Source organism: Rissa tridactyla, chromosome 1, assembly GCF_028500815.1.
Source record: "Rissa tridactyla isolate bRisTri1 chromosome 1, bRisTri1.patW.cur.20221130, whole genome shotgun sequence".
Lineage (NCBI taxonomy): Eukaryota > Metazoa > Chordata > Aves > Charadriiformes > Laridae > Rissa > Rissa tridactyla.
The window spans coordinates 134,300,512-134,369,851 of record NC_071466.1 but is presented as its reverse complement, the minus strand read 5'-3'; the positions used below and the strand labels follow the sequence as shown (position 1 = coordinate 134,369,851).

Below are 69,340 nucleotides of genomic sequence, written 5' to 3'. Positions count from 1 at the left end.
ATGTCTCTGGGCAGCGACAAAAGGCAGGTCCCTGAAAGGACAGGGGCTTTTCCCGCATGGCTCCCTGCTGGTTCTTTGTGGCCATGCTGGCCCCTATGGGTAAGTGATCTCAAGTCACCCCTGAGCACCTACAGCGATTCCACTGCTGCTGTCCCAGCTGCATCCCCGCTTGCCAGCAGAGCTCCATTCCCCAAAGCTCCCAGTGCTGAGGATGGGCACTGAATGCCGCGGGCAGGAATCCCTGAATCTCCTGCAAGGGCTGTCTATTTCTTCTTCTGTGCTCAGCCCCCACATGGTCAATGTTTTGGACACAAACTGCCCAGGAATGTTTCTTGCCTCTTGGAGAGAGATTGGAAAGTCCCCTGCTGATCGGAAGAGCTGTCCCATCCCTTCCACAGCTCCCTAGCCTTTCCTGTTCCTTCCCACCCTCTTCTCTACCAACGCGTAGTGTCAGTTAATGTTTTTCCATGTTTTCCTCTTCCGCAATGATGTTCCTCCTTTTCCCTTCCAGTGCTGGCTCTGGAACAGTCCCCAGACACAGTGATACGACAAGGCCAGTCTGTGAGTCTGAGCTGTTCCAAGAAGAAATCCGCTGGCTCAGCTGTATACTGGTACAAGGTTCCTTTGGAGAAGGACTCCAGGCTGATCCTCGTGGCTTCTGCAATACCAGGTGGTAAAGCAGATGTGGAGGAGGATCTCCGCAGCCGTTTGAAGAGCAATGGGATACAAGGAGACGCGATGACCATCTCGATCGAGCATGCCTTTCTGAATGACTCTGGCACGTATTACTGTGCTGAGGATGAAACACAGTGGGTAGGCTGCTGAGGGAGCTGAGCGCAAACCTGCTCCTGCACAAAGGGGACCTGCTTTCCTCCTCGTCAGAGCTGCACAAGGCGGGATGATCCCTTTCCACTCATGACCTCCTCTGCTTCCTAGCCTGCCCTTCATCCTCTTCTCAGGCTCTGTGAGACTTCTCACACTCTTTGCCTCTCTCTCCATTTATCTCTCATTTCCATTCATCCTCTTCTCATATTCTGTGAGTTTATTTGTCCTGCTTTCTCTCCACGCCAGCCCACTCCTCCTTGCGTCTCTCTCCGTTTAGCTCTCATTTCCATTATAGCCACTTCCCTCAACGCTTCTTCCCCTCTCTGCCTCCCTTTCTCTCCCCACCTTCTTCTTTCTGTCTCTCCTCAATCTGCACTCTGCAGACCTCCTCTCATTTAACTCCAGGCAGCCCTGGAGTTCATCATTCTCACCGTCACACAGAAAGGATGTTTGCATGAGAGGTTCTTCTACCTAAGGTGCACCTTTAGATAAAGACAAGGCCGGGCACATGGCGTAAGAGCCGGTACCGAGCGGGAGCCGCCCACGTCCTGCTCCGTTACAACGACCTGCCTGAGGTTATCCTGTGGCCAGGGGGAATGTGCAGCACAGCAGAGGCCTGAAGGCCATGTTGCAGGTGCAGCACAGCCCAGGCGGGCGCGTGCTCGGGTTCACTGTTTTGTGCATCACTGACTCCTCCATCTACAGTGGGAAATGGAGACCCTTCCCATGGAGACATCTAGACCAGCCTCCTCTCAGCTGGAGTGCTGGGGCTATTGTGGGGTTTCTTCCTGTTGCCTGCACAGTTTAGCCCACCCTCTTGGTTCTTTTCTCCCTTTTCTTTTGAGGACGCTGGGGTCATTCCTGAATCTCCTGCATAAGTTTTTGTGGCAATGATTGCATTGGGATACACTCAGACCTGGAACAGAGGGTGTGGGAGGTGCTAGCATTGCTGCACCCTTCTGCATGGACACAGGGGTACATCTTCTCTGCAAAGCCCATGACAGCATTGAGCAGCCAGATCCCTTGCTGTCTTGTATGGGCTGTTCATACACTGCCGTGCATTGCTGGGCCCACAGCATGGCAGAGACGTGCAGAAGTTCTGTCAGGCCTCTGACACACAGAGAGGGTGTCAGTGTGGACACACTGTGAGCCTTACTTCCTGCCAGCAGTGATTTCTCACAGTGTTGGGTTAGTGAACAGGCTGTGCCCCAAGTAGAGAAGAAGACAGGATTTTCTTCAGCTCTGCCCATCCTCGTCCTGCTGCTCCTTTGCAGAATGCTCCAAGAAAGAGAGTGTCATCTCTTCTCTGTCATGGAGAAGGTAAGTCTGTACCAGCCTATCCCACGGTGAATAGCCTTCTCCTCACAAATTGCTCTGTGGTGCGGTTTCCCAAGAGAACTCTTGGGAGTCCCGGTCCCAGTGCAGAGCCAAAGGCAGCCTTTTCTCTCCTTGAGATGTCCCTTTGGAGGAAGAGAGGAACAGTTACAGAACTCCTCTCTGGCATACTACAGTAGACAGCAGGGTGAGAGGTCAGCAGCCTTTCCCATACCTGGGCAACATGACGAGCAGCACTGGGATAAGCAGAGAAGATTCCACGTTGCAGCTTGCGGGCTGGGAGCCTGAGTGTGAGGCTGCTGGAGAGAAGACTCAGATGAGGGGCACACAACAAACATGCATCCCTACGTTCTCTTTCTCTTCCCTTCGTTTGGTGCCTCCTTGTGCATCCCTGTGCTGTGCACGCACTCAGGCTGCCACACAGCCCCATCCTGCTCCTGTGATCACCCCTGTCCCCCACCTCTGCCTATACACACACACAGACACAGCAGGAAGTGCGTGGAGCAGGGTGGATGCACCTCATGCCTGCATGCAGGTGTCATTCCCCGCTGTTCCCAGCCAGCCAACTGCCTCCTCACACTTCAGGCTCTCTCTCACTGCCCTGCCCACCCGCAGAGAGACACGTGTCTCTTCCTCTCCCAGCCTCTCGTCTTGGCACGTCTCTGTGCCTGTGCTGCCACACCGGGCAGGGTGCTGGAAGGAGGTGGCCTTTCCCCATGGTTCTCCTCTGGTTCCTTGTGGCCGTCCTGGTCCCTGTGGGTAAGTGATCTCTTCCGCTTGAAGAGCTGCCCTGGAGCTGCTGCTGCTGCCTCAGCTGTGTGTCCAGTTGTTGTCAGTGCCCCATTCCCCAAGGCTTCCCGGGGGAGGATGGGCAATGAACGAGGTGAGCTTTTCCTCAACCTCTAAACTCAGAAAACTCTACACATCTACAAAGGTGTTTTTTCTATCCCAGTTTAATACTTCAATTGAGAGTACTGAAGCCATTATTTGTCATAACAAATTTGCCGTTATCTGGAAGGTGGTTTATGTTTTTTTTTTTTCTGTGTGTGTCTCTCAGAGAAACGGGACACTGTCCCATAGAGCTTGCTGACATCCTTATGCCGCCCCATGCCATGTCTTAATTCTAGGATGTGTTTTCATGTCTCCTTCCGTGTGTTTCACTCCTCACATCTCTTCCCTTCTCTTTGCAGGCCAGGCCCTTCAGCAGTCGCCAGACACCGTCGTCCGAGTGGGAGACTCTGTGGTTCTGAACTGTTCCCAAAAGGACAATGCATACTCAGCCATGTCCTGGTACAAGTTGCCCATGGGAAGGATGCCACTCTGCAGTTGGTTGTATATTCGGTGGAAGGTGGCAGGGCAGAGATTGAGAAGGAATTCAGAAATCACTTTTGGAGTAATGGGACTAAGGGCTACCGCTTATCTGTGGCGATAGATTACGCGCTACTCAATGACTCTGGCACATATTTCTGTGCTGAGGGAGGCCCACAGTGACTCAAAATCCGGAGAAGCATAGCACAAACCTTTCCATGCAACGAGGGATGTGCCCCCAGCACACACACAGAGCCCTGTGTTTGACAGTAGATCATTTTGTCTTGGTTCACCCAGCCCTTTCCTTCTCCATCTGCTGGAAAGCCAAGCCAACCTGGAGTTAAATCTGGCAAGGGGTTCAAGGTCTCCTGGGATTGCTCACAGTGTGGTTTCCTAGAGTACAGGTGCCTTGCTGGTAACCCAGGGCTCAACACACTGCTGTACACGAGGGGCTCTGAGTTGCAGAGTACTGGCAAGACCATGAGGACTTCTATGTGTGCACTGGTCCCTTGGCCCCAGCAGACTCCAGGGAATGGGTACGCTGTTGTGTTCGCTGTTGTGTGCCATGGTCCTTGGGTCATGCCACTACCCTGTGACCTGAACATTCGGATGTATGCCATATAGCCCAAGTCTCAACGGTATTCAGGATGGAGCGCAGCCCTGTAGGTGCGGAGCCCCAGGCCACAAGGTGCTCTGTGGCAATAACCCACCATACCCTTGGCTCTGCTAGCCTGAATGGAGGTGTCAGGGCCAGGAGGGGGATCATTCGTCCCCCCTGCTTGATGAGAATGCAGGGGAGCATTAGGTGCATGTCGGGGGTGGCTAGCAGAAAAGTACAAGTATACAAGAAATTCGAGGGCATGCCGACCTTGCAGACCTGAGACAAATAAATCTGAGGAGCCAGGGAACAACTGGCCTTGCAGGTCTGAGATAAATAACCTTGAAGAAGTAGGGAGTAGGCAACAAGTTATCACTGTAGCTCTCGTTCCCTGGAGGGAGCTGAAGATGAGTTGGCTCTGCTAGCCTGAATGGAGGTGTCAGGGCCAGGAGGGGGATCATTCCTCCACCGGGCTTGATGAGAATGCAGGGGAGCATTAGGTGCAGCCTCTCGTTCCCTGGAGGGAGCTGAGGATGAGTTAGAGACAGAGTCTTCTTGGAGCTCCCCATGAAAAGACTGAAAAGCGATGGCACAATCTGTGATGGGGAAATTCTGCTGAGGCAGAGGGACAAATTCTTTGCCAGAGGAGTGTGGCAGCCCAGGGACAAGGCCACAAGGCCTTTCACTCGAAGGAGTGGTTTGCATTTAGGGAGACTTTCCAACTTGCCCTGGTCCATGCCCTGAGAGACGTGCTCCAATTTCAGAGACAAACCTTACCTGAGTGCAGGGCAGACTGGAAACCCTTGGATACCACCCCCTCACCCCCCAAGTGCTTCCGTCAGCCTTTGGTGTATTCCCCAGTGCCCTACGTCTTTCAAGAAAAATGGGGGAACGTTTGGGTGAGAGGGTCTTTGTGGTACTCACGTAGACTGCTGGTTTCCCATTAAAGTTCTGCCAAGAAAGACAAATGTGTGTTAATGTTGTCTGGTGATGGGAAGAAAGGGACAGAAAGTTCCTCTCTGTGGAAGGAAGGTGCCCTCTGTCCCTTTTCCCTAAGCAGACTGTTTCACTGCTCAGGTGTCCCAGGTGAAGACCTTTGCTGAAACCAGTTCTGGGCTTCTTAAAAAGCCCCGTGACTTCAAAGAGATTCTAGTGGGTTCCCATCACACAGGATTCCAGCCTTAGATGAGGTCCCCAGGATTTGTCAAGATGAGTGTCCTCAAGGCTTGACTTTCATCCAGTGCTCCTCACTCCATCACACGGAAGAGCTCAGCTGCTTTTCAGCCCTTGAGGCTGCACTCCACTCTACCTGGACGTCTCTGGACCAGTCCAACCCAGCCTGACTGTCCTCACCCCCACTTCCTTTTGTCCCTTGGTCCGGATGGGGTGGGTGGCCTCTCTGTGTGTCTTGAGTCAGGAGGTGGGAGCAAGGCCTGGGGTCTGTCTCAAATACCTGCCACTTCCACCCTGTCGTGTTGACCACGATCCTGCTGTTGAACCTGCCCTTGCCCTGGGAAGACAAATGGCTGTCAGCCTTTGCCCAGCGTGAAGCAGGGGCCACTCTATGCTCCTGCCCAGGGCCAGTGCTCATCTCTGTGCCCAAACCTCTGCCCACTCAGGTCCAGCCTGGGAATTGACTTCTCTGCAGTTACTCATGTCACCAGGTTATAGGACACAGATAGCTTTCCCAGAGACGGAGAGGTCATAATCCATGTGGGGATTAATCCCGTAACCCCCCTGGGAACTAATCCCATAATTCTTTTTTGATTAATCCGATTATCTCAATGAAAAGAATTCCGTAATGCCATTGAGCAGTAATATCATAGCCCCCCTGAGGTTAGTCCCATCACCTCAGTGAGGATTAATCCTGTAATCCCAAATGGCATAAACTCTGAAATCCCATTTGGGATTATTCCCAAACCACACATGGGAATTAAGCAGGAAATTGCAATGCGATTATGCCCATAACTGGATTCTACTTATGTCCTAATCCCAGTGGGCAAGAAACCCATCATCCCCACCAAGAGACAGAAGCCAGAAATAATCCCCAGAGAGAGACCATCCACATTTTTCCTGAAGGAAGAATCACAGGGCTACAAATGGGGTGGGTGAGGATGCCTAAACCTATTTGTTCACTTTGGTATGGAAGATATGAGGGATTAATTTTTGTGCCCACAGCCTCACTGGCATCCAGACTCCCAGCCCCACAGCCCCAACCAAACCGTGGATTTCATCTAAGGGGTTCCAGTGGACTCAGGAGAGAGCTCGCCAAGAGCACTTATGTGTCCCAGGGCTTTTGAAGCAGAAGATGTTCCTTTGCCCATTCCCGTCATCCTCTCCCCACACCCGGACACCCAGAGCACAGGCTTTTTATTTGACTTGCTTGGATATTTCTGGAATGTGGATACACTAGTTATGGCTTCCCTGTGTCTCAAACTGGCCCTGCCCCAGCTCGAGTCCTCAACTTTGGGCCCAGCCCTGCCCTGAGAAGAGGGGAGAGTGAGGTCCTCGAGGAGACCTCCCTCTCCACCTACCTGGTCCTTCTGTGTCTATGGTCTGTATCCCCCACAACAGGTTCATTACTCTTTGCACATTCCCTAGAGGATCACCGCAGCCTCACTCACCACTCCCCTGGGCTGGGTGCATTTTCACCTGGGCTTGTTGGAGAGGCCTTGGCCCCACTTCATGACCCCATGCAGTGCTTTCAGTCTGGTTGGAGGAAGGGACAAGTTTGCTTCTCGGCATGAGGAGAATGTGAAATCTGGGTTCCCAGCACACGGGAAACTCTGAAGAGTAACACAGGGAACAAAGCAGGCGTCTCACCACCACCTCCCACCCCCAATCCCAGGAGTGAGGAGGGACCGCAGCTGCATACTGGCTGCCCATGGCCACCTTTTTGTTCTGCCATTGTGCTGAAAGCTTTTGAACTCCACCCATGGAAGCTCTTGCCATGGAATGGTAAGGGTGGTAGATGGGGATGGAGGTGGAGGGGTATGGGTGTGGGAGTGTGTGTGCTCCCTGCTTCCCTACGGCATGGGGGATCTTGACCTTTCCCCAGACCCACTCTCGGAATGACATGAACACACAGAGCCAGTCCCCAGGGATCCATGGAACCAAGATTTGACTGTCCCTATGAGCATCAAGAACACTGGACATTTGGAAGTGGATGCGATCCGTGGGGGGGAAAGAAAGTCTCCTGTTTGACCAGAAATAACCCACAAGGAGGAGGCAGGCATTAGATGTTACCTTGTTCTATGTCCTTGAGGGGGAATTCCTGAAGAGCTTCTTCCTACTACCCTCACCCCCAAATAATCATTCTCACGGGGAAGTTTTCTTGGCACGGTCATTGGATCTCTACTCCTAGTCTAATGCCAAGGGTAGGTTTTTCTCCCTTCAGATGTCTCTTTGGAGGAGAAAGTTGCATTTCACAGAATCACAGAATCACAGAATCTTCAGAGTTGGAAGGGACCTCTAGAGATCGTCTAGTCCAACTCCCCTGCTAGAGCAGGATTACCTAAAGCACATCCCTCAGGGCTGCATCCAGGCGGGTCTTGAAAATCTCCAGAGAAGGGGACTCCACAACCTCCCTGGGCAGCCTGTTCCAGTGCTCCGTCACCCTCACCGTAAAGAAGTTTTTCCGTGTATTTGAACGGAACTTCCTATGTTCTAGCTTGTGCCCATTGCCCCTCGTCCTGTTACTGGGAACCATTGAAAAAATCCTGGCTCCGTCCTCCTTAAACCCACACTTTAGGTACTTGTAAACATTAATCAGGTCCCCCCTCAACCTTCTCTTCTCCAGGCTAAAGAGTCCCAGCTCTTTCAGCCTTTCCTCATAAGGGAGGTGCTCCAGTCCCATAATCATCTTGGTTGCCCTTCGCTGGACTCGCTCCAGTAGTTCCCTGGAGGAACTCCTCTCTGTCAAGCTACAAGCCATGCCAAGAGCGTTATGTCAGCAGCCTGCTCGGTGCCTGGGGCCATGGCATGGACAGCATAGGGCTGAGCAGAGACAACACCACGCTGTGGCTTGTGGGGTCAGGGCCTGTGAAGTTCCAGGGCGTCTGGAATGGCGTGTCAGCTGTGGGACAGCGAAGCAGAACCCGTGCCCCATATCTCTGTGTCCTTTGCATAATACTTCTTTTCTGGAGATCTCAGCTGATGCCACAGGAAGAAAGGGAAAACCCCCAGCATCCCCCCTGCCCTGCCTCAAACCCAGGCTCCCATCCAGCCCCATCATGTTCCTGTGATTGCACGCATAATCACACACACACACACACAGAGCAAGACATCTGTGCAGGATTCATACCACCCATTGCTGTGTGTGAGCGTTCTCTCCCACTGATCCCAGCCAGCCATCTCCTTTCTCACATTTCAGGTGCTCTCCCACTGCCTTGCCCACCCCCACTGTCATGCCTATCTTCCTTCCTCAGCATTTCCTCCACACACGTCTCTGTGCCTGTGCTGCCTGTGCTGCCACCATGGGCAGATTTCCATCGCTGACTGCTCCTTTCTTCTGATTTCCTCCCCATTTCAAATATTGACATTTGCTGTCAGCTGTTTCTCCTGGTCTTTCATAGACAGATGAGAAACTTGCCCATAGCTTTTAAACTCATCCCATCTCTTACCCCTGCTAGATTTTGTGGGTTTTTTTCATCCCCTTCCTCCTCACACCATTTCACCTTCTGCCTAGACTCCCCCTACTTTTTTCTTTTGTTTTTCTTTTCTCCCGGCAGTGTGGGCCCTTCAACAGTCTCCAGATGCAGTCATCCGAGAGGGAGGAGCTGTGACTCTCAGCTGTTTCCAGATGGGAACCACATGCCCCTACATGCCATGGTAGGAGTAGGCTCAAAGAAAGGATGCCATACTGCAGCTGGTACCATACTGCAGCGTGTGGAGTGGAAAGGGAAAAGGCAGAGTTTGAGGACGAATTTCAGAATGCCTTCAAGAGTTGTGGGAGTATGCGATATTGCGTGTCCTTTTCAATAGATTTTTGCCTCAGTGAATGATTCTGGCAGCTATGACTGCGCTAGGATACACCTTGATTCAGATGCTGAGGCAGCTGAGCACAAATCTCTCTGTACGTGCAGCCTTCTCTCTGTTTCTATAGACAGCAGGGTAGACAGTGATGAGACAGGGTTACTTCCCAAGGCAGATGAGAGTCTGAATGTCTGGGATGTGCATCAGGTATTGTCTCTGTGGAGAAGGTAGGACCTTGCAGAGTGCTCAAGGCCAGCTGTGCTTCCTGCAAGCACCCAGAACCACTGGAAAAGCTGAGGACATTTTGTGGAGGGAAAGAACCTCTAGATGTGCATGAGGCAGGGAAACAGAGCTGATGCTGGGGGGAAAGATGGAATGCCCCTCATCAGAGACACACTGAATTTCTGTGCTGCCTATGTGTGTGCTGATATTGCCAGTACATCATCTGTGCATCATAATGCTTTCTCCCTTTCCCTTTTGTCTTAAGCACCACGTGAATGAGGAAAGTGTTAGCCACCTTGGAGAGGCAGACAACGATCCCCACTTTTCTAGAGGCAAACGGGAAGAAAACTTCAATGTTAAGCATATCAGAGACTGCAGAGAGACCTACATACTCTATTCAGCTTGGGCTGTCTTTCTCCGTACCGTGCAGCTGTGTCATACCTGCAGAGCTGTAGCATGCCCATGCATGAAGCCCTTCCCAGTAACGCAGACTGCAGTCTCCCAAGCACAAAGCCAGGTGGCCCCAAGAATGAGGTGTCTCAGAAGTCTGATATATCAGGGTAAAGTCTCCCACTTATAGCCATACGCCCACAGAATGAATAGACCCCTGTGTGCGCTCAGAGTCCAGAGATCTGTTCACACCAGCTGTGTGGGGACAGGCTTGCTCACTAATGACATTATTGCTCCTCTGCCAGATTTTATCTTTCCTTCTCTGTCACTTTTTTTTTCTTTGCTCTTTTTGGTCCTTTTTTTTGATCTTATGAGGTTTTGCTCCCTTCTTCTGCATGAGGCAGGAGTACCACCAGGGATCCTAGCCCATTGCCATTTCTTCTCTTTGCCTGTCACCAGGTAGAGCTCCAGGCACAGGCTCCGACAGTTCCTATGAGGAGGGAAAGGTGCTGCCAGCAGCGCTGGGCATGGTGGAGACCTCTGTCATTTGTTGCCTGGGTTCCTTTCACTCTTGCCACTCTCCCGGCTGCGCATCCCTGCGCCGAGTTTGCCCCATTCAGGAGAGGCCATGTGGCTGTCCCCCTGGGCAGAGACACCCGAGGGCGCTGTGGGGAGGACGGCAGTGGCTGGAGTCCCGTGAGCCTGTGAGCAGAGCAGTAGAGCGGTGTCACTGGTGGAGCACGAGTGAATGAAATCGCACTGTACAGCTGCAGCACCAGGCTGAGACAACCAAGGGTCCCCAGCTGGGTCCCAGGTCCCAGGGAGAAACCATCTTTGGAGGAACCTGGGCTACTGCCTGTCAGCAAGGAAAGTGAAGGGAGAAGCCACCCTAGCCCCAGTCCTCAGCGCCTCTTCTCCCTCATGCCTCCCCCTTTGGGCCACACTCTTCAAAGGCATTTACCTTCCTCTCCTACTCCTCTCCCCAGGTCTGCTGAGCCAAGGCTGGAGGGAGCACTGCAGACGCCCACCCTCACCCCCACACCGAGTGATCCCTCATATACCTATGAAAAAAGAATGAGCCATGGCTGGGGGAGAGAGGGAAAATGCCTGGGGAAATGCAAGGGACCTCTGTGTGTCCTGCATAGCTCATGTCTCCAGCTCTCGAGGTTTCCAGAAGCAGAAGGGGAACTCTCAGCATTTCTCTGCCTTGCATGCACTCAGACTCCCATGCAACCTCAGCATGGTCCTCTCCATGCAACCCCCCTTCTCCCCTCGCCACGCACACCCACCACCCCCCATCTCTGCAGGGTTTATAGTTTCCTGTGACTGTGCGTGTCCTTCCCCACTGTTCCCAGCCAGCCAATCCTTTCTCACCTTTCATGTCCTGCCCAACCCCAATATGTCTAATATGTCTCATCCTCCTCACCCGGGGCTTCCTCTTCCCATGTCTCTGGGCAGCGACAAAAGGCAGGTCCCTGAAAGGACAGGGGCTTTTCCCGCATGGCTCCCTGCTGGTTCTTTGTGGCCATGCTGGCCCCTATGGGTAAGTGATCTCAAGTCACCCCTGAGCACCTACAGCGATTCCACTGCTGCTGTCCCAGCTGCATCCCCACTTGCCAGCAGAGCTCCATTCCCCAAAGCTTCCAGTGCTGAGGATGGGCACTGAATGCCGTGGGCAGGAATCCCTGAATCTCCTGCAAGGGCTGTCTATTTTTCCTTCTGTGCTCAGTTCCCACATGGTTCATGTTTTGGACACAAACTGCCCAGGAATGTTTCTTGCCTCTTGGAGAGAGATTGGAAACTCCCCTGCTGATCGGAAGAGCTGTCCCATCCCTTCCACTGCTCCTTAATCTGTCCTGTTCCTTCCCACCCTCTTCTCTACCAACGCGTAGTGCCCAGTTAATGTTTTTCCATTTTTTCCTCTTCCTCAGTGTTCCTCCTTTTCTCTTCCAGCACTGTCTCTTGAACAGTCCCCAGACACAGTGATACGACAAGGCCAGTCCGTGAGACTGAGCTGTTCCAAGAAGAAACCCTCCAACACAGAAATATACTGGTACAAGCTTCCTTTGGGGAAGGACTCCAGGCTGATCCTCGTAGTTTCTGCATTTGAAGGTGGTAAAGCAGATGTGGAGGAGGATCTCCGCAGCCGTTTGAAGAGCAATGGGATACAAGGAGACGCGATGACCATCTCGATCGAGCATGCCTTTCTGAATGACTCTGGCACGTATTACTGTGCTGAGAGTGAAACACAGTGGGTAGGCTGCTGAGGGAGCTGAGCGCAAACCTGCTCCTGCACAAAGGGGACCTGCTTTCCTCCTTGTCAGAGCTGCACAAGGCAGGATGAACCCTTTCCACTCATGAGCTCCTCTGCTTCCTAGCCTGCCCTTCATGCTCTTCTTAGACTCTGTGAGTTTATTTGTCCTGCTTTCTCTCCATGCCACCCCACTCCTCCTTGCCTCTCTCTCCGTTTAGCTCTCATTTCCATTATAGCCACTTCCCTCAATGCTTCTTCCCCTCTCTGACTCCTTTCCTACCCCCGACTTCTTTCTGTCTCTCCTCAATCTGCACTCTGCAGACCTCCTCTCATTTAACTCCAGGCAGCCCTGGAGTTCATCATTCTCACCGTCACACAGAAAGGATGTTTGCATGAGAGGTTCTTGGTGCACCTTTAGATAAAGGCAAGGCCGGGCACGTGCCGTAAGAGCCGGTACCGAGCGGGAGCTGCCCACGTCCTGCTCTGTTACAACGACCTGCCTGAGGTTATCCTGTGGCCAGGGGGAATGTGCAGCACAGCAGAGGCCTGAAGGCCATGTTGCAGGTGCAGCACAGCACAGGCGGGCGCGTGCTCGGGTTCTCTGTTTTGTGCATCACTGACTCCTCCATCTACAGTGGTCTCTGGGTCAGGATCACTGCCTTCCACCCCCTGATCCTCACACAGTTTACTTTCCCAAGGATATATCTAAATTCCAGATTACGTTAGCAAGCTGTGCAGCTAACAGGTTTCCTGATGGGTTAGAGTGGTATCTCTCTCTTAACACACACCGGTGCGCAGCACAGGCCATTACGGGGCTCTCCAGCAGGTTCCCACACTGCATCTTCCCATGCTGACAGACGGGCTTCTCCAGCCCTAAGCACAAGGCCCAAGAGAGCAGGCGTGCCGCGTTTGACATCTCTAACTCCTCGCATCCCATGTGCCCTGCAGGGCTCCCAATGCCCTGCCCTGCCGCCTGCGCACCCCAGGGAACACCATGGGAAATGGAGACCCTTCCCATGGACACATCAAGCCCAGCCTCCTCTCAGCTGGAGTGCTGGGGGTATTGTGGGGTTTCTTCCTGTTGCCTGCACAGTTTAGCCCACCCTCTTGGTTCTTTTCTCCCTTTTCTTTTGAGGAAGCTGGGGTCATTCCTGAATCTGCTACAGGCATTTTTGTGGCAATGAATGCAGTGGGATACAGTCGGACCTGGAACAGAGGGTGTGGGAGGTGCTGGCATTGCTGCACCCTTCTACAAGGACACAGGGGTACATTTTCTCTGCAAAGCCCATGACAGCATTGAGCAGCCAGATCCCTTGATGTCTTGTATGGGCTGTCCATACACTGCCGTGCATTGCTGGGCCCACAGCATGGCAGGGACTTGCAGAAGCTCTGTCAGGCCTCTGACACACAGAGAGGGTGTCAGTGTGGACACACTGTGAGCCCCACTTCCTGCCAGCAGTGATTCCCAACAGCCTTGGGTTGGTGAACAGGCCGTGCCCCAAGTAGAGAAGAAGACAGGATTTTCTCCAGCTCTGCCCATCCTCGTCCTGCTGCTCCTTTGCAGAATGCTCCAGAAAAGAGAGTGTCATCTCTTCTCTGTCATGGAGAAGGTAAGTCTGTACCAGCCTATCCCACGGTGAATAGCCTTCTCCTCACAAATTGCTCTGTGGTGCGGTCTACGAAGAGGCAGTCCCAGTGCAGAGCCAAAGGCAGCCTTTTCTCTCCTTGAGATGTCCCTTTGGAGGAAGAGAGGAACAGTTACAGAACTCCTCTCTGGCATACTACAGTAGACAGCAGGGTGAGAGGTCAGCAGCCTTTCCCATACCTGGGCAACATGACGAGCAGCACTGGGATAAGCAGAGAAGATTCCACGTTGCAGCTTGCGGGCTGGGAGCCTGAGTGTGAGGCTGCTGGAGAGAAGACTCAGCTGAGGGGCACACAACAAACATGCATCCCTACGTTCTCTTTCTCTTCCCTTCGTTTGGTGCCTCCTTGTGCATCCCTGTGCTGTGCACGCACTCAGGCTGCCACACAGCCCCATCCTGCTCCTGTGATCACCCCTGTCCCCCACCTCTGCCTATACACACACACAGACACAGCAGGAAGTGCGTGGAGCAGGGTGGATGCACCTCATGCCTGCATGCAGGTGTCATTCCCCGCTGTTCCCAGCCAGCCAACTGCCTCCTCACACTTCAGGCTCTCTCTCACCGCCCTGCCCACCCGCAGAGAGACACGTGTCTCTTCCTCTCCCAGCCTCTCGTCTTGGCACGTCTCTGTGCCTGTGCTGCCACACCGGGCAGGGTGCTGGAAGGAGGTGGCCTTTCCCCATGGTTCTCCTCTGGTTCCTTGTGGCCGTCCTGGTCCCTGTGGGTAAGTGATCTTCTCTTCCGCTTGAAGAGCTGCCCTGGAGCTGCTGCTGCTGCCTCAGCTGTGTGCCCAGTCGTTGTCAGTGCCCCATTCCCCAAGGCTTCCTGGGGGAGGATGGGCAATGAACGAGGTGAGCTTTTCCTCAACCTCTAAACTCAGAAAACTCTACACATCTACAAAGGTGTTTTTTTATCCCAGTTTATTACTTCAATTGAGAGTACTGAAGCCATTATTTGTCATACCAAATTTGCCGTTGTTTTTATGCCATTGTCTGGTTTATGTTTTTTTTTTTTTTTCTCCTGTTTGTGTCTCTCAGAGAAACGGGACACTGTCCCATAGAGCTTGCTGACATCCTTATGCCGCCCCATGCCATGTCTTAATTCTAGGATGTGTTTTCATGTCTCCTTCCGTGTGTTTCACTCCTCACATCTCTTCCCTTCTCTTTGCAGGCCAGGCCCTTCAGCAGTCGCCAGACACCGTCGTCCGAGTGGGAGACTCTGTGGTTCTGAACTGTTCCCAAAAGGACAATGCATACTCAGCCATGTCCTGGTACAAGTTGTCCGTGGGGAAGGATGCCACTCTGCAGTTGGTTGTATATTCGGTGGAAGGTGGCAGGGCAGAGATTGAGAAGGAATTCAGAAATCACTTTTGGAGTAATGGGACTAAGGGCTACCGCTTATCTGTGGTGATAGATTACGCGGTACTCAATGAGTCAGGCACATATTTCTGTGGTAAGAGAGATGCACAGTGACTCAAAAGCTGGAGCAGCATAGCACAAACCTTTCCATGCAATGAGGGATGTGCCCCCAGCACATAGACAGAGCCCTGTATTTGACAGTAGACCATGTTCTCCTCTTGCCCTGTAGCACTGTCTACTTCAGGAAAGTAGTGTTTATCATCTGTCTGTCTACTGCCTGATCTCTAATTGCTTGGCTGGAAATCCAAGGCCAACCTGGAGTTGAATCTGGCAAGGGATTCTGGCGTCTCCTGGGGTGGCTCACACTGTGGTTTCCTAGAGTACAGGTGCCTCGCTGGTAACCCAGGGCTCAACACACTGCTGTAGACGAGGGGCTCCAAGTTGCAGAGGCAAGACCATGCCACTGAGGACTTCTATGTCTGCACTGGTCCCTTGGTCCCACCAGTCTGCAGTGAATGGGTATGCTGCTGTGTGCCAGGGTGCCTGGGTCACGCCGTTACGCCGTGACCTGAATACTCTGATATACACCATGTAGCTCAGGTCTTGATGGTATCCAAGGATGGAGCATGGTCCTGTAGGTGAGGAGCCCCAGGCCACAAGGTGCTCCGTGGCAATAATCCACCATACCTTTGGCTCTGCTAACCGGAATGGAGGTGTCAGGGCCAGGAGGGGGATCATTCCTCCACCCTGCTCCACACTTTGGAGAACATAACTGCAGACTGGAACCACTTGGCGTCCCCAGGACAAGGGAGATGTCCACCAGGGGTCTTGAGATGATGAGCACTGGAACACAGGGCAGGTGGGCAGAGGTTGAAGGTTCTAGGTTTGTCTGGCCAGAAGGTAGGGGAGCATTAGGTGCAGCCTCTCATTCCCTGGAGGGAGCTGAGGACGAGTTAGAGACAGAGTCCTCTTGGAGGTCCCCATGAAAGGACTGAAAAGTGATGGGCACAATCTGGGATGGGGAAATTCTGCTGAGGCAGGGGGACAAATCCTTTGCCAGAGTAGTGAGGCAGCCCAAGCACAAGGCCTTGTACTTGAAGGAGAGGTTTGCATTTAGGGAGACTTTCCAACCTGCCCTGATCCATGCCCTGAGAGACCTGCTCCAATTTTAGGGAGAAACCTTACCTGAGTGCAGGGCAGACTGGAAACCCTTGGATACCACACCCCCGAGTACCTCCATCAGCCTTTGGTGTATTCCCCAGTGCCCTACGTCTTTCAAGAAAAATGGGGGAATGTTTGGGTGAGAGGGTCTTTGCGGTACTCACGTAGACTGCTGCTTCCCCATTAAAGTCCTGCCAAGAAAGACAAATGTGTGTTAATGCTGTCTGGTGATGGGAAGAAGGGGATAGAAAATTTTTCTCTGTGGAAGGAAGGTGCCCTCTGTCCCTTTTCCCTAAGCAGACTGTTTCACTGCTCAGGTGTCCTAGGTGAAGACCTTTGCTGAAACCAGTTCTGGGGTTCTTAAAAAGCCCCGTGACTTCAAAGAGACTCTAGTGGGGTCCCATCACACAGGATTCCAGCCTTAGATGAGGTCCCCAGGATTTGTCCAAGATGAGTGTCCTCAAGGCTTGACTTTCATCCAGTGCTCCTCACTCCATCACACGGAAGAGCTCAGCTGCCTTTCAGCCCTTGAGGCTGCACTCCACTCTACCTGGACGTCTCTGGACCAGTCCAACCCAGCCTGACTGTCCTCACCCCCACTTCCTTTTGTCCCTTGGTCTGGATGGGATGGGTGGCCTCTCTGTGTGTCTTGAGTCAGGAGGTGGGAGCAAGGCCTGTGGTCTGTCTCAAATACCTGCCACTTCCACCCTGTCATGTTGACCACGATCCTGCTGTTGAACCTGCCTTTGCCCTGGGAGTCACAGAATGACAGAATGGTAGGGGTTGGAAGGGACCTCTGGAGATCATCTCATCCAACCCTCCTGCCAAAGCAGGTTCGCCTAGAGGAGGTTGCACAGGAACGCGTCGAGGTGGGTTTTGAATGTCTCCAGAGACGGAGAGCCCACCCCCTCTCTGGGCAGCCTGTTCCAGTGCTCTGCCACCCCCAAATGAAGGAAGTTCCTCCTCATGTTTAGGTGGAACTTCCTATGTTCAAGTTTGTTCCTGTTACCTTTTGCCCTGTCGCTGGGCAGCACCTGGCCCCATCATCCTGACACCCAGCTTTAAGTATTTATAAGAATCAATAAGGTCCCCTCTCAGTCGTCTTTTTTCCAGACTAAAAAGACCCAAGTCTCTCAGCCTTTCTTCATAAGAGAGATGTTCCAGTCCCTTGATCATCTTCGTAGCCCTTTGCTGCACCCTCTCCAGCAGTTCCCTGTTCTTCTTGAACCAGGGAGCCCAGAACTGGGCACAGTACTCCAGGTGCAGCCTCACCAGGGCAGAGGAGAGGGGGAGGATGACCTCCCTCGACCTGCTGGCCACACTCTTCTTGATGCACCCCGGGATGCCGTTGGCCTTCTTGGCCACAACGGCACATTGCTGGCTCATGGTCATCCCGTTGTCCACCAGGACTCCCAGGTCTCTTTCCACTGAGCTGCTCTCCAGCAGGTCAGCCCCCAACCTGTACTGGTGCATGGGGTTATTCCTCCCCAGGTGCAGCACCCTACACTTGCCCTTGTTGAATTTCATAAGGTTTCTCTCCGCCCAACTCTCCAACCTGTCTAGGTCTCTCTATATGGCAGCACAGCCTTCCGGTGTGTCAGACACCCCTCCCAGTTTTGTATCATCAGCAAACTTGCTGGGGGTGCACTCCATCCCTTCATCCAGGTCGTTGATGAATATATTGAAGAGGACTAGGACTGGACTGGAAGAGGACTGGGGACTGGTCCATGAAGAGAACAAGCCCTTTGCAAGAGGTCGTTTCATTCCCCAAGTGGAGCTATCGGAGAGGTTCCACTAAGGAACGTTCAGTCATATTGTTGGGGCTGGGGGTGAGAGTGGGGGCGATGGGGAGCGTTTGTGCTGCTGCCTGCTGTTTTCTACAGCAGGAGTCTGCTGCCTGTATGATTCAGCGCACTCCGTCGGCTTTTTTAGGCAGTTTTGTAGCACCTGAGTACATGCTGATAAACAGAAAAGATGGCTGCCTGTAACTGACTGACAGGCTCCTGAAGATGAAGCTGAAAAATGTTGCAAGACCCTGCTAGTTGAGAGGCACTACAAATATTAAATATTTTCCCTGGAGTGATATTCCCTGCCTCTGCCCTCCATACAAATGGCCTATGGAAGTACCCAGAGAAATGTTGCACAAAGAAGGGGTGCCTGAAAGTCTTTATTTTTTGATAATTTTGGTGTGTCCAGTCCCAAAACGGAAGAAAATGATGAGGAGAAGAAACAGGTCACATCAGAGAATGAGAGAGAGCGTCTCAGTTGGCAGCTATAGTGTCTTGGATCCAGGAGACGTAGTTGCAAACCTTAGTGTAAACTCCGGGATAGCCTCTCTGCGCACATCCAATACCCCAGGAAACAATGCCCTGGAGCTGCCCATTGCAGACTACTGGACCGCCGGAATCCCCCTGTGCACATAAAGGATACGGATATTCAGCAAATGAGAGGAGCGTGAAGTGATGAGCCAGAGATCCCAGAAATCACTGACAGTCGAGGGAGCTCCATTGGGCTTTTTCTGCACTGAAGTTCTACAGAGGTCATTTCTGATTACCACTCTACACCTGATGCTCCTGTGCCTTACTTTAGCTCCAAGGGCACTGCAGCTGAGGATGAGTAAGCTGCCTATTTTGGATGGATGCAGTCCTTGGCAGACGCTTAGGATATGGGTGTCTTAAACATTATTCTGCCAAATAACTCCGTGGAGCTCGGCACATGTAAAATGCAGACCAATTGTCAGGTGTGTTCGTTTTCCAGACTACCTGGATCTTGGCATACTGGCTATGTAATTTTTGGTGAGTCCAAACCTAACATTTGTGTCCTAAGCTCTGAAGTCACTGTGATTACTATTGATTCTCTGGTGCAGGACTCCTCCCTTTTCAATAGCCCAGGTGCAGGAGGTGGCATAGTCTGCTTGTGGAAGTTTAGGGCAGAGGTATTGGCCATCTCAAAAAGGGACAATGACCGACAGAGTGGGAAAAAAGCTAGCCTCACTCAGTAAGCAGCTTTCACCCTAAGTCTCTGCTGTTGTTCAAAAATACGACATTCAGACACGCCAGTGCAGTGAGAGTAGCAGATTCTCTAATGCGACGGCCTCTTCTACTGGCAACAGGCAGGAGAGAAACATATGGGAAAGGAGAGACAGATGTTTTACCTGGCAGGAGTCTTTCCCTCCCTCCAGGAATCCTACACACATCATATTGTTGGTAATTTGCCGAGGGTAGGCATCGCTGCACTCTCTTGCGGAGAGTACGGGAGCCTTCAGGCACTGCAAGGTGTCCGGAAACAAATCTAGAAGAAAACAGAGAGAGGTGGTTGATGACATCTCTGAGTTCATTTTGGAGCCCGGAGGAGATCTTCCTTATCAGAAAAGTAATGACTGAGCATCCTGTTTTAGTGGTCGTCATTTTTCCTCTGAACGGTAATCACAGCATGGATTCCTTTTGTTCAGATGCAACTGCAGCCACGTTAATTTTTCTGATACCTAGACAGTCATCAAGTGGCAAGCGTGGTGCCACGAGCTACTCTTGTAGCCCATATGCTGGAGGAAACCTGCGCCTCAGGAAAACCATCCTCTCCTCTGGTGCAGGTTTTGTTGTCGTCGGTGGATTAGACACCAGTCACCATTGGCCATGTGGCCATTGGCCATTGGCCATCTGACCATTGGCGTAGGAGAATGGAGCTCTCTTGTAGTAATTTGAGATCCACAATCACAGATTTTGATCTTGTTCTCAGAGCACTGACAACTCTATTGGCATTAGTGAAATTGCCAGTGCTTGGCACTGCACAGCTGATAGCGCCAGGCCACAAAATTTATGGCGGAGTGAACATGCTGGTGAAGAGCACATGGATGACTCGAGTGATTCCATGTTCGTACCACAGAACAAGAGGAAGGACCTTATAAAGGATTTCCTTCAAAGCAGTTAAATTGTTACCGTCCTATACGGACTCATCAGTGAAAAAGGCCCGTCCCACAGCACTTCTCTGAGCTTTACCCTGCACAGTTTGGAGTTAATTGCGGAGTCTTAGAGCGTCTCCCGGGCCCTTGCGATGCTGTACATTCCCACAGAGTACTCACTGCCATTGCTGAGTGTGTTGCCCCAGCCAGAGATGAGGCACGTGGTGCCTGTGGTCACACAGCTGGTAGGCAGAGGAATTGTTTGGACAGCTCGGTTGAGCTGGGCTGGTACGGAAAGCTTGATGAGCATAATGTCATTGTCCAGTGTTATGGAGCTGAAGCGAGGGTGGCGGATGACTTTAGCTGAATTGATCAACTGCTGTGTCGATTCTGTGAGTTCCAGGTTATGTTTCCCGAGCTGCACTTGGATGCGCCTGGAAAAGAGAAGGAATGGCACGTACTTTACTGCTACCGCCTGCTTATGAGGAACCTCCCCGTCACCGTATGCGCTCGCTGCAACATCGCTACTGTGGGAGCTGTTTTCATGCAGGTCATCTTTCTTGTCCTGCAACACGTCCTGGGGATCCACACTGAGATCTTACCCACTCCCAGCACAGCTGGTGAGTTTCTGCAGGTTCCTTTTGTTGAGCTGGGACGAGTCGGATATATAACAGTGCTTTATACAAACATTCTGGAAAAAGGCAAACTGCTGTCACCCTGACCTCATTCCCCTTCCTGTTCTCCGGTGACGAAGTTGTAGCAAGATTCATGCAGTTTGTAAGAAGTCACAGCCCGTAACTCATTGCTCGATTATCACCTTGCCATTTCAGAAAGTGCTCTGCATTCCCAGAAGCATTTGCAGAAGTGGAAAAGCCCTCATGATGCCTCAGCCCAGCTTCCTGAACGAGCCACCCATTCCTTGGTTGTCCCCTGTCAGAACAAAGTCCCTTCCAGATTTGGATCTCACAGCTCAGACTTCCTGCTAGAAGCGAACTGGAAGAAAGAAGTAGCTTTAGGGAAGAATATAGTTTTTTGTACTCACGACTTGTAGCAGTGGGCAGCCGACACAACCCACTGGCTGCTGATGAGGGAACCTCCACAGAAGTGATACCCAGAATTCAGGGACACCTGGTAGGGGACAGAGTTCTCTGCACAGGTGTAGCCTCCCACGATCTTGTCATCATCATTGTCAGCGTTGACGGGGAAGGCAACTGGGAGATAAGAAGTGGCATATGTCAACATCTGGCATAGGGAGTCTTGTCCCCCTGCGACTGACTGAAGCGTCTCACTTGCAGGCTGTACTTCTCTGAAAACTCACAGTACCAGCGGGCAAGCACGCGGCCATTGTCCAAAACTTTACAGCAGCTTTAGGACTTCCTGGCCAGCGGTGTTACCTTCGTACTTGGTACTCCTTAAGGGAGAGACAGTCTTTTTTTGAAGCTGACGCACACATTTCAGTAGTGCTGGGACGAGAACCCCTATGAAGGCTTTCGTTCCCCATTTTGTGACACAAGCAATTGTGAACGGACACAGTCAAAAGAAGTTGCAGTGCTGTGCCGTAAAGTTTGTGCAAGCTGAAACTGGACTTCCCTTTCCCCCAATAGACTGCCCTGTAAATGTGCTCAGAAAATGGGCTTCCTTACAACTCACAAAAGCAGAAGTACAAAACATACTCACCAGCCACCCCAACAAAGGTGAGAAACAGTATGAATTTCATGATCTCGACACAGCCTCACGCCCCGACTGGTGCACTGCAAGTGTGAGCTGCTAGAAATACATTTTTTGAGATGGCCTTATCTCTAGTCCAAGGTTTTCTCCAGACAAAAAGTACACAGTGGAAAATTTGAAGATCCAAATGTGGTCATTAACAGGCACAGGCAGAAAGTAAAAATAACATATCAGTTAATAATAAACCTTTCCTAAGATAGAGAGCTATTTCAAATTATTTCAGAGGGCTGCCTTCAACTTAAAAATACCTTTGGGCTTTGGAAGGTGTGTAGTTGTTTGTCTGTCTATCTCATTCCTATACGCAGCACCTGTTGAGGGCAACCCTCAAACCCCTTTGAGATTCCTCTGCGCTGATGGTGTCATTATTAAAAATGTGTATTTTTACTGGAAGCTGAATATTGTAGGTAATGGACAGCAATACTATGCATTTATATTTAAAGAAAGCAAAACAAAGCAAAGGAAAGCTGTCCTGGTTCCGGCGGGGATAGGGTTAATTTTCCCTGGTATCCCATGCCATGTGAGCCATGCCCACCCTGAGCTGCCGGGGGAGGGCACAGGAAGTCGCCGCTTGGAGCGGCAGGGGCGTCCCGGGTCCGGTCGGTGAGCGGCGGTTCCGTAACCGTGTTTGTGTATTCCTCTGTCCGTGTTATTGCTGTTGTTTGCCTGTTCCCTTTGCTGTTCTGGTAAACTGCCTTGGTCTCAACCCAAGAGTCCTGCTTTTTTTTCTTCCGATTCTTCCTGTATTGGGAAGGTGCGAGCGAGCGGCACCTGGTTCTTTGTTGCCGTCTGAGGCCAAACCACGACAAAAGCAAAACAAAACACCCCCAAACCTCTCAGTGTTCATTTGTTAATTGTATTTCAGCAAATTCCTTTTCTTGAGTCATGTGTGCGTGTGTGTTTTTATCATATCGAACACAGCATTTCCCCAAATAAAATGATTCAAAAGTAGTTTCAATGAGGATAAAACTATTCCGTGCCCACCCCCCACCTTCTAAGTTAAATAGCTCAAATGTGGGAATTCTCACCACATCTCTTTGAAAGCATTTCTCTCACCTAATCCTTATGATAATATTGGCCTAAGTACCAAAACACGTATTTTTTTATTTAGCTTTGCAATGTTCTACAGATACTAATTTTGGCCACGGAAGAATTTCAGTGTAACATTGATGCTTATGCATGTAGAATCATAGAATCATTTAGATTGGAAAAGAGCCTTGGGATCATCGAGTCCAACCATCAGCTCCACTCTACAAAGTTCTCCCTTACACCATATCCCTTAACACCACATCTAAACGAGTCTTAAACACATTCAGGGATGGTGACTCCACCACCTCCCTGGGCAGCCTATTCCAGTGTCTGACCACTCTTTCTGTGAAGAATTTTTTTCCTAATGTCCAGCCTAAACCTACCGTGCTGCAGCTTGAACCCATTCCCTCTTGCTCTATCGCTAATTACCTGTGAGAAGAGACCAGCACCAACCTCTCTACAATGTCCTTTCAAGTAGTTGTAGAGAGTGAAGAGGTCTCCCCTCAGCCTCCTCTTCCTCAAACTAAACAGTCCCAGCTCCTTCAGTCGCTCCTCATAAGATTTATTCTGCAGGCCCTTCACCAGCTTCGTTGCCCTCCTCTGCACTCGCTCCAGCACCTCGATATCTCTCTCATATTGAGGTGCCCAGAACTGGACACAATACTCAAGGTGTGGCCTCACCAGTGTTGAGTACAGGGCGACAATCACCTCCCTCCTTCTGCTGGTCACACGATTTCTAATACAAGCCAGGATGCCATTGGCCCTCTTGGCCACCTGGGCACACTGCTGGCTCATGTTCAGCCACTTGTCAATTAGAACCCCCAGGTCCTTTTCTGCCAGGCAGCTCTCCAGCCACACTTCCCCAAGGCTGTAGCGATGCATGGGGTTGTTGTGGCCCAAGTGCAGGATCCGGCACTTGGCCTTGTTGAAGCTCATACTGTTAGCATTGGCCCATCAGTCCAATCTATCCAAGTCTCTCTGTAGAGCCTCCCTATCCTCATGTAGATCAACACTCCCGCTTAGCTTTGTGTCATCTGCAAACTTGCTGATGATACACTCTATGTCCTTATCAAGGTCATCAATAAAGATGTTAAACAGAAATGGTCCCAACACTGAGCCCTGAGGGACACCACTTGTGACCGGCTGCCAGCTGGATTTAAGTCTATTGCCCACCACTCTTTGGGACCACCCATCCAGCCAGTGCTTGATCCATCAGATCATATGCTCATCCAGGCCATGAGCTGCCAGTTTTTCCATGAGAATTCTATGGGGGACAGTGTCAAATGCTTTTTGAAAGTCTAGGTAGACAATGTCCACAGCCTTTCCCTCATCCAATAATTGGGTCATCTTGTCATAGAAGGAAATCAGGTTCGTCAGGCAGGATCTGCCTTTCATAAACCCATGCTGACTAGGCCTGATCCCCTGCTTGTCCATTATATGACTTGTAATGGCACTCAAGATGATCTGCTCCATGACCTTCCCTGCTACCGAGGTCAGACTGACAGGCCTATAGTTTCCCGGATCCTCCTTTCTGCCTTTTTTGTACATGTGCGCTGCATTTGCTGCCCTCCAGTCCATTGGGACCTCCCCAGTTAGCTCTGACTTCAGGTAGATAATGGAAAGTGGCTTGGCGAGCACGTCTGCCAACTCTTTCAGCACTCTTGGATGTAACCCATCCAGTCCCATAGACTTGTGCACATCCAAGCAGCGTAGCAGGTCACCGATCACTTCCTCTTTAATTGTGATGACCTCGTTCAGCTTCCCCTCCCTGTCTCCTAGCTCACGAGGCTGGGTGCCCGGGGAACAGCTAGTTCCACTGCTAAAGACTGAGGCAAAGCAGGCATTGAGCACCTCAGCCTTTTCCTCATCCTTTGTGACTATGTTCCCTCTGCATCCAATACAGGAGGGAGATTTTCCCTAATCCTCCTTTTGTTGTTAATGAATTTATAGAAACATTTTTTGTTACCCTTAACGGCTGTAGCTAGGTTGAGCTCTAGCTGCGCTTTGGCTCTCCTAATTTTCTCCCTGCATAGCTTCGCTATATCCTTATAGTCTTCATGAGAGACCTGCCCCCTCTTCCAGAGGTCATAGACTCTCCTTTTGTTCTTGAGGTCCAGCCAAAGGTCCCTATTTAGCCAGGCCGGTCTCCTTCCCCACCTACTTGTTTTTGGGCACACGGGGACAGCCTCCTCCTGTGCCTTTAAGACTTCTCGCTTGAAGTATGTCCAGCCTTCCTGGGCTCCTATATCCTTCAGGGCAGCCTCCCAAGGGATTTTGTCCAGCAGTCTTCTGAACAGGTCAAAATTTGCCCCCCGGAAGTCTAAGGTGGCAGTTTTACTAACCCCTCTCCTTGTTTCCCGAAGAATCAGAAATTCGAGCATCTCACGATCACTGTGCCCTAGACGGCCACCAACCTTTACTTCCCCCACAAGTTCTTCCCTGTTCACAAGAAGCAGGTCCAGGAGGGCACCTCCCCTTGTTGGCTCACTTACCAGCTGTGTGAGGAAGTTATCTTCCACACATTCCAGGAACCTCCTGGATTGTTCCCTCTCTGCTGTGTTGTATTCCCAGCAGATATCCGGGAGGTTAAAGTCCCCCACAAGAACAACGGCAACTGACCGCGAGATTTCCCCCAGCTGCTTATAGAAAGCTTCATCCACCTCACTGCTTTGGTTGGGAGGTCTATAGCAGACTCCCACAGCGATATCAGCTTTATTGGCCCTTAACCTAATCCAAACACTCTCCACTCCATCATCAGTATACTTGATTTCCGAGCTCTCACAGCATTCTCTAATATACAGGGCCACTCCTCCGCCTCTCCTTTCCTGTCTGTCCCTCCTGAAGAGCTTGTAGCCATCGATTGTGGCACTCCAGTCGTGTGAGGCATCCCACCACGTTTCTGTGATAGCCACTATGTCATAGTTTCCCTGGTGCATCATGGCTTCAAGCTCCCCCTGTTTGTTGCGCATACTGCTTGCATTGGTATAGATGAACTTCAGATGTGCCAACGACTCCAGCACCTTTTTGTGAGTGTGGGCCCCATTTCCCACCAGACCCCTCTCAGGTGCTTCCATGATTTCTAAACGTCTGTCCCTTCTCTCAAATGAAATGGCAGAGTGAGAGTCCTCGCTAGTCAACCATCCTTCAAGCCCTGGCATGCCTCCCTTGGGTTTATTCCGGACAGGCCCAGTTATCTCCCCTTCCCCCCTCATATCTAGTTTAAAGCCCTGTCAATGAGCCTTGCTAACTCCTGCCCCAAAATTCTTTTCCCCTTCTGGGACAGGTGCATCCCATCTGCCAGCAGCAGGTCAGGTGACTCATATAGCAGCCTGTGGTCAAAAAACCCAAAGCCCTGCTGATAACACCACTCCCTGATCCAGGAGTTGCCCTTTTGCCTCTTCCTGTTAATTTCCTCATTCATGATTGCCACTGAAGGGATAGAGGAGAAAACAACTTGTGTTCCTGATCCCTTAAGCCACTGCCCCAAGGCTCTAAAATCTCTTTAAATCGATTTTGGGCTCCTCCTACCCACTTCATCACTACCCACCTGAAATACTAAGAGGGGGTAGTAGTCAGAGGAGTTTACTAGGGCTGGAAGTTTGTCCAACACATCCCTGACCCGTGCCCCAGGGAGGCAGCAGACTTCCCTGTGAAGTGGGTCAGGACGGCATATTGGCCCCTCCGCCCCCCTCAGTAGAGAGTCACCCACAACAACGACCCATCTGCTTTTCCTTTTGGAGCCAGTGGTGATGCTGGGTCCATGGCGACTTGGTCTTTCTGACATTTGTGGCCTGGGTGTATCATCCTCCTCTCCAACAGCCAGTTCCTCCTGCAGGACTCCATACCTGTTCTGCAAGGGCAACTGGGAAGGTGGGAGGGGCCGAGAGGGGATTCTCCTGCTTCCCCGAGCAGGGACCTGTTTCCATTCCCCCTCTTCTCTGCGATCCCCTCCTACTGCCTCGTGACGTGAGGGGAGCGAGTCCTCTGACCTGTGTGGGGCCTCACCCTCTTCCCTCTCTCTCAGGGAGGGGGTCCACCAGTCACTCTCCCTCTCACGTTCCCTGACACTCCTCAACCTCTCCACTTCCTCCTTCAGCTCAGCCACCAGAACGAGCAGATCATCTACCTGTTCACACCTGACACAGGTGTTGTCTCCGCTGCCCTCCATCGCGAGTGCCAGGCTCCGGCACTCTCTGCAGCCCGAGGCCTGGACGCCCATATGTTTGCGCGGGGCCTCTGTCTGGGTGCTCACAGTTTTCTAACAGCAGCCTTTGAGCAGGTAGCAACCACGGCTGGATCTCTACGCACAAGTGAGACCTTGTGAGTCGACGGTCAGTTGGGGTGAGCACTGGTTGCTCTGTGGCCAGGCACTAGTCCCTGCCCTCCCGGAGGCTTCTTATAAGCTGGTGGCTTGATCGATCGGGGGAGGTGCTGTCTCGGCTCCCAGGCTCCCTCAGCAGCCGGCCCAGCAGCTGTCAGCCCTCAGCACAGGCCGAGGGCTTTTGCCGGCTTCCAAAAGCCCCCCAAAGAGCTTTTTGTCGGCCCTTTTCGCTGCAGATCCCTTCCCCAGCGCAGTCTTACCTGCCCTGCAGCTGGCCCCTGCAGCAGTTTGCCGGGTGTGGTGGCGCACGCCTGTCGTCCCAGTACGTGGGAGTCTCCCGCTTCACACCCGCAAACAGTTTTCCTTATGCCTTTCCTGAACTGTCTTCTTCAGAGAAACACTGAGCTGGGTGACATCCCACTAGCCTCCTTCTTCCCAGCATGATGAGGCAGGAGTACCACCAGGGATCCTAGCCCATTGCCATTTCTTCTCTTTGCCTGTCACCAGGTAGAGCTCCAGGCACAGGCTCCGACAGTTCCTATGAGGAGGGAAAGGTGCTGCCAGCAGCGCTGGGCATGGTGGAGACCTCTGTCATTTGTTGCCTGGGTTCCTTTCACTCTTGCCACTCTCCCGGCTGCGCATCCCTGCGCCGAGTTTGCCCCATTCAGGAGAGGCCATGTGGCTGTCCCCCTGGGCAGAGACACCCGAGGGCGCTGTGGGGAGGACGGCAGTGGCTGGAGTCCCGTGACCCTGTGAGCAGAGCAGTAGAGCGGTGTCACTGGTGGAGCACGAGTGAATGAAATTGCACTGTACAGCTGCAGCACCAGGCTGAGACAACCAAGGGTCCCCAGCTGGGTCCCAGGGAGAAACAATCTCTGGAGGAACCTGGGCTACTGCCTGTCAGCAAGGAAAGTGGAGAGAGAAGCCACCCTAGCCCCAGTCCTCAGCGCCTCTTCTCCCTCATGCCTCCCCCTTTGGGCCACACTCTTCAAAGGCATTTACCTTCCTCTCCTACTCCTCTCCCCAGGTCTGCTGAGCCAAGGCTGGAGGGAGCCCTGCAGACGCCCACCCCCACCCCCACACCGAGTGACTCCTAATATACCTATAAAAAAAGAATGAGCCATGGCTGGGGGAGAGAGGGAAAATGCCTGGGGAAATACAAAGGACCTGTGTGTGTCCTGCATAGCTCATGTCTCCAGCTCTCGAGCTGTTCAGAAGCAGGAGGGGAACTCTCAGCATTTCTCTGCCTTGCACGCACTCAGACTCCCATGCAACCTCAGCACGGTCCTCTCCATGCAAATCCTCTTCTCCCCTCCCCATGCACACACCCACCGCCCCCCATCTCTGCAGGGTTTATAGTTTCCTGTGACTGTGCGTGTCCTTCCCCACTGTTCCCAGCCAGCCAATCCTTTCTCACCTTTCATGTCCTGCCCAACCCCAATATGTCTAATATGTCTCACCCTCCTCACCCAGGGCTTCCTCTTCCCATGTCTCTGGGCAGCGACAAAAGGCAGGTCCCTGAAAGGACAGGGGCTTTTCCCGCATGGCTCCCTGCTGGTTCTTTGTGGCCATGCTGGCCCCTATGGGTAAGTGATCTCAACTCCCCCCTGAGCACCTACAGCGATTGCACTGCTGCTGTCCCAGCTGCATCCCCGCTTGCTGGCAGAGCTCCATTTCCCAAAGCTCCCAGTGCTGAGGATGGGCACTGAATGCCGTGGGCAGGAATCCCTGAATCTCCTGCAAGGGCTGTCTATTTCTTCTTCTGTGCTCAGCCCCCACATGGTTCATGTTTTGGAACAAACTGCCCAGGAATGTTTCTTGCCTCTTGGAGAGAGATTGGAAACTCCCCTGCTGATCGGAAGAGCTGTCCCATACCTTCCACAGCTCCCTAGCCTTTCCTGTTCCTTCCCACCCTCTTCTCTACCAACGCGTAGTGGCAGTTAATCTTTTTCCATTTTTTCGTCTTCCTCAATGATGTTCCTCCTTTTCTCTTCCAGTGCTGGCTCTGGAACAGTCCCCAGACACAGTGATACGACAAGGCCAGTCCGTGAGTCTGAGCTGTTCCAAGAAGAAATCCACCAGCACATTGATTCAATTGTACAAGGTTCCTTTGGGGAAGGACTCCAGGCTGATCCTGGTGGTTTCTGCATATGCAGGTGGTAAAGCAGATGTGGAGGAGGATCTCCGCAGCCGTTTGAAGAGCAGTGGGATACAAGGAGATGCGATGACCATCTCGATCGAGCATGCCTTTCTGAATGACTCTGGCACGTATTACTGTGCTGAGAGTGAAACACAGTGGGTAGGCTGCTGAGGGAGCTGAGCGCAAACCTGCTCCTGCACAAAGGGGACCTGCTTTCCTCCTCGTCAGAGCTGCACAAGGCGGGATGATCCCTTTCCACTCATTACCTCCTCTGCTTCCTAGCCTGCCCTTCATCCTCTTCTCAGACTCTGTGAGTTTATTTGTCCTGCTTTCTCTCCATGCCAGCCCACCCCTCCTTGCCTCTCTCTCCGTTTAGCTCTCATTTCCATTATAGCCACTTCCCTCAACGCTTCTTCCCCTCTCTGACTCCTTTCCTACCCCCGACTTCTTCTTTCTGTCTCTCTTCAATCTGCACTCTGCAGACCTCCTCTCATTTAACTCCAGGCAACCCTGGAGTTCGTCATTCTCACCGTCACACAGAAAGGATGTTTGCATGAGAGGTTCTTCTACCTAAGGTGCACCTTTAGATAAAGACAAGGCCGGGCACATGGCGTAAGAGCCGGTTCCGAGTGGGAGCTGCCCACGTCCTGCTCCGTTACAACGACCTGCCTGAGGTTATCCTGTGGCCAGGGGGAATGTGCAGCACAGCAGAGGCCTGAAGGCCATGTTGCAGGTGCAGCACAGCACAGGCGGGCGCATGCTCGGGTTCACTGTTTTGTGCATCACTGACTCCTCCATCTACAGTGGTCTCTGGGTCAGGATCACTGCCTTCCACCCCCTGATCCTCACACAGTTTACCTTTCCCAAGGATATATCTAAATTCCAGATTACGTTAGCAAGCTGTGCAGCTAACAGAAGGTTTCCTGATGGGTTAGAGTGGTATCTCTGTCTTAACACACACCGGTGCGCAGCACAGGCCATCATGGGGCTCTCCAGCAGGTTCCCACACTGCAGCTTCCCATGCTGACAGACGGTCTTCTCCAGCCCTAAGCACAAGGCCCAAGAGAGCAGGCGTGCCGCGTTTGACATCTCTAACTCCTCGCATCCCATGTGCCCTGCAGGGCTCCCAATGCCCTGCCCTGCCGCCTGCGCATCCCAGGGAACACCATGGGAAATGGAGACCCTTCCCATGGACACATCAAGCCCAGCCTCCTCTCAGCTGGAGTGCTGCGGGTATTGTGGGGTATTGTGGGGTTTCTTCCTGTTGCCTGCACAGTTTAGCCCACCCTCTTAGTTCTTTTCTCCCTTTTCTTTTGAGGAAGCTGGGGTCATTCCTGAATCTGCTACAGGCATTTTTGTGGCAATGAATGCAGTGGGATACACTCGGACCTGGAACAGAGGGTGTGGGAGGTGCTGGCATTGCTGCACCCTTCTACAAGGACACAGGGGTACATCTTCTCTGCAAAGCCCATGACAGCCTTGAGCAGCCAGATCCCTTGCTCTCTTGTATGGGCTGTCCATACACTGCCGTGCATTGCTGGGCCCACAGCATGGCAGAGACGTGCAGAAGCTCTGTCAGGCCTCTGACACACAGAGAGGGTGTCAGTGTGGACACACTGTGAGCCCCACTTCCTGCCAGCAGTGATTTCTCACAGCGTTGGGTTGGTGAACAGGCTGTTCCCCAAGTAGAGAAGAAGACAGGATTTTCTCCAGCTCTGCCCATCCTCGTCCTGCTGCTCCTTTGCAGAATGCTCCAAGAAAGAGAGTGTCATCTCTTCTCTGTCATGGAGAAGGTAAGTCTGTACCAGCGTATCCCACGGTGAATAGCCTTCTCCTCACAAATTGCTCTGTGGTGCGGTCTACGAAGAGGCAGTCCCAGTGCAGAGCCAAAGGCAGCCTTTTCTCTCCTTGAGATGTCCCTTTGGAGGAAGAGAGGAACAGCTACAGAACTCCTCTCTGGCATACTACAGTAGACAGCAGGGTGAGAGGTCAGCAGCCTTTCCCATACCTGGGCAACATGACGAGCAGCACTGGGATAAGCAGAGAAGATTCCACGTTGCAGCTTGCGGGCTGGGAGCCTGAGTGTGAGGCTGCTGGAGAGAAGACTCAGCTGAGGGGCACACAACAAATATGCATCCCTACGCTCTCTTTCTCTTCCCTTCGTTTGGTGCCTCCTTGTGCATCCCTGTGCCGTGCACGCACTCAGGCTGCCACACAGCCCCATCCTGCTCCTGTGATCACCCCTGTCCCCCACCTCTGCCTATACACACACACAGACACAGCAGGAAGTGCGTGGAGCAGGGTGGATGCACCTCATGCCTGCATGCAGGTGTCATTCCCCGCTGTTCCCAGCCAGCCAACTGCCTCCTCACACTTCAGGCTCTCTCTCACCGCCCTGCCCACCCGCAGAGAGACACGTGTCTCTTCCTCTCCCAGCCTCTCGTCTTGGCACGTCTCTGTGCCTGTGCTGCCACACCGGGCAGGGTGCTGGAAGGAGGTGGCCTTTCCCCATGGTTCTCCTCTGGTTCCTTGTGGCCGTCCTGGTCCCTGTGGGTAAGTGATCTTCTCTTCCGCTTGAAGAGCTGCCCTGGAGCCACTGCTGCTGCCTCAGCCGTGTGTCCAGTAGTTGTCAGTGCCCCATTCCCCAAGGCTTCCCGGGGGAGGATGGGCAATGAACGAGGTGAGCTTTTCCTCATCCCCTTAACTCAGAAAACTCTACACATCTACAAATGTGTTTTTTTCTATCCCAGTTTAATACTTCGATTGAGAGTACCGAAGTAATTGTTTGTCGTAAGAAATTTGCCATTGTCTTTGAAGCTAGTTTTTGTTTTGTTTTTTTTTTTCTCCTGTGTGTGTCTCTCAGAGAAACGGGACACTGTCCCATAGAGCTTGCTGACATCCTTATGCCGCCCCATGCCATGCCGTATTTCAAGGATGTGTTTTCATGTGTCCGTCAGTGTGTTTCACTCCTCACATCCCTTTCCTTCTCTTTGCAGGCCAGGCCCTTCAGCAGTCGCCAGACACCGTCGTCCGAGTGGGAGACTCTGTGGTTCTGAACTGTTCCCAAAAGGACAATGCATACTCAGCCATGTCCTGGTACAAGTTGCCCATGGGAAGGATGCCACTCTGCAGTTGGTTGTATATTCGGTGGAAGGTGGCAGGGCAGAGATTGAGAAGGAATTCAGAAATCACTTTTGGAGTAATGGGACTAAGGGCTACCGCTTATCTGTGGCGATAGATTACGCCCTTCTCAATGACTCTGGCACATATTTCTGTGCTGAGGGAGGCCCACAGTGACTCAAAATCCGGAGCAGCATAGCACAAACCTTTCCATGCAACGAGGGATGTGCCCCCAGCACACACACAGAGCCCTGTGTTTGACAGTAGATCATTTTGTCTTGGTTCACCCAGCCCTTTCCTTCTCCATCTGCTGGAAAGCCAAGCCAACCTGGAGTTAAATCTGGCAAGGGATTCAAGGTCTCCTGGGATTGCTCACATTGCGGTTTCCTAGAGTACAGGTGCCTCGCTGCTAACCCAGGGCTCGACACACTGCTGTACACGAGGGGCTCTGAGTTGCAGAGTACTGGCAAGACCATGAGGACTTCTATGTGTGCACTGGTCCTTTGGCCCCAGCAGACTCCAGGGAATGGGTACGCTGTTGTGTTTGCTGTTGTGTGCCATGGTCCTTGGGTCACGCCACTACCCTGTGACCTGAACATTTGGATGTATGCCATATAGCCCAAGTCTCCACGGTATTCAGGATGGAGCGCAGCCCTGTAGGTGAGGAGCCCCAGGCCACAAGGTGCTCTGTGGCAATAACCCACCATACCCTTGGCTCTGCTAGCCAGAATGGAGGTGTCAGGGCCAGGAGGGGGATCATTCCTCCACCGGGCTTGATGAGAATGCAGGGGAGCATTAGGTGCAGCCTCTCGTTCCCTGGAGGGAGCTGAGGATGAGTTAGAGACAGAGTCTTCTTGGAGCTCCCCATGAAAAGACTGAAAAGCGATGGCACAATCTGTGATGGGGAAATTCTGCTGAGGCAGAGGGACAAATTCTTTGCCAGAGGAGTGTGGCAGCCCAGGGACAAGGCCACAAGGGCTTTCACTCGAAGGAGAAGTTTGCATTTAGGGAGACTTTCCCACCTGCCCTGGTCCATGCCCTGAGAGACCTGCTCCAATTTTAGAGACAAACCTTACCTGAGTGCAGGGCAGACTGGAAACCCTTGGATACCACCCCCCACCCCCCAAGCGCTTCCGTCAGCCTTTGGTGTGTTCCCCAGTGCCCTACGTCTTTCAAGAAAAATGGGGGAACGTTTGGGTGAGAGGGTCTTTGTGGTACTCACGTAGACTGCTGGTTTCCCCATTAAAGTCCTGCCAAGAAAGAGAAACGTGTGTTAATGCTGTCTGGTGATGGGAAGAAAGGGATAGAAAGTTCCTCTCTGTGGAAGGAAGGTGCCCTCTGTCCCTTTTCCCTAAGCAGACTGTTTCACTGCTCAGGTGTCCCAGGTGAAGACCTTTGCTGAAATCAGTTCTGGGGTTCTTAAAAAGCCCCGTGACTTCAAAGAGATTCTAGTGGGGTCCCATCACACAGGATTCCAGCCTTAGATGAGGTCCCCAGGATTTGTCCAAGATGAGTGTCCTCAAGGCTTGACTTTCATCCAGTGCTCCTCACTCCATCACATGGAAGAGCTCAGCTGCCTTTCAGCCCTTGAGGCTGCACTCCACTCTACCTGGATGTCTCTGGACCAGTCCAACCCAGCCTGACTGTCCTCACCCCCACTTCCTTTTGTCCCTTGGTCCAGATGGGATGGGTGGCCTCTCTGTGTGTCTTGAGTCAGGAGGTGGGAGCAAGGCCTGGGGTCTGTCTCAAATACCTGCCACTTATATCCTGTCATGTTGACCACGATTCTGCTGTTGAACCTGCCTTTGCCCTGGGAAGACAAATGGCTGTCAGCCTTTGCCCAGCGTGAAGCAGGGGCCACTCTATGCTGCTGCCCAGGGCCAGGGCTCATCTCTGTGCCCAAACCTCTGCCCACTCAGGTCCAGCCTGGGAAGTGACTGCTCTGCAGTAACTCACGTCACCAGGTTACAGGACACAGATAGCTTTCCCAGAGACGGAGAGGTCATAATCCATGTAGGGATTAATCCCGTAACCCCCCTGGGAACTAATCCCATAATTCTTTTTTGATTAATCCGATTATCTCAATGAAAAGAATTCTGTAATGCCATTGAGCAGTAATATCATAGCCCCCCTGAGGTTAGTCCCATCACCTCAGTGAGGATTAATCCTGTAATCCCAAATGGCATAAACTCTGAAATCCCATTTGGGATTATTCCCAAACCACACATGGGAATTAAGCAGGAAATTGCAATGCGATTATGCCCATAACTGGATTCTACTTATGTCCTAATCCCAGTGGGCAAGAATCCCATCATCCCCACCAAGAGACAGAAGCCAGAAATAATCCCCAGAGAGAGACCATCCACATTTTTCCCGAAGGAAGAATCACAGGGCTACAAATGGGGTGGGTGAGGATGCCTAAACCTATTTGTGCACTTTGGTATGGAAGATATGAGGGGTTAATTTTTGTGCCCACAGCCTCACTGGCATCCAGACTCCCAGCCCCACAGCCCCAACCAAACCGTGGATTTCATCTAAGGGGTTCCAGTGGACTCAGGAGAGAGCTCGCCAAGAGCACTTATGTGTCCCAGGGCTTTTGAAGCAGAAGATGTACCTTTGCCCGTTCCCGTCATCCTCTCCCCACACCTGGACACCCAGAGCACAGGCTTTTTATTTGACTTGCGTGGATATTTCTGGAATGTGGATAAACTAGTTATGGCTTCCCTGTGTCTCAAACTGGCCCTGCCCCAGCTCGGTCATTGGATCTCTACTCCTAGTCTAATGCCAAGGGTAGGTTTTTCTCCCTTCAGATCTCTCTTTGGAGGAGAAAGGTGCTTTTGTGCAACTCCTCTCTGTCAAGCTACAAGCCACGCCACGAGCGTTATGTCATCAGCCTGCTCGGTGCCTGGGGCCATGGCATGGACAGCATAGGGCTGAGCAGAGACAACACCACGCTGTGGCTTGTGGGGTCAGGGCCTGTGAAGTTTCAGGGCGTCTGGAATGGCGTGTCAGCTGTGGGACAGCGAAGCAGAACCCGTGCCCCATATCTCTGTGTCCTTTGCGTAATACTTCTTTTCTGGAGATCTCAGCTGATGCCACAGGAAGAAAGGGAAAACCCCCAGCATCCCCCCTGCCCTGCCTCAAACCCAGGCTCCCATCCAGCCCCATCATGTTCCTGTGATTGCACGCATAATCACACACACACACACACAGAGCAAGACATCTGTGCAGGATTCATACCACCCATTGCTGTGTGTGAGTGTTCTCTCCCACTGATCCCAGCCAGCCATCTCCTTTCTCACATTTCAGGTGCTCTCCCACTGCCTTGCCCACCCCCAATGTCATGCCTATCTTCCTTCCTCAGCATTTCCTCCACACACGTCTCTGTGCCTGTGCTGCCTGTGCTGCCACCATGGGCAGATTTCCATCGCTGACTGCTCCTTTCTTCTGATTTCCTCCCCATTTCAAATATTGACATTTGCTGTCAGCTGTTTCTCCTGGTCTTTCATGCACAGATGAGAAACTTGCCCATAGCTTTTAAACCCATCCCATCTCTTACCCCTGCTAGATTTTGTGGGGTTTTTTTCATCCCCTTCCTCCTCACACCATTTCACCTTCTGCCTAGACTCACGCTACTTTTTTCTTTTGTTTTTCTTTTCTCCCGGCAGTGTGGGCCCTTCAACAGCCTGCTGATGCAGTCATCCGAGAGGGAGGAGCTGTGACTCTCAGCTGTTTCCAGATGGGAACCACATGCCCCTACATGCCATGGTAGGAGTAGGCTCAAAGAAAGGATGCCATACTGCAGCTGGTACCATACTGCAGCGTGTGGAGTGGAAAGGGAAAAGGCAGAGTTTGAGGACGAGTTTCAGAATGCCTTCAAGAGTTGTGGGAGTATGCGATATTGCGTGTCCTTTTAATAGATTTTGCCTCAGTGAATGATTCTGGCAGCTATGACTGCGCTAGGATACACCTTAATTCAGATGCTGAGGCAGCTGAGCACAAATCTCTCTGTACGTGCAGGCTTCTCTCTGTTTCTATAGACAGCAGGGTAGACAGTGATGAGACAGGGTTACTTCCCAAGGCAGATGAGAGTCTGAATGTCTGGGATGTGCATCAGGTATTGTCTCTGTGGAGAAGGTAGGACCTTGCAGAGTGCTCAAGGCCAGCTGTGCTTCCTGCAAGCACCCAGAACCACTGGAAAAGCTGAGGACATTTTGTGGAGGGAAAGAACCTCTAGATGTGCATGAGGCAGGGAAACAGAGCTGATGCTGGGGAGAAAGATGGAATGCACCTCATCAGAGACACACTGAATTTCTGTGCTGCCTATGGTTGTGCTGATATTGCCAGTACATCATCTGTGCATCATCATGAGGAAAATGTTAGCAATCTTTGAGAGGCAGACAACGATCCCCACTTTTCTAGAGGCAAACGGGAGGAAAACTTCAATGTTAAGCATATGAGACTCCAGAGAGACCTACACACTCTATTCAGCTCGGGCTGTCTTTCTCCATACCGTGCAGCTGTGTCATACCTGCAGAGCTGTAGCATGCCCATGCATGAAGCCCTTCCCAGTAACGCAGACTGCAGTCTCCCAAGCACAAAGCCAGGTGGTCCCAAGAATGAGGTGTCTCAGAAGTCTGATATATCAGGGTAAAGTCTCCCACTTATAGACATACGCCCACAGAATGAATAGACCCCTGTGTGCGCTCAGAGTCCAGAGATCTGTTCACACCAGCTGTGTGGGGACAGGCTTGCTCACTAATGGCATTATTGCTCCTCTGGCAGATTTTATCTTTCCTTCTCTGTCACTTTTTTTTTCTTTGCTCTTTTTGGTCCTTTTTTTTTTGATCTTATGAGGTTTTGCTCCCTTCTTCTGCATGAGGCGGGAGTACCACCAGGGATCCTAGCCCATTGCCATTTCTTCTCTTTGCCTGTCACCAGGTAGAGCTCCAGGCACAGGCTCCGACAGTTCCTATGAGGAGGGAAAGGTGCTGCCAGCAGCGCTGGGCATGGTGGAGACCTCTGTCATTTGTTGCCTGGGTTCCTTTCACTCTTGCCACTCTCCCGGCTGCGCATCCCTGCGCCGAGTTTGCCCCATTCAGGAGAGGCCATGTGGCTGTCCCCCTGGGCAGAGACACCCGAGGGCGCTGTGGGGAGGACGGCAGTGGCTGGAGTCCCGTGAGCCTGTGAGCAGAGCAGTAGAGCGGTGTCACTGGTGGAGCACGAGTGAATGAAATCGCACTGTACAGCTGCAGCACCAGGCTGAGACAACCAAGGCTCCCCACCTGCGTCCCAGGGAGAAACAATCTCTGGAGGAACCTGGGCTACTGCCTGTCAGCAAGGAAAGTGGAGGGAGAAGCCACCCTAGCCCCAGTCCTCAGCGCCTCTTCTCCCTCATGCCTCCCCCTTTGGGCCACACTCTTCAAAGGCATTTACCTTCCTCTCCTACTCCTCTCCCCAGCTCTGATGGGCCAAGGCTGGAGGGAGCCCTGCACACACCCACACCGCCATCAGCGAGTGACCCCCCATTATACCTATAAAAAGGAACGACCCGTGGCTGGGGGAGAGAGGGAAAATGCCTGGGGAAATGCAAGGGACCTCTGTGTGTCCTGCATAGCTCATGTCTCCAGCTCTCGAGAACTTCAGAAGCAGAAGGGGAACTCTCAGCATTTCTCTGCCTTGCACGCACTCAGACTCCCATGCAACCTCAGCACGGTCCTCTCCATGCAAGCCCCCTTCTCCCCTCCCCACACACACCCACCGCCCCCCATCTCTGCAGGGTTTATAGTTTCCTGTGACTGTGTGTGTCCTTCCCCACCGTTCCCAGCCAGCCAATCCTTTCTCATCTTTCATGTCCTGCCCAACCCCAATATGTCTAATATGTCTCACCCTCCTCACCCAGGGCTTCCTCTTCCCATGTCTCTGGGCAGCGACAAAAGGCAGGTCCCTGAAAGGACAGGGGCTTTTCCCGCATGGCTCCCTGCTGGTTCTTTGTGGCCATGCTGGCCCCTATGGGTAAGTGATCTCAACTCCCCCCTGAGCACCTACAGCGATTGCACTGCTGCTGGCCCAGCTGCATCCCCGCTTGCTGGCAGAGCTCCATTCCCCAAAGCTCCCAGTGCTGAGGATGGGCACTGAATGCCGTGGGCAGGAATCCCTGAATCTCCTGCAAAGGCTGTCTATTTTTTCTTCTGTGCTCAGCCCCCACATGGTTCATGTTTTGGACACAAACTGCCCAGGAATGTTTCTTGCCTCTTGGAGAAAGACTGAAAACTCCCCTGCTGATTGGAAGAGCTGTCCCATCCCTTCCACTGCTCCTTAATCTGTCCTGTTCCTTCCCACCCTCTTCTCTACCAACCCACAGTGCCCAGTTAATGTTTTTCAATTTTTTTGTCTTCTTCAGTGTTCCTCCTTCTCTCTTCCAGCATTGGCTCTGGAACAGTCCCCAGACACAGTGATACGACAAGGCCAGTCCGTGAGTCTGAGCTGTTCCAAGAAGAAATCCACCAGCACATTGATTCAATGGTACAAGGTTCCTTTGGGGAAGGACTCCAGGCTGATCCTGGTGGTTTCTGCATTTGAAGGTGGTAAAGCAGATGTGGAGGAGGATCTCCGCAGCCATTTGAAGAGCAGTGGGATACAAGGAGATGCGATGACCATCTCAATCGAGCATGCCTTTCTGAATGACTCTGGCACGTATTACTGTGCTGAGAGTGAAACACAGTGGGTAGGCTGCTGAGGGAGCTGAGCGCAAACCTGCTCCTGCACAAAGGGGACCTGCTTTCCTCCTCGTCAGAGCTGCACAAGGCAGGATGAACCCTTTCCACTCGTGAGCTCCTCTGCTTCCTAGCCTGCCCTTCATCCTCTTCTCAGACTCTGTGGGACTTCTCACACTCCTTGCCTCCCTCTTCTTTTCACTCCCATTTCCATTACAGTCACTTCTCTCAACACTTCTTCCCCTCTCTGACTCCTTTCCTACCCCTGCCACCTTCTTTCTGTCTCTCCTCAATCTGCACTCTGCAGACCTCCTCTCATTTAACTCCAGGCAACCCTGGAGTTCATCATTCTCACTGTCACACAGAAAGGATGTTTGCACGAGAGGTTCTTGGTGCACCTTTAGATAAAGGCAAGGCCAGGCACGTGGCGTAACAGCTGTTAACCGAGCGGGAGCTGCCCACGTCCTGCTCCGTTACAACGACCTGCCTGAGGTTATCCTGTGGCTAAGGAGGAAAGAAGGCTGTGGAAAGAAGGATGGAAAAAGCAGCCAGGAAAGGGGGTCCTGGCCTGCCTTCTTCCTGCCCCTCCTGGTCCCAGGATGAAAGGTGTTCTGGGTTGGGATAGCATGGGGCAGCTGAGACCTCCATGCCTCTCTGTCCTTTGTGATGTCCTGGAACATTCCCAACTCTGCTGCAGAGAGTAAGAGAAACAAAGTGCAGTGGGATTCATAGTTCCCTGCAGGAGAGCAGCGGGAAGCTGCAGGTACAGTTTTGCTCTTCAGAGAACGGGATGGGGGAAGAGTTTCACTGCAAAGCCCATGAGAGCCCTCAGCAGGCAGAATGCTTGGGCTGTTGTGGTGTCTTTCCTGGTCCTGCCTCCCACTGATATTAATTGCTGTGCTCAGAGTACCGCAGAGAGAAAAAGCAGCCTCACACAGTTAGGGGAAAAAAGTAATAAAAAGAAGAAAGAGCTATGGCTGGGGGAGAGAGGGAAAATGCCTGGGGAAATGCAAGGGACCTCTGTATGTCCCGCATAGCTCATGTCTCCAGCTCTCGAGGTTTTCAGAAGCAGAAGGGGAACTCTCAGCATTTCTCTGCCTTGCACACACTCAGACTCCCATGCAACCTCAACCCAGTCATCTCCATGCAACCCCCCTTCTCCCCTCCCCACGCACACACCCGCCGCCCCCCATCTCTGCAGGGTTTATAGTTTCCTGTGACTGTGCGTGTCCTTCCCCACTGTTCCCAGCCAGCCAATCCTTTCTCGCCTTTCATGTCCTGCCCAACCCCAATATGTCTAATATGTCTCACCCTCCTCACCCAGGGCTTCCTCTTCCCATGTCTCTGGGCAGCGACAAAAGGCAGGTCCCTGAAAGGACAGGGGCTTTTCCCGCATGGCTCCCTGCTGGTTCTTTGTGGCCATGCTGGCCCCTATGGGTAAGTGATCTCAACTCCCCCCTGAGCACCTACAGCGATTCCACTGCTGCTGTCCCAGCTGCATCCCCGCTTGCCGGCAGAGCTCCATTTCCCAAAGCTTCCAGTGCTGAGGATGGGCACTGAATGCCGTGGGCAGGAATCCCTGAATCTCCTGCAAGGGCTGTCTATTTCTTCTTCTGTGCTCAGCCCCCACATGGTCAATGTTTTGGACACAAACTACCCAGGAATGTTTCTTGCCTCTTGGAGAGAGACTGGAAACTCCCCTGCTGATCGGAAGAGCTGTCCCATCCCTTCCACTGCTCCTTAATCTGTCCTGTTCCTTCCCACCCTCTTCTCTACCAACCCACAGTGCCCAGTTAATGTTTTTCCATTTTTTCCTCTGCCTCAGTGTTCCTCCTTTTCTCTTCCAGTGCTGGCTCTGGAACAGTCCCCAGACACAGTGATACGACAAGGCCAGTCCGTGAGTCTGAGCTGTTCCAAGAAGAAACCCTCCAACAGAGAAATATACTGGTACAAGGTTCCTTTGGGGAAGGACTCCAGGCTGATCCTGTTGGTTTCTGCATTTGAAGGTGGTAAAGCAGATGTGGAGGAGGATCTCCGCAGCCGTTTGAAGAGCAGTGGGATACAAGGAGACACGATGACCATCTCAATCGAGCATGCCTTTCTGAATGACTCTGGCACGTATTACTGTGCTGAGAGTGAAACACAGTGGGTAGGCTGCTGAGGGAGCTGAGCGCAAACCTGCTCCTGCACAAAGGGGACCTGCTTTCCTCCTCGTCAGAGCTGCACAAGGCGGGATGATCCCTTTCCACTCATGACCTCCTCTGCTTCCTAGCCTGCCCTTCATGCTCTTCTTAGACTCTGTGAGTTTATTCATCCTGCTTTCTCTCCATGCCACCCCACTCCTCCTTGCCTCTCTCTCCGTTTAGCTCTCATTTCCATTATAGCCACTTCCCTCAACGCTTCTTCCCCTCTCTGACTCCCTTTCTCTCCCCACCTTCTTCTTTCTGTCTCTCTTCAATCTGCACTCTGCAGACCTCCTCTCATTTAACTCCAGGCAGCCCTGGAGTTCGTCATTCTCACCGTCACACAGAAAGGATGTTTGCATGAGAGGTTCTTCTACCTAAGGTGCACTTTTAGATAAAGACAAGGCCGGGCACGTGGCATAAGAGCGGGCGCGTGCTCGGGTTAAATGTTTTGTGCATCACTGACTCCTCCATTGTCCTGGTCCCTGTGGGTAAGTGAACTTCTCTTCCGCTTGAAGAGCTGCCCTGGAGCCGCTGCTGCTGCCTCAGCCGTGTGCCCAGTTGTTGTCAGTGCCTCATTCCCCAAGGCTTCCCGGGGGAGGATGGGCAATGAACGAGGTGAGCTTTTCCTCATCCCCTTAACTCAGAAAAATCTACACATCTACAAATGTGTTTTTTTCTATCCCAGTTTAATACTTCGATTGAGAGTACCGAAGTAATTGTTTGTCGTAAGAAATTTGCCATTGTCTTTGAAGATAGTTATTGTTTTGTTTTTTTTTTCTCCTGTGTGTGTCTCTCAGAGAAATGGGACACTGTCCCATAGATCTTGCTGACATCCTTATGCCGCCCCATGCCATGTCTTAATTCTAGGATGTGTTTTCATGTCTCCTTCCGTGTGTTTCACTCCTCACATCTCTTCCCTTCTCTTTGCAGGCCAGGCCCTTCAGCAGTCGCCAGACACCGTCGTCCGAGTGGGAGACTCTGTGGTTCTGAACTGTTCCCAAAAGGACAATGCATACTCAGCCATGTCCTGGTACAAGTTGCCCATGGGAAGGATGCCACTCTGCAGTTGGTTGTATATTCGGTGGAAGGTGGCAGGGCAGAGATTGAGAAGGAATTCAGAAATCACTTTTGGAGTAATGGGACTAAGGGCTACCGCTTATCTGTGGCGATAGATTACGCGCTACTCAATGACTCTGGCACATATTTCTGTGCTGAGGGAGGCCCACAGTGACTCAAAATCCGGAGAAGCATAGCACAAACCTTTCCATGCAACGAGGGATGTGCCCCCAGCACACACACAGAGCCCTGTGTTTGACAGTAGATCATTTTGTCTTGGTTCACCCAGCCCTTTCCTTCTCCATCTGCTGGAAAGCCAAGCCAACCTGGAGTTAAATCTGGCAAGGGATTCAAGGTCTCCTGGGATTGCTCACATTGCGGTTTCCTAGAGTACAGGTGCCTCGCTGCTAACCCAGGGCTCGACACACTGCTGTACACGAGGGGCTCTGAGTTGCAGAGTACTGGCAAGACCATGAGGACTTCTATGTGTGCACTGGTCCCTTGGCCCCAGCAGTCTCCAGGGAATGGGTACGCTGTTGTGTTTGCTGTTGTGTGCCATGGTCCTTGGGTCACGCCTCTACCCTGTGACCTGAACATTCGGATGTATGCCATATAGCCCAAGTCTCCACGGTATTCAGGATGGAGCGCAGCCCTGTAGGTGAGGAGCCCCAGGCCACAAGGTGCTCTGTGGCAATAATCCACCATACCCTTGGCTCTGCTAACCGGAATGGAGGTGTCAGGGCCAGGAGGGGGATCATTCCTCCACCCTGCTCCACACTTTGGAGACCATAACTGCGGACTGGAACCACTTGGCGTCCTCAGGACAAGGGAGATGTCCACTAGGGGTCTTGAGATGATGAGCACTGGAACACAGGGCAGGTGGGCAGAGGTTGAAGGTTCTAGGTTTGTCTGGCCAGAAGATGAGAATGCAGGGGAGCATTAGGTGCAGCCTCTCGTTCCCTGGAGGGAGCTGAGGATGAGTTAAAGACAGAGTCTTCTTGGAGCTCCCCATGAAAAGACTGAAAAGCGATGGGCACAATCTGTGATGTGGAAATTCTGCTGAGGCAGAGGGACAAATTCTTTGCCAGAGGAGTGTGGCAGCCCAGGGACAAGGCCACAAGGCCTTTCACTCGAAGGAGAAGTTTGCATTTAGGGAGACTTTCCCACCTGCCCTGGTCCATGCCCTGAGAGACCTGCTCCAATTTTAGAGACAAACCTTACCTGAGTGCAGGGCAGACTGGAAACCCTTGGATACCACCCCCCCACCCCCCAAGCGCTTCCGTCAGCCTTTGGTGTGTTCCCCAGTGCCCTACGTCTTTCAAGAAAAATGGGGGAATATTTGGGTGAGAGGGTCTTTGTGGTACTCACGTAGACTGCTGGTTCCCCATTAAAGTCCTGCCAAGAAAGAGAAACGTGTGTTAATGCTGTCTGGTGATGGGAAGAAAGGGATAGAAAGTTCCTCTCTGTGGAAGGAAGGTGCCCTCTGTCCCTTATCCCTAAGCAGACTGTTTCACTGCTCAGGTGTCCCAGGTGAAGACCTTTGCTGAAACCAGTTCTGGGGTTCTTAAAAAGCCCTGTGACTTCAAAGAGACTCTAGTGGGGTCCCATCACACAGGATTCCAGCCTTAGATGAGGTCCCCAGGATTTGTCCAAGATGAGTGTCCTCAAGGCTTGACTTTCATCCAGTGCTCCTCACTCCATCACACGGAAGAGCTCAGCTGCCTTTCAGCCCTTGAGGCTGCACTCCACTCTACCTGGACGTCTCTGGACCAGTCCAACCCAGCCTGACTGTCCTCACCCCCACTTCCTTTTGTCCCTTGGTCCGGATGGGGTGGGTGGCCTCTCTGTGTGTCTTGAGTCAGGAGGTGGGAGCAAGGCCTGGGGTCTGTCTCAAATACCTGCCACTTATATCCTGTCACGTTGACCACGATTCTGCTGTTGAACCTGCCTTTGCCCTGGGAAGACAAATGGCTGTCAGCCTTTGCCCAGCGTGAAGCAGGGGCCACTCTATGCTGCTGCCCAGGGCCAGGGCTCATCTCTGTGCCCAAACCTCTGCCCACTCAGGTCCAGCCTGGGAAGTGACTGCTCTGCAGTAACTCACGTCACCAGGTTATAGGACACAGATAGCTTTCCCAGAGACGGAGAGGTCATAATCCATGTAGGGATTAATCCCGTAACCCCCCTGGGAACTAATCCCATAATTCTTTTTTGATTAATCCGATTATCTCAATGAAAAGAATTCCGTAATGCCATTGAGCAGTAATATCATAGCCCCCCCGAGGTTAGTCCCATCACCTCAGTGAGGATTAATCCTGTAATCCCAAATGGCATAAACTCTGAAATCCCATTTGGGATTATTCCCAAACCACATATGGGAATTAAGCAGGAAATTGCAATGCGATTATACCCATAACTGGATTCTACTTATGTCCTAATCCCAGTGGGCAAGAATCCCATCATCCCCACCAAGAGACAGAAGCCAGAAATAATCCCCAGAGAGAGACCATCCACATTTTTCCCGAAGGAAGAATCACAGGGCTACAAATGGGGTGGGTGAGGATGCCTAAACCTATTTGTGCACTTTGGTATGGAAGATATGAGGGGTTAATTTTTGTGCCCACAGCCTCACTGGCATCCAGACTCCCAGCCCCACAGCCCCAACCAAACCGTGGATTTCATCTAAGGGGTTCCAGTGGACTCAGGAGAGAGCTCGCCAAGAGCATTTATGTGTCCCAGGGCTTTTGAAGCAGAAGATGTTCCTTTGCCCGTTCCCGTCATCCTCTCCCCATGCCCGGACACCCAGAGCACAGGCTTTTTATTTGACTTGCTTGGATATTTCTGGAATGTGGATACACCAGCTAGGGCTTCACTGTGTCTCAAACTTGCCCTGCCCCAGCTCGAGTCCTCAACTTTGGGCCCAGCCCAGCCCTGAGAAGAGGGGGAGTGAGGTCCTCAAGGAGACCTCCCTCTCCACCTACCTGGTCCTTCTGTGTCTATGGTCTGTATCCCCCACAACAGGTTCATTACTCTTTGCACATTCCCTAGAGACTCACCCCAGACCCCCCCAGCATTGCCCTGGGCTGGGAGCGTTTTAACCTGGGCTTGTTGGAGAGGCCTTGGCCCCCCTTCATGACCCCATCCAGAGTTGTCGGCATGGTGGGAGAAAGGGGTAAGTTAGGTTGCTTCTCTGCATGAGGAGAATGTGAAATCTGGGTTCCCAGCACACGGGAAACTCTGAAGAGTAACACAGGGAACAAAGCAGGTGTCTCACCACCACCTCCCACCCCCAATCCCAGGAGTGAGGAGGGACCGCAGCTGCATGCTGGCTGCCCATGGCCACCTTTTTGTTCTGCCATTGTGCTGAAAGCTTTTGAACTCCACCCATGGAAGCTCTTGCCATGGAATGGTAAGGGTGGTAGATGGGGATGGAGGTGGAGGGGTATGGGTGTGGGAGTGTGTGTGCTCCCTGCTTCCCTACGGCATGGGGGATCTTGACCTTTCCCCAGACCCACTCTCGGAATGACATGAACACACAGAGCCCGTCCCCAGGGATCCATGGAACCAAGATTTGACTGTCCCTATGAGCATCAAGAACACTGGACATTTGGAAGTGGATGCGATCCGTGGGGGGGAAAGAAAGTCTCCTGTTTGACCAGAAATAACCCACAAGGAGGAGGCAGGCATTAGATGTTACCTTGTTCTATGTCCTTGAGGGGGAATTCCTGAAGAGCTTCTTCCTACTACCCTCACCCCCAAATAATCATTCTCACGGGGAAGTTTTCTTGGCACGGTCATTGGATCTCTACTCCTAGTCTAATGCCAAGGGTAGGTTTTTCTCCCTTCAGATGTCTCTTTGGAGGAGAAAGTTGCATTTCACAGAATCACAGAATCACAGAATCTTCAGAGTTGGAAGGGACCTCTAGAGATCGTCTAGTCCAACTCCCCTGCTAGAGCAGGATTACCTAAAGCACATCCCTCAGGGCTGCATCCAGGCGGGTCTTGAAAATCTCCAGAGAAGGGGACTCCACAACCTCCCTGGGCAGCCTGTTCCAGTGCTCCGTCACCCTCACCGTAAAGAAGTTTTTCCGTGTATTTGAACGGAACTTCCTATGTTCTAGCTTGTGCCCATTGCCCCTCGTCCTGTCACTGGGAACCATTGAAAAAAGCCTGGCTCCGTCCTCCTTAAACCCACACTTTAGGTACTTGTAAACATTAATCAGGTCCCCCCTCAACCTTCTCTTCTCCAGGCTAAAGAGTCCCAGCTCTTTCAGCCTTTCCTCATAAGGGAGGTGCTCCAGTCCCATAATCATCTTGGTTGCCCTTCGCTGGACTCGCTCCAGTAGTTCCCTGGAGGAACTCCTCTCTGTCAAGCTACAAGCCATGCCAAGAGCGTTATGTCAGCAGCCTGCTCGGTGCCTGGGGCCATGGCATGGACAGCATAGGGCTGAGCAGAGACAACACCACGCTGTGGCTTGTGGGGTCAGGGCCTGTGAAGTTCCAGGGCGTCTGGAATGGCGTGTCAGCTGTGGGACAGCGAAGCAGAACCCGTGCCCCATATCTCTGTGTCCTTTGCATAATACTTCTTTTCTGGAGATCTCAGCTGATGCCACAGGAAGAAAGGGAAAACCCCCAGCATCCCCCCTGCCCTGCCTCAAACCCAGGCTCCCATCCAGCCCCATCATGTTCCTGTGATTGCACGCATAATCACACACACACACACACAGAGCAAGACATCTGTGCAGGATTCATACCACCCATTGCTGTGTGTGAGCGTTCTCTCCCACTGATCCCAGCCAGCCATCTCCTTTCTCACATTTCAGGTGCTCTCCCACTGCCTTGCCCACCCCCACTGTCATGCCTATCTTCCTTCCTCAGCATTTCCTCCACACACGTCTCTGTGCCTGTGCTGCCTGTGCTGCCACCATGGGCAGATTTCCATCGCTGACTGCTCCTTTCTTCTGATTTCCTCCCCATTTCAAATATTGACATTTGCTGTCAGCTATTTCTCCTGGTCTTTCATGCACAGATGAGAAACTTGCCCATAGCTTTTAAACCCATCCCATCTCTTACCCCTGCTAGATTTTGTGGGGTTTTTTTCATCCCCTTCCTCCTCACACCACTTCACCTTCTGCCTAGACTCCCGCTACTTTTTTTTTTTTTCTTTCTTTTCTTCTAACACCGTGGGCCCTTCAACAGCCTCCTGATGCAGTCATCCGAGAGGGAGGAGCTGTGACTCTCAGCTGTTTCCAGATGGGAACCACATGCCCCTACATGCCATGGTAGGAGTAGGCTCAAAGAAAGGATGCCATACTGCAGCTGGTACCATACTGCAGTGTGTGGAGTGGAAAGGGAAAAGGCAGAGTTTGAGGACGAATTTCAGAATGCCTTCAAGAGTTGTGGGAGTATGCGATATTGCGTGTCCTTTTCAATAGATTTTGCCTCAGTGAATGATTCTGGCAGCTATGACTGCGCTAGGATACACCTTAATTCAGATGCTGAGGCAGCTGAGCACAAATCTCTCTGTACGTGCAGCCTTCTCTCTGTTTCTATAGACAGCAGGGTAGACAGTGATGAGACAGGGTTACTTCCCAAGGCAGATGAGAGTCTGAATGTCTGGGATGTGCATCAGGTATTGTCTCTGTGGAGAAGGTAGGACCTTGCAGGGTGCTCAAGGCCAGCTGCGCTTCCTGCAAGCACCCAGAACCACTGGAAAAGCTGAGGACATTTTGTGGAGGGAAAGAACCTCTAGATGTGCATGAGGCAGGGAAACAGAGCTGATGCTGGGGGGAAAGATGGAATGCCCCTCATCAGAGACACACTGAATTTCTGTGCTGCCTATGGTTGTGCTGATATTGCCAGTACATCATCTGTGCATCATCATGAGGAAAATGTTAGCAATCTTTGAGAGGCAGACAACGATCCCCACTTTTCTAGAGGCAAACAGGAGGAAAACTTCAATGTTAAGTATATGAGACTCCAGAGAGACCTACATACTCTATTCAGCTCGGGCTGTCTTTCTCCGTACTGTGCCGCTGTGTCATACCTGCAGAGCTGTAGCATGCCCATGCATGAAGCCCTTCCCAGTAACGCAGACTGCAGTCTCCCAAGCACAAAGCCAGGTGGTCCCAAGAATGAGGTGTCTCAGAAGTCTGATATATCAGGGTAAAGTCTCCCACTTATAGACATACGCCCACAGAATGAATAGACCCCTGTGTGCGCTCAGAGTCCAGAGATCTGTTCACACCAGCTGTGTGGGGACAGGCTTGCTCACTAATGGCATTATTGCTCCTCTGCCAGATTTTATCTTTCCTTCTCTGTCACTTTTGTTTTCTTTTTGGTCCTTTTTTTTTTGATCTTATGAGGTTTTGCTCCCTTCTTCTGCATGAGGCGGGAGTACCACCAGGGATCCTAGCCCATTGCCATTTCTTCTCTTTGCCTGTCACCAGGTAGAGCTCCAGGCACAGGCTCCGACAGTTCCTATGAGGAGGGAAAGGTGCTGCCAGCAGCGCTGGGCATGGTGGAGACCTCTGTCATTTGTTGCCTGGGTTCCTTTCACTCTTGCCACTCTCCCGGCTGCGCATCCCTGCGCCGAGTTTGCCCCATTCAGGAGAGGCCATGTGGCTGTCCCCCTGGGCAGAGACACCCGAGGGTGCTGTGGGGAGGACGGCAGTGGCTGGAGTCCCGTGAGCCTGTGAGCAGAGCAGTAGAGCGGTGTCACTGGTGGAGCACGAGTGAATGAAATCGCACTGTACAGCTGCAGCACCAGGCTGAGACAACCAAGGCTCCCCACCTGCGTCCCAGGGAGAAACAATCTCTGGAGGAACCTGGGCTACTGCCTGTCAGCAAGGAAAGTGGAGGGAGAAGCCACCCTAGCCCCAGTCCTCAGCGCCTCTTCTCCCTCATGCCTCCCCCTTTGGGCCACACTCTTCAAAGGCATTTACCTTCCTCTCCTACTCCTCTCCCCAGCTCTGATGGGCCAAGGCTGGAGGGAGCCCTGCACACACCCACACCGCCATCAGCGAGTGACCCCCCATTATACCTATAAAAAGGAACGACCCGTGGCTGGGGGAGAGAGGGAAAATGCCTGGGGAAATGCAAGGGACCTCTGTGTGTCCTGCATAGCTCATGTCTCCAGCTCTCGAGAACTTCAGAAGCAGAAGGGGAACTCTCAGCATTTCTCTGCCTTGCACGCACTCAGACTCCCATGCAACCTCAGCACGGTCCTCTCCATGCAAGCCCCCTTCTCCCCTCCCCACACACACCCACCGCCCCCCATCTCTGCAGGGTTTATAGTTTCCTGTGACTGTGTGTGTCCTTCCCCACCGTTCCCAGCCAGCCAATCCTTTCTCATCTTTCATGTCCTGCCCAACCCCAATATGTCTAATATGTCTCACCCTCCTCACCCAGGGCTTCCTCTTCCCATGTCTCTGGGCAGCGACAAAAGGCAGGTCCCTGAAAGGACAGGGGCTTTTCCCGCATGGCTCCCTGCTGGTTCTTTGTGGCCATGCTGGCCCCTATGGGTAAGTGATCTCAACTCCCCCCTGAGCACCTACAGCGATTGCACTGCTGCTGGCCCAGCTGCATCCCCGCTTGCTGGCAGAGCTCCATTCCCCAAAGCTCCCAGTGCTGAGGATGGGCACTGAATGCCGTGGGCAGGAATCCCTGAATCTCCTGCAAAGGCTGTCTATTTTTTCTTCTGTGCTCAGCCCCCACATGGTTCATGTTTTGGACACAAACTGCCCAGGAATGTTTCTTGCCTCTTGGAGAAAGACTGAAAACTCCCCTGCTGATTGGAAGAGCTGTCCCATCCCTTCCACTGCTCCTTAATCTGTCCTGTTCCTTCCCACCCTCTTCTCTACCAACCCACAGTGCCCAGTTAATGTTTTTCAATTTTTTTGTCTTCTTCAGTGTTCCTCCTTCTCTCTTCCAGCATTGGCTCTGGAACAGTCCCCAGACACAGTGATACGACAAGGCCAGTCCGTGAGTCTGAGCTGTTCCAAGAAGAAATCCACCAGCACATTGATTCAATGGTACAAGGTTCCTTTGGGGAAGGACTCCAGGCTGATCCTGGTGGTTTCTGCATTTGAAGGTGGTAAAGCAGATGTGGAGGAGGATCTCCGCAGCCATTTGAAGAGCAGTGGGATACAAGGAGATGCGATGACCATCTCAATCGAGCATGCCTTTCTGAATGACTCTGGCACGTATTACTGTGCTGAGAGTGAAACACAGTGGGTAGGCTGCTGAGGGAGCTGAGCGCAAACCTGCTCCTGCACAAAGGGGACCTGCTTTCCTCCTCGTCAGAGCTGCACAAGGCAGGATGAACCCTTTCCACTCGTGAGCTCCTCTGCTTCCTAGCCTGCCCTTCATCCTCTTCTCAGACTCTGTGGGACTTCTCACACTCCTTGCCTCCCTCTTCTTTTCACTCCCATTTCCATTACAGTCACTTCTCTCAACACTTCTTCCCCTCTCTGACTCCTTTCCTACCCCTGCCACCTTCTTTCTGTCTCTCCTCAATCTGCACTCTGCAGACCTCCTCTCATTTAACTCCAGGCAGCCCTGGAGTTCATCATTCTCACTGTCACACAGAAAGGATGTTTGCACGAGAGGTTCTTGGTGCACCTTTAGATAAAGGCAAGGCCAGGCACGTGGCGTAACAGCTGTTAACCGAGCGGGAGCTGCCCACGTCCTGCTCCGTTACAACGACCTGCCTGAGGTTATCCTGTGGCTAAGGAGGAAAGAAGGCTGTGGAAAGAAGGATGGAAAAAGCAGCCAGGAAAGGGGGTCCTGGCCTGCCTTCTTCCTGCCCCTCCTGGTCCCAGGATGAAAGGTGTTCTGGGTTGGGATAGCATGGGGCAGCTGAGACCTCCATGCCTCTCTGTCCTTTGTGATGTCCTGGAACATTCCCAACTCTGCTGCAGAGAGTAAGAGAAACAAAGTGCAGTGGGATTCATAGTTCCCTGCAGGAGAGCAGCGGGAAGCTGCAGGTACAGTTTTGCTCTTCAGAGAACGGGATGGGGGAAGAGTTTCACTGCAAAGCCCATGAGAGCCCTCAGCAGGCAGAATGCTTGGGCTGTTGTGGTGTCTTTCCTGGTCCTGCCTCCCACTGATATTAATTGCTGTGCTCAGAGTACCGCAGAGAGAAAAAGCAGCCTCACACAGTTAGGGGAAAAAAGTAATAAAAAGAAGAAAGAGCTATGGCTGGGGGAGAGAGGGAAAATGCCTGGGGAAATGCAAGGGACCTCTGTATGTCCCGCATAGCTCATGTCTCCAGCTCTCGAGGTTTTCAGAAGCAGAAGGGGAACTCTCAGCATTTCTCTGCCTTGCACACACTCAGACTCCCATGCAACCTCAACCCAGTCATCTCCATGCAACCCCCCTTCTCCCCTCCCCACGCACACACCCGCCGCCCCCCATCTCTGCAGGGTTTATAGTTTCCTGTGACTGTGCGTGTCCTTCCCCACTGTTCCCAGCCAGCCAATCCTTTCTCGCCTTTCATGTCCTGCCCAACCCCAATATGTCTAATATGTCTCACCCTCCTCACCCAGGGCTTCCTCTTCCCATGTCTCTGGGCAGCGACAAAAGGCAGGTCCCTGAAAGGACAGGGGCTTTTCCCGCATGGCTCCCTGCTGGTTCTTTGTGGCCATGCTGGCCCCTATGGGTAAGTGATCTCAACTCCCCCCTGAGCACCTACAGCGATTCCACTGCTGCTGTCCCAGCTGCATCCCCGCTTGCCGGCAGAGCTCCATTTCCCAAAGCTTCCAGTGCTGAGGATGGGCACTGAATGCCGTGGGCAGGAATCCCTGAATCTCCTGCAAGGGCTGTCTATTTCTTCTTCTGTGCTCAGCCCCCACATGGTCAATGTTTTGGACACAAACTACCCAGGAATGTTTCTTGCCTCTTGGAGAGAGACTGGAAACTCCCCTGCTGATCGGAAGAGCTGTCCCATCCCTTCCACTGCTCCTTAATCTGTCCTGTTCCTTCCCACCCTCTTCTCTACCAACCCACAGTGCCCAGTTAATGTTTTTCCATTTTTTCCTCTGCCTCAGTGTTCCTCCTTTTCTCTTCCAGTGCTGGCTCTGGAACAGTCCCCAGACACAGTGATACGACAAGGCCAGTCCGTGAGTCTGAGCTGTTCCAAGAAGAAACCCTCCAACAGAGAAATATACTGGTACAAGGTTCCTTTGGGGAAGGACTCCAGGCTGATCCTGTTGGTTTCTGCATTTGAAGGTGGTAAAGCAGATGTGGAGGAGGATCTCCGCAGCCGTTTGAAGAGCAGTGGGATACAAGGAGACACGATGACCATCTCAATCGAGCATGCCTTTCTGAATGACTCTGGCACGTATTACTGTGCTGAGAGTGAAACACAGTGGGTAGGCTGCTGAGGGAGCTGAGCGCAAACCTGCTCCTGCACAAAGGGGACCTGCTTTCCTCCTCGTCAGAGCTGCACAAGGCGGGATGATCCCTTTCCACTCATGACCTCCTCTGCTTCCTAGCCTGCCCTTCATGCTCTTCTTAGACTCTGTGAGTTTATTCATCCTGCTTTCTCTCCATGCCACCCCACTCCTCCTTGCCTCTCTCTCCGTTTAGCTCTCATTTCCATTATAGCCACTTCCCTCAACGCTTCTTCCCCTCTCTGACTCCCTTTCTCTCCCCACCTTCTTCTTTCTGTCTCTCTTCAATCTGCACTCTGCAGACCTCCTCTCATTTAACTCCAGGCAGCCCTGGAGTTCGTCATTCTCACCGTCACACAGAAAGGATGTTTGCATGAGAGGTTCTTCTACCTAAGGTGCACTTTTAGATAAAGACAAGGCCGGGCACGTGGCATAAGAGCGGGCGCGTGCTCGGGTTAAATGTTTTGTGCATCACTGACTCCTCCATTGTCCTGGTCCCTGTGGGTAAGTGAACTTCTCTTCCGCTTGAAGAGCTGCCCTGGAGCCGCTGCTGCTGCCTCAGCCGTGTGCCCAGTTGTTGTCAGTGCCTCATTCCCCAAGGCTTCCCGGGGGAGGATGGGCAATGAACGAGGTGAGCTTTTCCTCATCCCCTTAACTCAGAAAAATCTACACATCTACAAATGTGTTTTTTTCTATCCCAGTTTAATACTTCGATTGAGAGTACCGAAGTAATTGTTTGTCGTAAGAAATTTGCCATTGTCTTTGAAGATAGTTATTGTTTTGTTTTTTTTTTCTCCTGTGTGTGTCTCTCAGAGAAATGGGACACTGTCCCATAGATCTTGCTGACATCCTTATGCCGCCCCATGCCATGTCTTAATTCTAGGATGTGTTTTCATGTCTCCTTCCGTGTGTTTCACTCCTCACATCTCTTCCCTTCTCTTTGCAGGCCAGGCCCTTCAGCAGTCGCCAGACACCGTCGTCCGAGTGGGAGACTCTGTGGTTCTGAACTGTTCCCAAAAGGACAATGCATACTCAGCCATGTCCTGGTACAAGTTGCCCATGGGAAGGATGCCACTCTGCAGTTGGTTGTATATTCGGTGGAAGGTGGCAGGGCAGAGATTGAGAAGGAATTCAGAAATCACTTTTGGAGTAATGGGACTAAGGGCTACCGCTTATCTGTGGCGATAGATTACGCGCTACTCAATGACTCTGGCACATATTTCTGTGCTGAGGGAGGCCCACAGTGACTCAAAATCCGGAGAAGCATAGCACAAACCTTTCCATGCAACGAGGGATGTGCCCCCAGCACACACACAGAGCCCTGTGTTTGACAGTAGATCATTTTGTCTTGGTTCACCCAGCCCTTTCCTTCTCCATCTGCTGGAAAGCCAAGCCAACCTGGAGTTAAATCTGGCAAGGGATTCAAGGTCTCCTGGGATTGCTCACATTGCGGTTTCCTAGAGTACAGGTGCCTCGCTGCTAACCCAGGGCTCGACACACTGCTGTACACGAGGGGCTCTGAGTTGCAGAGTACTGGCAAGACCATGAGGACTTCTATGTGTGCACTGGTCCCTTGGCCCCAGCAGTCTCCAGGGAATGGGTACGCTGTTGTGTTTGCTGTTGTGTGCCATGGTCCTTGGGTCACGCCTCTACCCTGTGACCTGAACATTCGGATGTATGCCATATAGCCCAAGTCTCCACGGTATTCAGGATGGAGCGCAGCCCTGTAGGTGAGGAGCCCCAGGCCACAAGGTGCTCTGTGGCAATAATCCACCATACCCTTGGCTCTGCTAACCGGAATGGAGGTGTCAGGGCCAGGAGGGGGATCATTCCTCCACCCTGCTCCACACTTTGGAGACCATAACTGCGGACTGGAACCACTTGGCGTCCTCAGGACAAGGGAGATGTCCACTAGGGGTCTTGAGATGATGAGCACTGGAACACAGGGCAGGTGGGCAGAGGTTGAAGGTTCTAGGTTTGTCTGGCCAGAAGATGAGAATGCAGGGGAGCATTAGGTGCAGCCTCTCGTTCCCTGGAGGGAGCTGAGGATGAGTTAGAGACAGAGTCTTCTTGGAGCTCCCCATGAAAAGACTGAAAAGCGATGGGCACAATCTGTGATGTGGAAATTCTGCTGAGGCAGAGGGACAAATTCTTTGCCAGAGGAGTGTGGCAGCCCAGGGACAAGGCCACAAGGCCTTTCACTCGAAGGAGAAGTTTGCATTTAGGGAGACTTTCCCACCTGCCCTGGTCCATGCCCTGAGAGACCTGCTCCAATTTTAGAGACAAACCTTACCTGAGTGCAGGGCAGACTGGAAACCCTTGGATACCACCCCCCCACCCCCCAAGCGCTTCCGTCAGCCTTTGGTGTGTTCCCCAGTGCCCTACGTCTTTCAAGAAAAATGGGGGAATATTTGGGTGAGAGGGTCTTTGTGGTACTCACGTAGACTGCTGGTTCCCCATTAAAGTCCTGCCAAGAAAGAGAAACGTGTGTTAATGCTGTCTGGTGATGGGAAGAAAGGGATAGAAAGTTCCTCTCTGTGGAAGGAAGGTGCCCTCTGTCCCTTATCCCTAAGCAGACTGTTTCACTGCTCAGGTGTCCCAGGTGAAGACCTTTGCTGAAACCAGTTCTGGGGTTCTTAAAAAGCCCTGTGACTTCAAAGAGACTCTAGTGGGGTCCCATCACACAGGATTCCAGCCTTAGATGAGGTCCCCAGGATTTGTCCAAGATGAGTGTCCTCAAGGCTTGACTTTCATCCAGTGCTCCTCACTCCATCACACGGAAGAGCTCAGCTGCCTTTCAGCCCTTGAGGCTGCACTCCACTCTACCTGGACGTCTCTGGACCAGTCCAACCCAGCCTGACTGTCCTCACCCCCACTTCCTTTTGTCCCTTGGTCCGGATGGGGTGGGTGGCCTCTCTGTGTGTCTTGAGTCAGGAGGTGGGAGCAAGGCCTGGGGTCTGTCTCAAATACCTGCCACTTATATCCTGTCACGTTGACCACGATTCTGCTGTTGAACCTGCCTTTGCCCTGGGAAGACAAATGGCTGTCAGCCTTTGCCCAGCGTGAAGCAGGGGCCACTCTATGCTGCTGCCCAGGGCCAGGGCTCATCTCTGTGCCCAAACCTCTGCCCACTCAGGTCCAGCCTGGGAAGTGACTGCTCTGCAGTAACTCACGTCACCAGGTTATAGGACACAGATAGCTTTCCCAGAGACGGAGAGGTCATAATCCATGTAGGGATTAATCCCGTAACCCCCCTGGGAACTAATCCCATAATTCTTTTTTGATTAATCCGATTATCTCAATGAAAAGAATTCCGTAATGCCATTGAGCAGTAATATCATAGCCCCCCCGAGGTTAGTCCCATCACCTCAGTGAGGATTAATCCTGTAATCCCAAATGGCATAAACTCTGAAATCCCATTTGGGATTATTCCCAAACCACATATGGGAATTAAGCAGGAAATTGCAATGCGATTATACCCATAACTGGATTCTACTTATGTCCTAATCCCAGTGGGCAAGAATCCCATCATCCCCACCAAGAGACAGAAGCCAGAAATAATCCCCAGAGAGAGACCATCCACATTTTTCCCGAAGGAAGAATCACAGGGCTACAAATGGGGTGGGTGAGGATGCCTAAACCTATTTGTGCACTTTGGTATGGAAGATATGAGGGGTTAATTTTTGTGCCCACAGCCTCACTGGCATCCAGACTCCCAGCCCCACAGCCCCAACCAAACCGTGGATTTCATCTAAGGGGTTCCAGTGGACTCAGGAGAGAGCTCGCCAAGAGCATTTATGTGTCCCAGGGCTTTTGAAGCAGAAGATGTTCCTTTGCCCGTTCCCGTCATCCTCTCCCCATGCCCGGACACCCAGAGCACAGGCTTTTTATTTGACTTGCTTGGATATTTCTGGAATGTGGATACACCAGCTAGGGCTTCACTGTGTCTCAAACTTGCCCTGCCCCAGCTCGAGTCCTCAACTTTGGGCCCAGCCCAGCCCTGAGAAGAGGGGGAGTGAGGTCCTCAAGGAGACCTCCCTCTCCACCTACCTGGTCCTTCTGTGTCTATGGTCTGTATCCCCCACAACAGGTTCATTACTCTTTGCACATTCCCTAGAGACTCACCCCAGACCCCCCCAGCATTGCCCTGGGCTGGGAGCGTTTTAACCTGGGCTTGTTGGAGAGGCCTTGGCCCCCCTTCATGACCCCATCCAGAGTTGTCGGCATGGTGGGAGAAAGGGGTAAGTTAGGTTGCTTCTCTGCATGAGGAGAATGTGAAATCTGGGTTCCCAGCACACGGGAAACTCTGAAGAGTAACACAGGGAACAAAGCAGGTGTCTCACCACCACCTCCCACCCCCAATCCCAGGAGTGAGGAGGGACCGCAGCTGCATGCTGGCTGCCCATGGCCACCTTTTTGTTCTGCCATTGTGCTGAAAGCTTTTGAACTCCACCCATGGAAGCTCTTGCCATGGAATGGTAAGGGTGGTAGATGGGGATGGAGGTGGAGGGGTATGGGTGTGGGAGTGTGTGTGCTCCCTGCTTCCCTACGGCATGGGGGATCTTGACCTTTCCCCAGACCCACTCTCGGAATGACATGAACACACAGAGCCCGTCCCCAGGGATCCATGGAACCAAGATTTGACTGTCCCTATGAGCATCAAGAACACTGGACATTTGGAAGTGGATGCGATCCGTGGGGGGGAAAGAAAGTCTCCTGTTTGACCAGAAATAACCCACAAGGAGGAGGCAGGCATTAGATGTTACCTTGTTCTATGTCCTTGAGGGGGAATTCCTGAAGAGCTTCTTCCTACTACCCTCACCCCCAAATAATCATTCTCACGGGGAAGTTTTCTTGGCACGGTCATTGGATCTCTACTCCTAGTCTAATGCCAAGGGTAGGTTTTTCTCCCTTCAGATGTCTCTTTGGAGGAGAAAGTTGCATTTCACAGAATCACAGAATCACAGAATCTTCAGAGTTGGAAGGGACCTCTAGAGATCGTCTAGTCCAACTCCCCTGCTAGAGCAGGATTACCTAAAGCACATCCCTCAGGGCTGCATCCAGGCGGGTCTTGAAAATCTCCAGAGAAGGGGACTCCACAACCTCCCTGGGCAGCCTGTTCCAGTGCTCCGTCACCCTCACCGTAAAGAAGTTTTTCCGTGTATTTGAACGGAACTTCCTATGTTCTAGCTTGTGCCCATTGCCCCTCGTCCTGTCACTGGGAACCATTGAAAAAAGCCTGGCTCCGTCCTCCTTAAACCCACACTTTAGGTACTTGTAAACATTAATCAGGTCCCCCCTCAACCTTCTCTTCTCCAGGCTAAAGAGTCCCAGCTCTTTCAGCCTTTCCTCATAAGGGAGGTGCTCCAGTCCCATAATCATCTTGGTTGCCCTTCGCTGGACTCGCTCCAGTAGTTCCCTGGAGGAACTCCTCTCTGTCAAGCTACAAGCCATGCCAAGAGCGTTATGTCAGCAGCCTGCTCGGTGCCTGGGGCCATGGCATGGACAGCATAGGGCTGAGCAGAGACAACACCACGCTGTGGCTTGTGGGGTCAGGGCCTGTGAAGTTCCAGGGCGTCTGGAATGGCGTGTCAGCTGTGGGACAGCGAAGCAGAACCCGTGCCCCATATCTCTGTGTCCTTTGCATAATACTTCTTTTCTGGAGATCTCAGCTGATGCCACAGGAAGAAAGGGAAAACCCCCAGCATCCCCCCTGCCCTGCCTCAAACCCAGGCTCCCATCCAGCCCCATCATGTTCCTGTGATTGCACGCATAATCACACACACACACACACAGAGCAAGACATCTGTGCAGGATTCATACCACCCATTGCTGTGTGTGAGCGTTCTCTCCCACTGATCCCAGCCAGCCATCTCCTTTCTCACATTTCAGGTGCTCTCCCACTGCCTTGCCCACCCCCACTGTCATGCCTATCTTCCTTCCTCAGCATTTCCTCCACACACGTCTCTGTGCCTGTGCTGCCTGTGCTGCCACCATGGGCAGATTTCCATCGCTGACTGCTCCTTTCTTCTGATTTCCTCCCCATTTCAAATATTGACATTTGCTGTCAGCTATTTCTCCTGGTCTTTCATGCACAGATGAGAAACTTGCCCATAGCTTTTAAACCCATCCCATCTCTTACCCCTGCTAGATTTTGTGGGGTTTTTTTCATCCCCTTCCTCCTCACACCACTTCACCTTCTGCCTAGACTCCCGCTACTTTTTTTTTTTTTCTTTCTTTTCTTCTAACACCGTGGGCCCTTCAACAGCCTCCTGATGCAGTCATCCGAGAGGGAGGAGCTGTGACTCTCAGCTGTTTCCAGATGGGAACCACATGCCCCTACATGCCATGGTAGGAGTAGGCTCAAAGAAAGGATGCCATACTGCAGCTGGTACCATACTGCAGCGTGTGGAGTGGAAAGGGAAAAGGCAGAGTTTGAGGACGAATTTCAGAATGCCTTCAAGAGTTGTGGGAGTATGCGATATTGCGTGTCCTTTTCAATAGATTTTGCCTCAGTGAATGATTCTGGCAGCTATGACTGCGCTAGGATACACCTTAATTCAGATGCTGAGGCAGCTGAGCACAAATCTCTCTGTACGTGCAGCCTTCTCTCTGTTTCTATAGACAGCAGGGTAGACAGTGATGAGACAGGGTTACTTCCCAAGGCAGATGAGAGTCTGAATGTCTGGGATGTGCATCAGGTATTGTCTCTGTGGAGAAGGTAGGACCTTGCAGGGTGCTCAAGGCCAGCTGCGCTTCCTGCAAGCACCCAGAACCACTGGAAAAGCTGAGGACATTTTGTGGAGGGAAAGAACCTCTAGATGTGCATGAGGCAGGGAAACAGAGCTGATGCTGGGGGGAAAGATGGAATGCCCCTCATCAGAGACACACTGAATTTCTGTGCTGCCTATGGTTGTGCTGATATTGCCAGTACATCATCTGTGCATCATCATGAGGAAAATGTTAGCAATCTTTGAGAGGCAGACAACGATCCCCACTTTTCTAGAGGCAAACAGGAGGAAAACTTCAATGTTAAGTATATGAGACTCCAGAGAGACCTACATACTCTATTCAGCTCGGGCTGTCTTTCTCCGTACTGTGCCGCTGTGTCATACCTGCAGAGCTGTAGCATGCCCATGCATGAAGCCCTTCCCAGTAACGCAGACTGCAGTCTCCCAAGCACAAAGCCAGGTGGTCCCAAGAATGAGGTGTCTCAGAAGTCTGATATATCAGGGTAAAGTCTCCCACTTATAGACATACGCCCACAGAATGAATAGACCCCTGTGTGCGCTCAGAGTCCAGAGATCTGTTCACACCAGCTGTGTGGGGACAGGCTTGCTCACTAATGGCATTATTGCTCCTCTGCCAGATTTTATCTTTCCTTCTCTGTCACTTTTGTTTTCTTTTTGGTCCTTTTTTTTTTGATCTTATGAGGTTTTGCTCCCTTCTTCTGCATGAGGCGGGAGTACCACCAGGGATCCTAGCCCATTGCCATTTCTTCTCTTTGCCTGTCACCAGGTAGAGCTCCAGGCACAGGCTCCGACAGTTCCTATGAGGAGGGAAAGGTGCTGCCAGCAGCGCTGGGCATGGTGGAGACCTCTGTCATTTGTTGCCTGGGTTCCTTTCACTCTTGCCACTCTCCCGGCTGCGCATCCCTGCGCCGAGTTTGCCCCATTCAGGAGAGGCCATGTGGCTGTCCCCCTGGGCAGAGACACCCGAGGGCGCTGTGGGGAGGACGGCAGTGGCTGGAGTCCCGTGAGCCTGTGAGCAGAGCAGTAGAGCGGTGTCACTGGTGGAGCACGAGTGAATGAAATCGCACTGTACAGCTGCAGCACCAGGCTGAGACAACCAAGGCTCCCCACCTGCGTCCCAGGGAGAAACAATCTCTGGAGGAACCTGGGCTACTGCCTGTCAGCAAGGAAAGTGGAGGGAGAAGCCACCCTAGCCCCAGTCCTCAGCGCCTCTTCTCCCTCATGCCTCCCCCTTTGGGCCACACTCTTCAAAGACATTTACCTTCCTCTCCTACTCCTCTCCCCAGCTCTGATGGGCCAGGGCTGGAGGGAGCCCTGCACACACCCACACCGCCATCAGCGAGTGACCCCCCATTATACCTATAAAAAGGAACGACCCGTGGGTGGGGGAGAGAGGGAAAATGCCTGGGGAAATGCAAGGGACCTGTGTGTGTCCTGCATAGCTCATGTCTCCAGCTCTTGAGGACTTCAGAAGGAGAAGGGGAACTCTCAGCATTTCTCTGCCTTGCACGCACTCAGACTCCCATGCAACCTCAGCACGGTCCTCTCCATGCAACCCCCCTTCTCCCCTCCCCACACACACCCACCGCCCCCCATCTCTGCAGGGTTTATAGTTTCCTGTGATTGTGTGTGTCCTTCCCCACTGTTCCCAGCCAGCCAATCCTTTCTCGACTTTCATGTCCTGCCCAACCCCAATATGTCTAATATGTCTCACCCTCCTCACCCAGGGCTTCCTCTTCCCATGTCTCTGGGCAGCGACAAAAGGCAGGTCCCTGAAAGGACAGGGGCTTTTCCCGCATGGCTCCCTGCTGGTTCTTTGTGGCCATGCTGGCCCCTATGGGTAAGTGATCTCAACTCCCCCCTGAGCACCTACAGCGATTGCACTGCTGCTGTCCCAGCTGCATCCCCGCTTGCTGGCAGAGCTCCATTTCCCAAAGCTCCCAGTGCTGAGGATGGGCACTGAATGCCGTGGGCAGGAATCCCTGAATCTCCTGCAAGGGCTGTCTATTTTTTCTTCTGTGCTCAGCCCCCACATGGTTCATGTCTTGGACACAAACTGCCCAGGAATGTTTCTTGCCTCTTGGAGAAAGACTGAAAACTCCCCTGCTGATTGGAAGAGCTGTCCCATCCCTTCCACTGCTCCTTAATCTGTCCTGTTCCTTCCCACCCTCTTCTCTACCAACGCGTAGTGCCCAGTTAATGTTTTTCAATTTTTTTGTCTTCCTCAGTGTTCCTCCTTCTCTCTTCCAGCATTGGCTCTGGAACAGTCCCCAGACACAGTGATACGACAAGGCCAGTCCGTGAGTCTGAGCTGTTCCAAGAAGAAATCCGCCAGCACTGTTATATACTGGTACAAGCTTCCTTTGGGGAAGGACTCCAGGCTGATCCTGGTGGTTTCTGCATTTGAAGGTGGTAAAGCAGATGTGGAGGAGGATCTCCGCAGCCGTTTGAAGAGCAGTGGGATACAAGGAGACGCGATGACCATCTCGATCGAGCATGCCTTTCTGAATGACTCTGGCACGTATTACTGTGCTGAGAGTGAAACACAGTGGGTAGGCTGCTGAGGGAGCTGAGCGCAAACCTGCTCCTGCACAAAGGGGACCTGCTTTCCTCCTCGTCAGAGCTGCACAAGGCAGGATGAACCCTTTCCACTCCTTACCTCCTCTGCTTCCTAGCCTGCCCTTCATCCTCTTCTCAGACTCTGTGGGACTTCTCACACTCCTTGCCTCCCTCTTCTTTTCACTCCCATTTCCATTACAGTCACTTCTCTCAACACTTCTTCCCCTCTCTGACTCCTTTCCTACCCCTGCCACCTTCTTTCTGTCTCTCCTCAATCTGCACTCTGCAGACCTCCTCTCATTTAACTCCAGGCCACCCCAGAGTTCATCATTCTCACCGTCACACAGAAAGGATGTTTGCATGAGAGGTTCTTGGTGCACCTTTAGATAAAGGCAAGGCCAGGCACGTGACGTAACAGCTGTTAACCGAGCGGGAGCTGCCCACGTCCTGCTCCGTTACAATGACCTGCCTGAGGTTATCCTGTGGCTAAGGAGGAAAGAAGGCTGTGGAAAGAAGGATGGAAAAAGCAGCCAGGAAAGGGGGTCCTGGCCTGCCTTCTTCCTGCCCCTCCTGGTCCCAGGATGAAAGGTGTTCTGGGTTGGGATAGCATGGGGCAGCTGAGACCTCCATGCCTCTCTGTCCTTTGTGATGTCCTGGAACATTCCCAACTCTGCTGCAGAGAGTAAGAGAAACAAAGTGCAGTGGGATTCATAGTTCCCTGCAGGAGAGCAGCGGGAAGCTGCAGGTACAGTTTTGCTCTTCAGAGAACGGGATGGGGGAAGAGTTTCACTGCAAAGCCCGTGAGAGCCCTCAGCAGGCAGAATGCTTGGGCTGTTGTGGTGTCTTTCCTGGTCCTGCCTCCCACTGATATTAATTGCTGTGCTCAGAGTACCGCAGAGAGAAAAAGCAGCCTCACACAGTCAGGGGAAAAAGTAATAAAAAGAAGAAAGAGCTATGGCTGGGGGAGAGAGGGAAAATGCCTGGGGAAATGCAAGGGACCTGTGTGTGTCCTGCATAGCTCATGTCTCCAGCTCTCGAGGTTTTCAGAAGCAGAAGGGGAACTCTCAGCATTTCTCTGCCTTGCACGCACTCAGACTCCCATGCAACCTCAGCACGGTCCTCTCCATGCAACCCCCCTTCTCCCCTCCCCACGCACACACCCACCGCCCCCCATCTCTGCAGGGTTTATAGTTTCCTGTGACTGTGCGTGTCCTTCCCCACTGTTCCCAGCCAGCCAATCCTTTCTCATCTTTCATGTCCTGCCCAACCCCAATATGTCTAATATGTCTCACCCTCCTCACCCAGGGCTTCCTCTTCCCATGTCTCTGGGCAGCGAGAAAAGGCAGGTCCCTGAAAGGACAGGGGCTTTTCCCGCATGGCTCCCTGCTGGTTCTTTGTGGCCATGCTGGCCCCTATGGGTAAGTGATCTCAACTCCCCCCTGAGCACCTACAGCGATTCCACTGCTGCTGGCCCAGCTGCATCCCCGCTTGCTGGCAGAGCTCCATTTCCCAAAGCTCCCAGTGCTGAGGATGGGCACTGAATGCCGCGGGCAGGAATCCCTGAATCTCCTGCAAGGGCTGTCTATTTTTTCTTCTGTGCTCAGCCCCCACATGGTCAATGTTTTGGACACAAACTGCCCAGGAATGTTTCTTGCCTCTTGGAGAGAGACTGGAAACTCCGCTGCTGATCGGAAGAGCTGTCCCATCCCTTCCACAGCTCCCTAGCCTTTCCTGTTCCTTCCCACCCTCTTCTCTACCAACGCATAGTGTCAGTTAATGTTTTTCCATGTTTTCCTCTTCCGCAATGATGTTCCTCCTTTTCCCTTCCAGTGCTGGCTCTGGAACAGTCCCCAGACACAGTGATACGACAAGGCCAGTCCGTGAGTCTGAGCTGTTCCAAGAAGAAATCCGCTGGCTCAGCTGTATACTGGTACAAGGTTCCTTTGGAGAAGGACTCCAGGCTGATCCTCGTGGCTTCTGCAATACCAGGTGGTAAAGCAGATGTGGAGGAGGATCTCCGCAGCCGTTTGAAGAGCAGTGGGATACAAGGAGACGCGATGACCATCTCAATCGAGCATGCCTTTCTGAATGACTCTGGCACGTATTACTGTGCTGAGAGTGAAACACAGTGGGTAGGCTGCTGAGGGAGCTGAGCGCAAACCTGCTCCTGCACAAAGGGGACCTGCTTTCCTCCTCGTCAGAGCTGCACAAGGCAGGATGAACCCTTTCCACTCCTTACCTCCTCTGCTTCCTAGCCTGCCCTTCATCCTCTTCTCAGGCTCTGTGAGACTTCTCACACTCTTTGCCTCTCTCTCCATTTATCTCTCATTTCCATTCATCCTCTTCTCATATTCTGTGAGTTTATTTGTCCTGCTTTCTCTCCACGCCACCCCACTCCTCCTTGCGTCTCTCTCCGTTTAGCTCTCATTTCCATTATAGCCACTTCCCTCAACGCTTCTTCCCCTCTCTGCCTCCCTTTCTCTCCCCACCTTCTTCTTTCTATCTCTCTTCAATCTGCACTCTGCAGACCTCCTCTCATTTAACTCCAGGCAGCCCTGGAGTTCATCATTCTCACCGTCACACAGAAAGAATGTTTGCATGAGAGGTTCTTCTACCTAAGGTGCACCTTTAGATAAAGACAAGGCCGGGCACATGGCGTAAGAGCCGGTTCCGAGCGGGAGCTGCCCACGTCCTGCTCCGTTACAACGACCTGCCTGAGGTTATCCTGTGGCCAGGGGGAATGTGCAGCACAGCAGAGGCCTGAAGGCCATGTTGCAGGTGCAGCACAGCCCAGGCGGGCGCGTGCTCGGGTTCACTGTTTTGTGCATCACTGACTCCTCCATCTACAGTGGTCTCTGGGTCAGGATCACTGCCTTCCACCCCCTGATCCTCACACAGTTTACCTTTCCCAAGGATATATCTAAATTCCAGATTACGTTAGCAAGCTGTGCAGCTAACAGAAGGTTTCCTGATGGGTTAGAGTGGTATCTCTGTCTTAACACACACCGGTGCGCAGCACAGGCCATCATGGGGCTCTCCAGCAGGTTCCCACAGTGCAGCTTCCCATGCTGACAGACGGTCTTCTCCAGCCCTAAGCACAAGGCCCAAGAGAGCAGGCGTGCCGCGTTTGACATCTCTAACTCCTCGCATCCCATGTGCCCTGCAGGGCTCCCAATGCCCTGCCCTGCCGCCTGCGCATCCCAGGGAACACCATGGGAAATGGAGACCCTTCCCATGGACACATCAAGCCCAGCCTCCTCTCAGCTGGAGTGCTGGGGGTATTGTGGGGTATTGTGGGGTTTCTTCCTGTTGCCTGCACAGTTTAGCCCACCCTCTTGGTTCTTTTCTCCCTTTTCTTTTGAGGACGCTGGGGTCATTCCTGAATCTCCTGCATAAGTTTTTGTGGCAATGAATGCATTGGGATACACTCAGACCTGGAACAGAGGGTGTGGGAGGTGCTAGCATTGCTGCACCCTTCTGCATGGACACAGGGGTACATCTTCTCTGCAAAGCCCATGACAGCCTTGAGCAGCCAGATCCCTTGCTGTCTTGTATGGGCTGTCCATACACTGCCGTGCATTGCTGGGCCCACAGCATGGCAGAGACGTGCAGAAGCTCTGTCAGGCCTCTGACACACAGAGAGGGTGTCAGTGTGGACACACTGTGAGCCCCACTTCCTGCCAGCAGTGATTTCTCACAGTGTTGGGTTGGTGAACAGGCCGTGCCCCATGTAGAGAAGAAGACAGGATTTTCTCCAGCTCTGCCCATCCTCGTCCTGCTGCTCCTTTGCAGAATGCTCCAAGAAAGAGAGTGTCATCTCTTCTCTGTCATGGAGAAGGTAAGTCTGTACCAGCGTATCCCACGGTGAATAGCCTTCTCCTCACAAATTGCTCTGTGGTGCAGTTTCCCAAGAGAACTCTTGGGAGTCCCGGTCCCAGTGCAGAGCCAAAGGCAGCCTTTTCTCTCCTTGAGATGTCCCTTTGGAGGAAGAGAGGAACAGCTACAGAACTCCTCTCTGGCATACTACAGTAGACAGCAGGGTGAGAGGTCAGCAGCCTTTCCCATACCTGGGCAACATGACGAGCAGCACTGGGATAAGCAGAGAAGATTCCACGTTGCAGCTTGCGGGCTGGGAGCCTGAGTGTGAGGCTGCTGGAGAGAAGACTCAGCTGAGGGGCACACAACAAACATGCATCCCTACGCTCTCTTTCTCTTCCCTTCGTTTGGTGCCTCCTTGTGCATCCCTGTGCCGTGCACGCACTCAGGCTGCCACACAGCCCCATCCTGCTCCTGTGATCACCCCTGTCCCCCACCTCTGCCTATACACACACACAGACACAGCAGGAAGTGCGTGGAGCAGGGTGGATGCACCTCATGCCTGCATGCAGGTCTCATTCCCTGCTGTTCCCAACTGCCTCCTCACACTTCAGGCTCTCTCTCACCGCCCTGCCCACCCGCAGAGAGACACGTGTCTCTTCCTCTCCCAGCCTCTCGTCTTGGCACGTCTCTGTGCCTGTGCTGCCACACCGGGCAGGGTGCTGGAAGGAGGTGGCCTTTCCCCATGGTTCTCCTCTGGTTCCTTGTGGCCGTCCTGGTCCCTGTGGGTAAGTGATCTTCTCTTCCGCTTGAAGAGCTGCCCTGGAGCCGCTGCTGCTGCCTCAGCCGTGTGTCCAGTTGTTGTCAGTGCCTCATTCCCCAAGGCTTCCCGGGGGAGGATGGGCAATGAACGAGGTGAGCTTTTCCTCAACCTCTAAACTCAGAAAATTCTACACATCTACAAAGGTGCTTTTTTCTATCCCAGTTTAATACTTCAATTGAGAGTACCGAAGTAATTGTTTTTCATAACAAATTTGCCATTGTCTTTGAAGCTAGTTGGTGGGTTTTTAGTCTCCTGTTTGTCTTAGAGAAACAGGACACTGTCCCATAGACAGTCCCCCTTGCTGACATGCTTATGCTACCCCATGCCATAGTTCAAGGATGTGTTTTTGCGTCCCCTTCAATGCATTTCACTCCTCACATCTCTTCCCTTCTCTTTGCAGGCCAGGCCCTTCAGCAGTCGCCAGACACCGTCGTCCGAGTGGGAGACTCTGTGGTTCTGAACTGTTCCCAAAAGGACAATGCATACTCAGCCATGTCCTGGTACAAGTTGCCCGTGGGGAAGGATGCCACTCTGCAGTTGGTTGTATATTCGGTGGAAGGTGGCAGGGCAGAGACTGAGAAGGAATTCAGAAATCACTTTTGAAGTAATGGGACTAAGGGCTACCGCTTATCTGTGGCGATAGATTACGCCCTACTCAATGACTCTGGCACATATTTCTGTGCTGAGGGAGGCCCACAGTGACTCAAAATGCGGAGCAGCATAGCACAAACTTTTCCATGCAACGAGGGATGTGCCCCCAGCACACACACAGAGCCCTGTGTTTGACAGTAGATCATTTTGTCTTGGTTCACCCAGCCCTTTCCTTCTTCATCTGCTGGAAAGCCAAGCCAACCTGGAGTTAAATCTGGCAAGGGGTTCAAGGTCTCCTGGGATTGCTCACACTGTGGTTTCCTAGAGTACAGGTGCCTCGCTGGTAACCCAGGGCTCGACACACTGCTGTACACGAGGGGCTCTGAGTTGCAGAGTACTGGCAGGACCATGCCACTGAGGACTTCTAAGTGTGCACTGGTCCCTTGGCCCCAGCAGTCTCCAGGGAATGGGTACGCCGTTGTGTTTGCTGTTGTGTGCCATGGTCCTTGGGTCATGCCACTACCCTGTGACCTGAACATTCGGATGTATGCCATATAGCCCAAGTCTCCACGGTATTCAGGATGGAGCGCAGCCCTGTAGGTGAGGAGCCCCAGGCCACAAGGTGCTCTGTGGCAATAACCCACCATACCCTTGGCTCTGCTAGCCAGAATGGAGGTGTCAGGGCCAGGAGGGGGATCATTCGTCCCCCCTGCTTGATGAGAATGCAGGGGAGCATTAGGTGCAGCCTCTCGTTTCCTGGAGGGAGTTGAGGATGAGTTAGAGACAGAGTCTTCTTGGAGCTCCCCATGAAAAGACTGAAAAGCGATGGCACAATCTGTGATGGGGAAATTCTGCTGAGGCAGAGGGACAAATTCTTTGCCAGAGGAGTGTGGCAGCCCAGGGACGAGGCCACAAGGGCTTTCACTTGAAGGAGAAGTTTGCATTTAGGGAGACTTTCCCACCTGCCCTGGTCCATGCCCTGAGAGACCTGCTCCAATTTTAGAGACAAACCTTATGTGGAATAAATACTAAATTGGCTAAAATATACAAAAGTACAGCATTGTTCACACATTAAGGAAAACTATAAAATCAAGAGGCTTCTGAGGTAGAAAATAGCCGCAGCTGGCATGAAGGACTCAACATCTGTGGTTCCCTGATAAGCTACATGAGGTATGGGATGGGATGCAATTATTCCGTGGCTTTACCTTATGATGTATAGCGGATACGGGAATGGGATGATACCGTGAAACAGATAAGCTGCCAATTAGCTGCCCGCTAGATGCTCAGAGCCAACATTTTGTCAAATTTTGATGAAATGCTGTCCTTTGTGCGAACTTTGCTCATTATAATGTCATTATAATACCAAAACACACCTCCATCCCGAAGGCTACCTGCCTCCAAGGTGCGACCACTCCTTCTTGAGTCTGCGCCCTGAATTTCTCATAAACTATACTTTTAATTGTGAAGCGAGAGAAATTTACACCAATCATGATAAAAGTATGTATGACTAAAGTCACTCAAACTCCACCTTGAAGATAACAAATAGTATAAAAATAGCCCGAGAGAGGGGGGATACCCAGGGAAGACACCATCATAAAGAATTACATCACTGACTTCTGGGATCAGTCAATGGGCTGAGCCTCTCTTCCCCCCCATAGGGACGTCTTTGGGTAAGACTTAGATTATACCGAGTGCTTCCTCGGGAAACTTAGAAATTTCTCTAGAGACTCTTTTTTCTACATTTAGAGCCAGGCTGTATCGTTTATAACTGTCGCACATTTTGTATATGTAAAAATACTTTCATTTGCACGTGCTTTGCAGACAGTGTATTTATCACCGGCAATCCTAAGAACCTATATATCTGTTGTTTAAATAAACTGCACTTTTTTAAGTAGCTAGTCATTTTGGTTTCTCACTGAATGCGACCAAAGACTCAAGAGTGGCCGTGCTAGTTCATGAGCACGACTAGACTGAAGGTGCAGTCCACTGTTAGTGTATCCAAATCGTAATAGTTTAATACATATTAAACGCGATTGGACTGATAGTGCTGAATTGGGCATCACTCAGAATTTAAACCTAGCCGCACCTAGCCTCCCACCTCGGTGAGGAGTGTTAGAACGCAAGGGGGTTTATTTTCTGCCAAAAA

General features: G+C 52.2%; 1 protein-coding gene and 8 gene segments (V, D, J or C); 8 read left to right on the top strand and 1 right to left on the bottom strand.

Moving 5' to 3' along the window:
- The first annotated feature begins 2,849 nt into the window (after positions 1-2,849).
- Positions 2,850-3,651, top strand: LOC128906604 (T-cell receptor beta chain V region PHDS203-like). The segment is given in 2 exon segments: positions 2,850-2,919; positions 3,351-3,651. Coding segments are annotated over 2 exon segments (344 nt in total).
- A 7,452-nt stretch (positions 3,652-11,103) lies between these two features.
- Positions 11,104-11,919, top strand: LOC128906563 (T cell receptor beta variable 14-like). The segment is given in 2 exon segments: positions 11,104-11,195; positions 11,606-11,919. Coding segments are annotated over 2 exon segments (357 nt in total).
- Positions 11,920-14,207: 2,288 nt separating this feature from the next.
- Positions 14,208-15,024, top strand: LOC128906528 (T cell receptor alpha variable 5-like). The segment is given in 2 exon segments: positions 14,208-14,276; positions 14,723-15,024. Coding segments are annotated over 2 exon segments (345 nt in total).
- A 3,208-nt stretch (positions 15,025-18,232) lies between these two features.
- On the bottom strand, positions 18,233-21,686 carry LOC128906489 (trypsin-like). The gene is made up of 5 exons (XM_054193721.1): positions 21,647-21,686; positions 21,012-21,282; positions 20,150-20,403; positions 19,226-19,362; positions 18,233-18,482 (listed from the first exon to the last, which is right to left on the bottom strand). Exons 1-5 carry the CDS (start codon positions 21,684-21,686, stop codon positions 18,333-18,335), a joined length of 852 nt encoding a protein of 283 aa, XP_054049696.1. The 3' UTR covers positions 18,233-18,332.
- A 9,981-nt stretch (positions 21,687-31,667) lies between these two features.
- Positions 31,668-32,481, top strand: LOC128906355 (T-cell receptor beta chain V region PHDS203-like). The segment is given in 2 exon segments: positions 31,668-31,737; positions 32,181-32,481. Coding segments are annotated over 2 exon segments (344 nt in total).
- Positions 32,482-38,227: 5,746 nt separating this feature from the next.
- On the top strand, positions 38,228-39,043 carry LOC128906289 (T cell receptor beta variable 14-like). The segment is given in 2 exon segments: positions 38,228-38,319; positions 38,730-39,043. Coding segments are annotated over 2 exon segments (357 nt in total).
- A 1,322-nt stretch (positions 39,044-40,365) lies between these two features.
- On the top strand, positions 40,366-42,196 carry LOC128906229 (T cell receptor beta variable 14-like). The segment is given in 3 exon segments: positions 40,366-40,457; positions 40,868-41,169; positions 42,137-42,196. Coding segments are annotated over 3 exon segments (405 nt in total).
- A 7,494-nt stretch (positions 42,197-49,690) lies between these two features.
- Positions 49,691-50,506, top strand: LOC128906181 (T cell receptor beta variable 14-like). The segment is given in 2 exon segments: positions 49,691-49,782; positions 50,193-50,506. Coding segments are annotated over 2 exon segments (357 nt in total).
- Positions 50,507-51,828: 1,322 nt separating this feature from the next.
- On the top strand, positions 51,829-53,659 carry LOC128906111 (T cell receptor beta variable 14-like). The segment is given in 3 exon segments: positions 51,829-51,920; positions 52,331-52,632; positions 53,600-53,659. Coding segments are annotated over 3 exon segments (405 nt in total).
- Positions 53,660-69,340: the final 15,681 nt, after the last annotated feature.

Bases quoted from the DNA above. Each gene is read 5' to 3' on its own strand.
- LOC128906489 (XM_054193721.1), bottom strand. From the start codon at position 21,686: ATGAAATTCATACTGTTTCTCACCTTTGTTGGGGTGGCTG. The intron at 20,404-21,011 runs GTGAGTACAAAA...TCTCTTTTCCAG, and splicing joins GCTGCCCACTGCTACAAGTC to GCGCATCCAAGTGCAGCTCG. The intron at 19,363-20,149 runs GTGAGTACTCTG...GTTTTCTTCTAG, and splicing joins CAACACACTCAGCAATGGCA to ATTTGTTTCCGGACACCTTG.